Below are 65,316 nucleotides of genomic sequence, written 5' to 3' on the forward strand. Positions count from 1 at the left end.
GATGGACTAATGTCTCAGGTTTTCAACCTAGACCTTTGATCTTACTTTGAATTTACTGGATCCCAACCAAGGAAAAGGTAAGCATTCATGGATGTCAATTCAACCTTTGCTTTTAACTGATTTTTACCTGAAAACAGAGCTCTTCACTGTTAATAAAAAGCTTTGGATGCTTGAAGCTGAGAAATTATGGCATTGGGTTTGAAGACAGGAAGCTAGTGAATATGCATACTTTGTTTAACTAAGGCTTAGTCTGCACTTGGAAGTAGCATTATCTCAGTACTCAGTTGTCATAGAAGACTAGGATTGGAAAGGACCTCAGGAGGTCATCTAGTCCAACCCCCTGCTCAAAGCAGGGCCAACCCCAACTAAATCATCCCAGCCAGGGCTTTCAATACTGCTTATTTGATTGTACACACAAAGACGACCCATGGCTCCCGCTGAATTGGTATTATCCATGGCGTTTTTTGGTCTACATTTAGGGACAAACCGTGGTAGGCACCAGTTTGGCGAACAGATAATTGAGAGTTAGTTGCTGAAGCAGTGTTATTTTTCCAATGCAAACAAGGTCTGAGACCCTCCTCCGCTTGAGAGACAAACCAGCCCCATTTTACAGGTGGGTAATAAAGGGAAGCAGGAGAGATGAGGTGACTTGCCCAAGGTCGCGCAGCAGGGCAGTGGCAGCGTCAGGAACCGGACCCGCAGAGAGCACCCTGAGGGCATCACTTCCCGCCACGCAGGGCGGCCCAAGCCCCGTGAGGCCAGGGCACACACCCCATCCCCCTACAGATGGGCTCAGACGCCACGTTCAGATCTGCCCGCAGTCAAACGGCGCCGTGGCCTCTTCCCGAGCCCTGACCCGACAGCCGTGAAGGTGGCCGCGGCAGGGACTCCGGCCGCGCGGGAAGGTCACCCAGCGGGCGCGAGGCAGTCGGCCCACAAGCCACGCGGAGGCTTCCTTCCCCACGACGGCAGCCCAGAGCCCGCCCGTCGCGTGAAGGTCACCGCGCCCCGCTGGCCTGCAGCCGACCCGGCGTGCCGCGCCCAGCGGACTGTCCCGCTCCAAGCCCCGCCGGGAGCGGCGCGGGGAGGACGGTGAAGGTCAGAGACCGTGTGGCGCCGGCCACGCGCTCACCTGGGGGGCATAGGCGGCGGCCGCCACCGCCCCGACCAGCCTCTGGCTGAAGCCGCTGAATTTATAATACATGGCGCCGGGCTCTCCGCGCTGCTCCCCCGCAGGCACCCGGCCGGCCGCGACACGCTCCGAGACAGGACCTTCCTCTCCTCTCCTCTCCTCCCCCCGTGGCTTCCCCAGCCTGTCGGGCCCCGGCGGCGGGAGGCAGTTTTGTAGAGCGCTACGCCGAATGCCTGTGGAACAAACTCGGAAACCAGCCCAAAGCGCTGCCTACGAGGCTTGAGTGATAAACGCGGGTCCTTCGTGGATTGCGGGAGCGCGAACTGCCTCCGGGTTCTGTAGCGAGCACGAAGAGCGGGCGACAGTTTCTAATCAGGCAGCAGTAAGGCAGCCTAATACGCCTGCGCACTCAGCCCCCGATGCAGGAATTTAGGCCCCCGCCGCTCCGCCTCTGGGGAAAGGCCCAAGAGCCACCCAATCAGCGGCCGAGAGCTGTTGAAACCCCGCCTCCTGCATAACAACTGTTGCTAGCTGGGGACGCTTTCTGTGGCACGTCTGCGCAGCCTACCGGGGCAGAGACGGGGGGGGACGGGTAGGCCGGGCACGACCGCTGAGGGAGGCTGGCCTCGTGGGGCGGCTACAGCGGGGTGGGGGCCCGGGCGGGGCGACAGGGCAAGGCCCCAAGGGAGGGGCGTCTGGTGGGCTGAAAGGAGCCAACGGAGCGGGGAGGCGGCGCTCCCCGAACCCCAGCGAAGGAGGGTGCAGGCGGGGAAGCCCCTTCCACTGAGCGTCCGTGAGTCTTCGGAGCTTCTCAGCGGGTTTTACCTGTGGATCCAGGAGATTAATGACCTGCGGGTGTGTCTCTCTGCATGTGCATAATGAGGACTCGGGGGCCCTGTTCGGTCATTATCGGCTCTTCTCGACTTTTCATTTTTTATTGCTCTGCTACAGTTGTTACCTCCCACATGAGTGCTCTGTAATATTGGCATCTAGATTGTTGTCAGGTAACAAATGCTGTGGTAATTATAGCCGTGTTAGTCTGTATTTGCAAAAAGAAAAGGAGTACTTGTGGCACCTTAGAGACTAACCAATTTATTTGACATAAGCTTTCATGAGCTACAGCTAGCTCATGAAAGCTTATGTCAAATAAATTGGTTAGTCTCTAAGGTGCCACAAGTACTCCTTTTCTTTTTGTGGTAATTATGGACATCTGGTCTGCTGGTCTCTTGCTACTTTTGTTAATGATACAGAATAAATATTATATAATTCCCTGCCAGAAACTTGGAAATCAAGTGGAAATGCAAACAGTGTTGTTTCCTGCAGTTTAATATGTGCTTGCTTTCTTATTTACCAAACAATTCCTGCCTCACCCCACCTCTCCTCTCATCTTTTTAGTGGAAATGAAATGTACACTACTGTTTGTTTTGTGAAGATTTCATTTCTTGTAGGGCTGTCAATTAATCGCAGTTAACTCACGCGATTAACTAAAAAAAAATGAATCACGATTAAAAAAATGAAACACTTAATCGAAGTTTTGGTTGTATTGTTAAACAATAGAATACCAACTGAAATTTACTGAATATTTTTGGACGTTTTTCTACATATTTAAATATATTGATTTCAATTACAACACCGAATACAAAGTGTACACTGCTCACGTTATATTATCATTTTTATTACAAATACTTGCACTGTAAAAATGATAAACAAAAGAAACAGTATTTTTCAGTTCACCTCATATAATACTGTAGTGCAATCTCTTTATTGTGAAGGTGCAACTTACAAATGTAGATTTTGGTTTTTGTTACATAACTGCACTCAAAAACCAAACAATGCAAAACTTTAGAGCCTACAAGTCCACTCAGTCCTCCTCCTTGTTCAGCCAATTGCTAAGGCAAACAAGTTTGTTTACATTTATGGGAGATAATGCTACCCGCTTCTTATTTACAATGTCACCAGAAAGTGAGAACAAGCCTTCACATGGCACTTTTGTAGCCGGTGTTGCAAGGTATTTACGTGCCACGTATGCTAAAAATTCATATGCCCCTTCATGCTTTGGCCACCATTCCAGAGGACATGCTTCCATGCTGGTGATGCTCATTTTTAAAAAAAAAGTGTTAATTAAATTTGTGACTGAACGCCTTGGGGGAAAATTGTATGTCTCTGGCTCTATTTTACCTGCATTCTGCCATATATTTCATGTTATAGTAGTCTTGGATGATGACTCAGCACATGTTCATTTTAAGAACACTTTCGCTGCAGATTTGACAAAATGCAAAGAAGGTACCAATGTGAGATTTCTAAAGATAGCTACGGCACTCGACCCAAGGTTTAAGAATTTGAAGTGCCATCCAAAATCTGAGCGGGATGAGGTGTGGAGCATGCTTTCAGAAGTCTTAAAAGAGCAACACTCTGATGCGGAAACAACAGAACCCAAATCACCAAAAAAGAAAATCAGCTTTCTGCTGGTGGCATCTGACTCAAATGATGAAAATGAATATGTGTCAGTCCACACAGTATTGGATTGTTATCAAGGAGAACTCGTCGTCAGCATTGACGCATGTCTTCTGGAATGGTGGTTGAAGCATGAAGGGACATATGAATTTTTAATGCATCTGGCATGTAAATACCTTATGATGCCAGCTACAATAGTGCCATGAGAACACCTGTTCTCACTTTCAGGTGACATTGTGAACAAGAAGCAGGCAGCATTATTTCCTGTAAATGTAAAACAAGTTTGTTTGTCTGACAGGTTTCAGAGTAACAGCCGTGTTAGTCTGTATTCGCAAAAAGAAAAGGAGTACTTGTGGCACCTTAGAGACTAGCCAATTTATCTGAGCATAAGCTTTCATGAGCTACAGCTCACTTCATCGGATGCTCAGATAAATCGGTTAGTCTCTAAGGTGCCACAAATACTCCTTTCCTTTTTAAAAGAAGAACTTTATAATAAAGTAAAAGAATCATACCTGCAAAATCAGGATGGAAGGTAACTTTACAGGGTAATTAAAAGATTTAAAACACAGGACTCCCCTCTGGATTCAGCTTCACAGTTACAAAAACAGGAATAAAACTACCTCTTAGCTTAGGGAAAATTCACAAGCTAAAACAAAAGATAACCTGATGCATTTCCTTGCCTCACTTACAATTTTTGTAATTCTTAGATGGATTATTCCAGGTATATTTTTAGGAGATGTTGTCCCTGTTTGGCTTCTCTCTCCATCCAGAGAGGGAACAAACAAAGAGAGCCACACACAAATCATCCTCCCCCGCCAGATTTGAAAGTGTCTTCTTTCCTCATTGGTCTTTCTGGTCAGGTGCCAGCTAGGTTATTTGAGCTTCTTAACACCTTACAGGTAAAATGATTCAGTACAGCTGTCCCGGAGGGATTTTATGCGACCCTTATCTCTATGTTTATGACAGCAATTAATCATGATTAGTTTTTTAATCACGCTATTAATTGTGATTAATTTTTTTAATCACTTGACAACCCTACTTTCTTGAGAAGATGACCAGGTGAGCATCATGAGATTTCTCTCTTTTGAGTGAATTAAATCCTCCTGAAAGCTGTGACAGCCCTCAAATATGAAGTGCTCTGTTTATTCACAGAGTGGGTACGGCGTAGTTAACAGCTGTTCAAGCTTCCCCATACTACCCAACAGCATGCCTCAGCCCTGATATAGAGGCCTTCTAAGGCTGACAGGGTAATTCAGCCTCTAGATCCATTTAGGTGCTGATCCAAAGTCCATTGAAGTCAATGGGAGTCTTTCCACTAACATGGATGGGCTTTAGATCAGGCATTCTGGTCCAGAATCTAAAAAGTACTCAGAGGTACCCAACTTCCATTGATTTCAATGGCTGTGAGGCACTTAAATATCTTTTGAGGGTCTGGGCCTCAGTCCTTGTCCTCTCTGACAGGTTTCAGAGTAGCAGCTGTGTTAGCCTGTATTCGCAAAAAGAAAAGGAGGACTTGTGGTACCTTAGAGACTAACACATTTATTTGAGCATAAGCTTTCGTGAGCTTGAGCTACAGCTCACTTCATCGGATGCATTCAGTGGAAAATACAGTGGGGAGATTTATATACATAGAGAACATGAAACAATGGGTGTTACCATCCACACTGTAACCAGAGTGAAGTCACTGGGGGAGGGCGGAACCTTTTGTAGTGGTTCCATTTCCAGCAGTTGACAAGAATGTCTGAGGGACAGTGGGGGGAGGAGATAAACATGGGGAAATAGTTTTACTTTGTGTAATGACCCATCCACTCCCAGTCTCTATTCAAGCCTAAGTTAATTGTATCCAGTTTGCAAATTAATTCCAATTCAGCAGTCTCTCCTTGGAGTCTGTTTTTGAAGTTTTTTTGTTGAAGTATTGCCACTTTTAGGTCTGTAATCGAGTGACCAGAGAGATTGAAGTGTTCTCCAACTGGTTTTTGAATGTTATAATTCTTGACGTCTGATTTGTGTCCTGATGGTAATAGCTCACCTTAAGTGATCACTCTGGTTACAGTGTGTATGGTAACACCCACTGTTTCATGTTCTCTATGTATATAAATCTTCCCACTGTATTTTCCAGTGAATGCATCCGACGAAGTGAGCTGTAGCTCACGTAAGCTTATGCTCAAATAAATTGGTTAGTCTCTAACGTGCCACAAGTACTCCTTTTCTTTTTGTGGTAATTATGGACATCTGGTCTGCTGGTCTCTTGCTACTTTTGTTAATGATACAGAATAAATATTATATAATTCCCTGCCAGAAACTTGGAAATCAAGTGGAAATGCAAACAGTGTTGTTTCCTGCAGTTTAATATGTGCTTGCTTTCTTATTTACCAAATAATTCCTGCCTCACCCCATCTCTTCTGTCGTCTTTTTAGTGGAAATGAAATCTACACTACTGTTTGTTTTGTGAAGATTTCGATTCTTATAGGGCTGTCAATTAATCGCAGTTAACTCACACAATTAACTAAAAAATATGAATCACGATTAAAAAAATGAAACACTTAATCGAAGTTTTGGTTGTATTGTTAAACAATAGAATACCAACTGAAATTTACTGAATATTTTTGGACGTTTTTCTACATATTTAAATATATTGATTTCAATTACAACACCGAATACAAAGTGTACACTGCTCACGTTATATTATCATTTTTATTACAAATACTTGCACTGTAAAAATGATAAACAAAAGAAACAGTATTTTTCAGTTCACCTCATATAATACTGTAGTGCAATCTCTTTATTTTGAAGGTGCAACTTACAAATGTAGATTTTGGTTTTTGTTACATAACTGCACTCAAAAACCAAACAATGCAAAACTTTAGAGCCTACAAGTCCACTCAGTCCTCCTCCTTGTTCAGCCAATTGCTAAGGCAAACAAGTTTGTTTACATTTATGGGAGATAATGCTACCCGCTTCTTATTTACAATGTCACCAGAAAGTGAGAACAAGCCTTCACATGGCACTTTTGTAGCCGGTGTTGCAAGGTATTTATGTGCCACGTATGCTAAAAATTCATATGCCCCTTCATGCTTTGGCCACCATTCCAGAGGACATGCTTCCATGCTGATGATGCTCATTTTTAAAAAAAAAGTGTTAATTAAATTTGTGACTGAACGCCTTGGGGGAAAATTGTATGTCTCTGGCTCTATTTTACCTGCATTCTGCCATATATTTCATGTTATAGTAGTCTTGGATGATGACTCAGCACATGTTCATTTTAAGAACACTTTCGCTGCAGATTTGACAAAATGCAAAGAAGGTACCAATGTGAGATTTCTAAAGATAGCTACGGCACTCGACCCAAGGTTTAAGAATTTGAAGTGCCATCCAAAATCTGAGCGGGATGAGGTGTGGAGCATGCTTTCAGAAGTCTTAAAAGAGCAACACTCTGATGCGGAAACAACAGAACCCAAATCGCCAAAAAAGAAAATCAGCTTTCTGCTGGTGGCATCTGACTCAAATGATGAAAATGAATATGTGTCAGTCCGCACAGTATTGGATTGTTATCAAGCAGAACTCGTCGTCAGCATTGACGCATGTCTTCTGGAATGGTGGTTGAAGCATGAAGGGACATATGAATTTTTAATGCATCTGGCATGTAAATACCTTATGATGCCAGCTACAATAGTGCCATGAGAACACCTGTTCTCACTTTCAGGTGACATTGTGAACAAGAAGCAGGCAGCATTATCTCCTGTAAATGTAAACAAACTTGTTTGTCTGAGCGATTGGCTGAACAAGAAGTAGGACTGAGTGGACTTATGGGCTCTAAAGTTTCACATTGTTTTGTTTTTGAATGCAGTTGGTTTTTTGTACATAATACTGCATTTGTAAGTTCAACTTTCATGATAAATTTCAGAGTAGCTGCCATGTTAGTCTGTATTCGCAAAAAGAAAAGGAGTACTTGTGGCACCTTAGAGACTAGCCAATTTATCTGAGCATAAGCTTTCATGAGCTACAGCTCACTTCATCGGATGCTCAAATAAATTGGTTAGTCTCTAAGGTGCTACAAGTACTCCTTTCCTTTTTAAAAGAAGAACTTTATAATAAAGTAAAAGAATCACACCTGCAAAATCAGGATGGAAGGTAACTTTACAGGATAATAAAAAGATTTAAAACACAGAGGACTCCCCTCTGGACTCAGCTTCACAGTTACAAAAACAGGAATAAAACTACCTCTTAGCATAGGGAAAATTCACAAGCTAAAACAAAAGATAACCTGATGCATTTCCTTGCCTCACTTACAATTTTTGTAATTCTTAGATGGATTATTCCAGGTATATTTTTAGGAGATGTTGTCCCTGCTTGGCTTCTCTCTCCATCCAGAGAGGGAACAAACAAAGAGAGCCACACACAAATCATTCTCCCCCCCCAGATTTGAAAGTGTCTTCTTTCCTCCTTGGTCTTTCTGGTCAGGTGCCAGCTAGGTTATTTGAGCTTCTTAACACCTTACAGGTAAAATGATTCAGTACAGCTGTCCCGGAGGGATTTTATGCGACCCTTATCTCTATGTTTATGACAGCAATTAATCATGATTAGTTTTTTAATCACGCTATTAATTGTGATTCATTTTTTTAATCACTTGACAACCCTACTTTCTTGAGAAGATGACCAGGTGAGCATCATGAGATTTCTCTCTTTTGAGTGAATTAAATCCTCCTGAAAGCTGTGACAGCCCTCAAATATGAAGTGCTCTGTTTATTCACAGAGTGGGTACGGCGTAGTTAACAGCTGTACAAGCTTCCCCATACTACCCAACAGCATGCCTCAGCCCTGATATAGAGGCCTTCTAAGGCTGACAGGGTAATTCAGCCTCCAGATCCATTTAGGTGTTGATCCAAAGTCCATTGAAGTCAATGGGAGTCTTTCCACTAACATGGATGGGCTTTAGATCAGGCATTCTGGTCCAGAATCTAAAAAGTACTCAGAGGTACCCAACTTCCATTGATTTCAATGGCTGTGAGGCACTTAAATATCTTTTGGGGGTCTGGGCCTCAGTCCTTCTCCTCTCTGACAGGTTTCAGAGTAGTAGCCGTGTTAGCCTGTATTCGCAAAAAGAAAAGGAGGACTTGTGGCACCTTTGAGACTAACACATTTATTTGAGCATAAGCTTTCGTGAGCTACAGCTCACTTCATCGGATGCATTCAGTGGAAAATACAGTGGGGAGATTTATATACATAGAGAACATGAAACAATGGGTGTTACCATCCACACTGTAACCAGAGTGATCACTTAAGGTGAGTTATTACCAGCAGGAGAGTGGGGGGTGGGGAGGGGGGTCGGAACCTTTTGTAGTGGTTCCATTTCCAGCTGTTGACAAGAATGTCTGAGGAACAGTGGGGCGAGGAGATAAACATGGGGAAATAGTTTTATTTTGTGTAATGAGCCATCCACTCCCAGTCTCTATTGAAGCCTAAGTTAATTGTATCCAGTTTGCAAATTAATTCCAATTCAGCAGTCTCTCCTTGGAGTCTGTTTTTGAAGTTTTTTTGTTGAAGAATTGCCACTTTTAGGTCTGTAATCGAGTGACCAGAGAGATTGAAGTGTTCTCCAACTGGTTTTTGAATGTTATAATTCTTGACGTCTGATTTGTGTCCTGATGGTAATAGCTCACCTTAAGTGATCACTCTGGTTACAGTGTGTATGGTAACACCCACTGTTTCATGTCCTCTATGTATATAAATCTCACCACTGTATTTTCCACTGAATGCATCCGATGAAGTGAGCTGTAGCTCACAAAAGCTTATGCTCAAGTAAATTTGTTAGTCTCAAAGGTGCCACAAGTTCTCCTGTCCTCTCTGAGACTAACAACAAGGATGCCAAATGTGACTGTGTTTTTGTTGACCTGCACACTTGCATAGTTGAGACTAAACTAACCCCACTAAACTCGTATTATACAGTCAAAGATCACTGATAACTTACTGACCTGGATCAGATTCACTATGATTTCCTACAGGTGAAAGGCTCTCTATCCAATAATTAGTCTTGGGAGCCATCCAGTAACACAATTTATGGTTGTCTGAAAATTCTTTATGGAGACATTTGTTATAAAAATCCATAAAACATCTGATCACCATTTGTTGTCTAGCAATCATATGAAAAACTTGTCTAACTTAAGCTGGGAGAGAAATAATTCCATAGGAGATGGATTAGGAGACAGTGAGACCCATTTATCAGAAGAGATGCAAATGATCCGATTCCTCCACACACCCATCAGTTGATCTCTATGGAAGCCCTTTCTCTGTGTTTGTGGCTCCATAATTTTGGGTATGATGGCAGGAATGGTGCAGGTTCATGGCACCACCCCCCTCCCACCTACAGGGATTTGCTCTGCAATATAACACTGATTCTGTTAGCATAGAAAGCCCTCTGCACACTGAACTCACCTTCACCTGTGGCAGGAGGATTTTGAGCTATATGCGGACATGGATCTATGAGACCACAGCTCCTGCCCATGCATGCTGTAAGGTGGCTGGGGGAGTGGTCCCCAGAGAGTAATTTCTTACCCCATAGTAGAATGAGCGTGTGATAACTCCACAGGTTGCAATGTTTTGACTTTGCATTAGGTAAAGTGACCAAAGCTGATGTGTAATCTGAACAACTAGGGAACTGTATTTTCTAAATATTATAGAGATGGCTTTGAAATTGTAGTTTTCAAAGCTGTATCATGAAATGAAACTGGATCTTGTCCAGATATGACTTTTTCTTACAATAGAGAGGAGACACTCATTGGCAACTTCAGTTATTTCAAAGAAACTTTTGGGGGAAATGATTTACAAGTGTGTTGTTTTGATCACTCATTTGTATTTGCTAGTGACAAATTAGGAGGTGAGAAGAAATTTAAAATGTAGAATGAGAGTGAAGAAATAAAGCATACCGTCCTGGAGTGAAATTCTGCCTAGGGCCACAAATTATAGTTCAAATTTATCTAGTCTAGAAATATTTGCCCAATCCTGCTCCCATTGAAGTGAGTAGGAGTAAGCTCATACTGTATATTACTTTGGGACTTGCATCATGTTTATTTATCTTAGAGTTTACGATAGCATCCATCAATAAAGTATCTAAGAACTTGCCAGATGAATTAAGTCTGCATGACAAGCACTTCCACCTTCCCTTACTAAGAATGCTTTATCTGCTCTCACACATTTCATCCTAGGTTTTGTGAAGTGCATTGTCCCAGCGGAGAAGAGCAGTGTAGGTAGGTCATGGACGGAGATATGGTCACTGGAGAGACTTGGTGGATTTGTAGATTGGGACCAAGTCCTTGAACTGACAACAGTATTAGCATGGGAGCCAAGGAAAGGATCAGAGCACAGGGATAACAACCTATGCCACTGTGAAGGCTGAGAAAAACACATTCTGCTCAAGCTGAGACTGTGCTTTGCATCCACCAGTAATGTTTGAGAGTAAATTGGGACATTTCCTGAGGCAAGCCTCTGAAATGAAAACTAGTCTTTGTCCTTCCTCTGTTCTTTTCAAGATTTTAGCCTCAGAGAAATTGAAAAAATTGGGATTGTTTACCTTGGAAAGGAGACAAATAAGAGGCAACATGATAAAAGTATATAACATAATGAATGATAGAAGAGAGATCAGAATCTTCTGTTCTCCATCAGTTACAAAAAGAATAAGGAGACACTGAATGAAATTGAAAAGTGGCAAGTTCAAACCTGATAAAAGGCAATATTTGTAATTAGACTGTGGAACTCAGTATCACATGAATTCATTGAGGCCACAAATGTAGTAAGTTTCAAAGCAGGATTGGATGTTTATAGGTGGATAACAAGAATATCTACAGTTAGAGCAGTTAATGCAAACAAAACATTTTAGAAAGGACAGAAATCTTGGACCTTAAACCAGTCTTTATTAGGGATTAGGACAAGACATTCATGGGGACAGATTATCCCACATCTGCCTGCTATTTGGTTTCTGCTCCTTCAGAAGCATCTGGTACTGGCCCTTGTAGGAGACAGTATGCTAGACTAGATGGACCATAAGCCTGATCTAATATGGTCATTCCTCTGTTCCTGTATTTGCATTCATTTTGGTTTGATATAGAAAGAGCATTAGGATCATACTTTTTAAAATAAATCATCTTTTACACTCATCCACATATGGCTACCCCTTCAAGTTGTGTCACATGTTTTTATAGCGCTGTGTCTGTTGTGATTATTTAAAGGTAAAATAAAACAATTTTTAAAAGATCTTTTTTCTCTGTTGAACAAATTGCTTAATGAACCAAACCTTAACATGCTGAGTATTATTTCAGAACAGATGTCTGTAACTCAAACCTTGTGAATCTGCCCATGCGGCTCCGTTCTTGAATCGCAGAGAACAAGTGAGTGGGTGGATTTAGAACATGAAATTGCTGTGTGCACTCATGTTTTGTTTATGCAGCAATCGTTTCTAAAAGGTTTAAATTGGAACTTTTTTTAATGTTTGCCTTTGTGTGTGTGTGTGTGAGGAGGGTGTGGGGCGGGTGGAAGAGAGAGAGAGAGAGATGAACCGTACGCACACGTAATATCAACCAAACCAGAACGTATTCTTTAAGAATATGTTCTGTAAATGTAAAACTGCAACATTAAAACATTCTACCGACACATTTATAGATTTAGTTAGAAGAAACAATTTAGCCCTGTGTACGGGTCAGCCAAGGGACTAGCTGTTTTTAAAAAGTGCCTCTGAATTTACTAATTCTTTACTGTTGTTATATGCTGAGCACAGGCACAGGTGATGCAGTGAGAAATACGTTCTTCAGTCTGTGATTGTCAGTGAGCATGTTTCTGTTCAACAGACTTAGCACCATTAAAAGTGAACAAAAACCAGATGCTGTCTTTAATCTTGACCTAGTTCAAAACACACAATTGATACAATTCTCATATTACTGGATTATATAAATTCACCCAAAATCTGTACTCTGTGTCTGATCCTGCCCCAAAAGTTTTTAGGTGGAGATTTTGAGGGAGCAGGATGGAGATGGGTGGAGGATCTCGTCCCCTTGTATCCATTGAATGCATTCAGAATTATTTTTCTTTTGTTTGTTGTCTGTATCCTGGACATTTTTCTTTTAATTGAGGTTCCGATGGTACTGGGGCAGAATGACAGGTTTCAGGTGTTTCTAAACATATCACAGTGAATTTTGTTTGGGGGAATCAGTATTTTATAATCTATATTTAATATGCTATTCATATTCTTGGAATGAACCTGAAAAAGTAAATTTAAAGAGCTAAGGACTTCATAATTTCATTATTACCTGTTCTACTACTGTAATAATGTTTCTGGTACAATAAAGAATGTGTTTTTAAAAGGTGATTTCTCTGTAATTATATTAATTGCTTAACAGAAAAGTTAAAATCTGTGAATATGTAGGTTACAATTAGCAATAAAATGTCACTTACTATTAACGTTCCAGGTGCTAACAGCACTACAGGAGTTTATAATAAATGGTGCATTTACTATTTTGGGGCTTCTGTAATTGCTTTGTGTTCTCTACATATTACTAAACTACAAAGTAGAGGTGGATTTTCATTTAATTTTATTTTTTCAGCAATCAAACGTTGGTGTAAAGACTTGAATTAATTACCAAATAGTTCAGTGTATGTTACTTTTAAGAATTTCAACAGAAAACAATCGTAATCCTGAAACCACTGAACACAATTTCATTTTAAAATATGATTGTCTCTCAAATGGCCACTTTGGAAATAGGGTACCAGAAATCTTGCTGCCTTTGAAATCAATGGGAATTGTGCCCTTGCCTTTAATGGGAGCAGAACTGGACCCAAAGTTTCTACACATTTCTGCACATTTGTATTGCGAAGTTTTGCCCTCCACATCCCTAAACGGAAGCCAGAGATGAAAATGTCATGCTCCTCGTGGTATTTTCCCTATATCATTCCATTGGTAATGGGGGATGAAGGACAACTATCTGGAACAAAAAGTGTTTATGAAACAAACATTACAGCATTGTGCTTGTGTAGAGAACCAGGACGTTCAACTGATGAATCTGTTTTCTTGCCCAGGCTGAGTGAAGCACAAATGATAAATAAGCAGCATAGACGATGAAACGTAAATTATATAAGATTTAATCATCTACAAAGTTATTTGAAATGGGAGGAAATTTGATATTTAAATGTAAGGAGCAAAAATTGTATCCTCCTGAGAAGGCTTAAAGGGCTAATTAAGGCCATTTCTACACTACAGGGACTATAGCACTGGACCTATTCTGCCATAACCCCATAGTGCCGATGCAGCCTACAGTAACAGAAAGGGTTTTTCTATCATTGTAGGAACACCACATCCCTGAGCAAAGGTAGCTAGGTCAACAGAAGCATTCTTCATCTACCTAGCTGCATCTACAGTGGGAGTTAGGTCGGGATAGCTACTGGGCAGTGGATTTTTTGCTATGTTGACCTAAATTTTAAGTGTAGATCAGACCTAATTGTTCCTTCATGTGGGAGGTAGTAGAGGTAATACGGCCATTGCAGATTCTGAGAATCAATCAGGAAGGGGGCTATAATTCTACACATGGTTGGTTATGCTGCTCTTTTGACTCACTTCTGGGATTGTGGTTGTGGGTGGGTCCTGTGCTGTACAACATATTCATAAGTGATCTGGAAAAAGAGGTATGCAGTGAGGTGGCAAAGTTTGCAGACCATACACAATTACTCAGGATAGTTAAGTCCAAAGCAGACTACGAAGAGTTACAAAGGAATCTCAAAAAACTGGGTGACAAAATGCCACATGAAATTCAATGTTGATAAGTGCAAAGTAATACACACTGAAAAACATAATCCCTATGATACATACAAAATGATGGGGGTCTAAATTAGCTGTTACCACTCAAAAAAGAGCTCTGGGACTCATTGTTCTCTGAACACATCTGCTCAATGTGCAGCAGCAGTCAAAGAAGCTCAGAGAATGTTAGGAACCATTAGGAAAGGGATAGATAATGAGACAGAAAATATCATAATGCCTCTATATAAATCCCTGGTACACCCACACCTTGAATACTGCATACAGTTCTGGTTGCCGCACATCAACAAAGCTATATCAGCACTGGAAAAGGTACAGAGAAGGGCAAAAAAATGATTAGGAGTGTGGCACAGCTTCCATATGAGGAGAAATTTAAAAAGTCTGGGACTGTTCATCTTAGAAAAGAGACGACTAAGGGGGGATATGACAGAGGTCTATAAAATCATGACTGGTGTGGAGAAAGTGAATAAGAAAGTGTTATTTTGCTCTTCATATAACACAAGAACCAACCGTCACCCAATGAAATTAATAGGCAGTAGGTTTAAAACAAACACAAACACTTCTTCACACAACATAGAGTCAACCTATGGAACCCGTTGATGACCAAAATTATGACTGGATTCAAAAAAAGAATTAGATACGTTCATGGAGGATAGGTCCAGCAGTGGCTATTAATCAAGATGGGCAGGGATGCAACCCCATGTTCCAGGTGTCCCTAAATCTCTCACTGCCAGAAGCTGGGACAGGACAACAGGAAATGGATCAATTGATAATTGCACTATTCATTCTCTCTGAAGCATCTGGCACTGGCCACTGTCAGAAGACAGGATCCTGGGCTAGATGGAGCATTGGCTCTTCTTATGTTCTTAGAGCACAGTGCTAATTCAGAACACTGGAAGAGCTCTCATAAGGGAGTCTATCATAGTATTTGCATACAATTATCTTTGCTTCTAACCAGTGTTGCTAGCCTATCGCTTTCATAAGGATCAAATTCACCCAGTTTAACCAACAACAAACAGTACTTTAGGTTGGTTTCTATTTGGCTGAATTTAAAGAAAACAAGTCATTTCTGAAGTCAGTAATGAAATTTCCACATTTCTAGATGAAACAGTCGTGCTATTCCACAAATGTTACTCATAGCAAATGATACCTGCTATATGAATCATTTTGTATAACAGAGGTAACATTACTATAATAAACTATTGGCATGAGATCAGTGTCTCCAGCTTCGAAAATAAATGCATAACTTTGCCTTCAAATTATTCTCGATAAGGGCATTCCTGTAGCACCAGGAGACCATTACCTTGCGATAACACCCTTTGTAACTGACTTTATCTGCTAATTATCTTCTCTGCAGTGTGGCTTGGCCTCAATGACATCCCATACAGGATGTAATTATACTAGTTTATCCTGTTTACAGATGGGCAAACTCAAATGGTTTGGATTGGATGAAGTTTTTGGAATTTCTTGCAAGATTCTGGATGCCTCATACCACTGAATGGAAAATAAATATCATTTATTGTGTGGCAAGAAAACATTAATTCAAACAAGAATGATCTCAGGTATCCAGGTTTTTGACGATTTGCTCATGATTGGACTGGTGATCTTCACTTCATGGCTTTAGCTCTCTTATTGTGTCCTTGACCACCCTGTACTCCTCTGCCACCCTCAAGTGCTTTCTCTGATGCATCATACTTGTGGCCTGTCTGCTCTACAAATAGTGCCCCTGATAGTGCAGCAGAGAGTATTGTCATGAATATAAAAACAACGAGGAGTTCGGTGGCACCTGCATCTAAAGAAGTGGGTTTTTTACTCACGAAAGCTTATGACCAAATATATCTTTTAGTCTTTAAGGTGCCACTGGACTCCTCATTGTTTTTATGAATATAAAAGGATTCTTTTATTCTGGCTACTGGACATAGTCAGACCCTGTAGTTCTCCTTGGTTCTCTATCGCCAGGACTTACTATTACAGACTGTGCTGCCTAGTGCTAATATATAGGTTCTCCCCAGAATTAAAAGTCACAGGATGGATTGCTGACTACACCACAGTGTAGATGGGACATAACTGTGTTTTGATCATGCCCCTGAAGCGTGCAATAGTCTTTTACAAGGCTTTAGAGGAGCAGAGATAAGAAGGATCTTTTGGGTAAATGAACTATGGGCCCATTGGTAGGGTTAAGGATTCAGTTGATTGGTGGTCACCCAACAGGAGACAGAATGGCTTACAGAGAAGTTGCAGACCTCTTCAGGCAGGCTGGGCCACAAAGGGGTCAGAATCCTCACTCACCTGAAAAAGGAATTCCCAGGGGCCCCTCTCTACCTCATGGGACCCACCTCAAACAAGTCTGGGCTGGACTGGTGCAACAGTATCTTCGTGTGGCAGACATGAGACCTTGGAAGAGTGGAAATTTCAAAATACTATTATATTGAGATGTGCCAGAGGCTATGGGCAAAGGGAATATTCATCAAAACTTTGTATCTATAAATGTGATAGGTATATTTGTGAGCTAGGGATTGTATTCTAGCTCTATGGGAGAGGGTTACCCAGCTTTCTTCAGGAAATAAAATCAGATAGTGGGGGATAATTACTCCAAATCTTGGGATAGGTAAACTGCTCCAGAGTAGTACCATCCCCCTGGGGGAGTTGCCTATACTGTTCAGACCAGGGTCAAGAGGCCCAGAAGACAAAGAAAGGGCTTTTGGTATAAAGGGCCACCCTGAACTGACCGAAAGTCCCTCATTTGATCTTCAAACTGACATGAAACTGTAATCAAGAGGGCAACACCCAGCTGGAAGGGTTTGAAAGACTGGAACCTACCTTCATGTGGAAGAAGGGTGACACCTGGTAAGCTTAGCATGAGTGTAGATTCTTTATTGGTTTATGTTTTCTCTATGATACTTGTGCCCTAAATAAATGTACTGTGCTTCGTGAAAGCTGGCTCGTCACTGGTATACACTGTCAGAGCCCTTGGGAGAGAGCAGAACTGCAGGTATTGCACTAAGGTCAGGTCTGCTGGGATAAATATGCTGACTTGTAAGGGAGCCGAAACCCTAAAATTCTGGTCCACGGCCAATTGGAGCTTCGGGGGAGGTACCACAGGCAAGAGCAGCGCGCGGAGCTCTCTGCCCCCCCTCTCCCACAGGGGCTGCAGGGACGTGATGCCGGCCGCTTCTGGGAGCGGCGTGGGGCCGAGGCTAGGGCGGGCAGGCAGGCAGGCAGGCAGCCTGCCCTGGCCCCGGCCCCGGCCCTGGAGCGTACTGCTGCCACCCCGGAGCCGCTCCAGGTTAAGTGGCACCAGGCTGGAGCCCGAACCCCTCCTGCACCCCAGCTCCCTGCCCTGATCCCCCTGCCGCACCCCAACCCCCTGCCCTGAGCCCCCTCATACACTGCGCACCCCTCCTCTGCCCCAACCCCTTGCCCTGAGCCCCTTCCTGCTCTTCACACCTCCTCCACACCCCCCACTCCCTCCTGCACCCCAACCCCCTGCCCTGGCCCTGCACGCAATTTCCCCACCCAGCTGTGGCCCTCAGACCAAAAAGTTTGCCCACCCCTGCTCTAGTAAGACCAGTAAGGTCATATTCTGAGGCCTAAGGGAATGTGGGAAGGGAGCACTGGCACACTGATTGTTTTGTTGTTTGCTTTATTAAATATTGATCTTTTCTCCATCCCCAACAGTGTCCCCCCCTTAGTGTCTTGCCTGTAGGTATTTTTGTAATACAGATTATATCCTGACTGGCTCCTTAGCTCTTTTAGAGCACTGGGGATATTACTTATTGACATTGGTCTAGAAGGCAGAGTGACTCCCTCTGTATGCACATCCTCAGGAGAGCTAGAGGCACTGCTTTGACATCATGAATGCCTTACACCAGATACAGTTGACACCAAACAGAGGATACTATAAACCAGGTCAGCAGCACCTCAACCCACAACCCCATGCCCCTTACATACACTGGCTAAGTGCCACCTAGTCGAATAAGCATTATATTAGGATTCTGGAAGTTTAGTTATTTAAATTCATTTATTTCCTTCTCTTCTTTCTCTGGGTTGTTAAATTATAAAATCATGTGTCCAGTGCTTCAGGCAGAAGTGCATTAGGAATAAGATCCACAACCAACCGTTTCAAAGATGCTTCAGTCCCATATATGGATGGAACCATGGGAACCATATTCCCAGTGCTATTAGAGAACCTTAGTTTAAGATCTTGTATATATTAAGTGTTCTCTAAGAGCTGACACTGTTTCATGCATAAACAAAGTAGACTTATTCAACATTACTCCTTGGATTTACCCCTACTTTTGGGGAGATTACAACCCTAAAGGAATTCTTAAGTGTGGATACATAAACCAGAATTCATTAAACGCAATCTGCATGTTGGATGAAGAAGGAAAAAATACAAGATCTAACAGTGAGCATGTGGTGCTTTTTTTTTTCTTTTTTTTAAACTTCTGGTGAATAAACGCATGTTGTTACAATGGACTAATCTTGTTCCTCTCAACTCTGATTCTCTCAGAGTGAACAGTTTTCTTTTCTGTCAATTGAAGACAGCAAATTCTTGGTTAAGTACTACAGGTTTATTTCCAAATCTTCAGCACAATCCTTGGTGATTCAGCTGAGCTTCTCTTCTGTTCTTTTTTTTAAGCAGGAGTAGCACCCTATGTAAACAGACCCTATGTCCTTCATGAAAAGGATGGCAATACTTTGAGTATGGCAACAGGGAGCACATGGGTAAAGGGACCTTTCATTCTGCCAGCTTTGATTCATGACTTCTAAACACAAAGCTAGAGAGGCTGAGGCCTTGTGATCACTACTAATGTCATTGCGTTACAACATGATTGTGACTAGTCGAGTTAGCGATAATGTCACTAGTGACAGGTCATGTTCAGCATTGTGCCAGCTAGTCATGGTCAAACCCTAGGGCAGGGATTTGCAACCATTTCTATACTGTGGCTCCATGTTACAACAGAGAGTTTTTGAACCTTCCTCCCAACTAGCCATAAAGAGAGGGAGGGAAGTCACATCCCCTTTGAGCCTGTCCCACAGGCCTTACTGAACCAAAACTCCCATTTGCTTCAATGGGAATTTTGCCTGAGTAAGAACTGCATCATCAGACCCTTAGTGTGCATGCAAAGAACCTGATTCTGCATTGCCTTGCACTTTTATTGTAGTCTGTTCACAAAGAATGCTGACTGGTGTAAAATGCTACCAAATCAGAATAGTAGCATTTTACAGCTACTGATACAGGGTCCAAAGTGGGATATTTATGCAGTCTCCTGATCAGGAAAGGAACTGAAAAACTTGAAGCAGTATTGCTAATCCCCCCAAAATTGTGAGAAAGACTTCGAAATCATGAGATTTTATAAAAATAATATATGTTGAAAGAGAAAAGGAGTACTCATGGCTGCTACTCTGAAATATATGTTGAGTTCTTACTTGCCAGCTGGTGTTTGAGCCTTTAAGGTTTCTGGTTTCCAGCTTTCTCCCACAATCATGAGTGTTAGAAACTTATTTTTTAAAGCTTCTGAATTGTCGCAAGGTGTCTATACCCCATTCTATTACGGCCACTAAGGGGTTAACAGGTAGGTGCGATAGTTCCTCAGCTGGAGCTAATTGCTGGGTCAGCAACACCTGGGGGATAGGAAGGCTGCAGATCAGAGGAGAGGGTGGCTACTTGAGAGACTACCAAGATGTAATCTTTAGCAGTATAGTGGAGGGAAGTATCCCAGTAAATTGGACTTCCAGAGAGGGAGAATCAGAGAATGTGAGTCTGGAAAAGGCCTACAAGAGAGATGAGTGAGTAAACAGAAAGGAATGTGAGGAACTGGTCCCAGTGACTTAATGCTGGGTCTCTGGGCTGGAACGCAGAGGAGTGGATCAGCCTGGGCTCCTCTACCATCCCCCCAAAAAGGGAATAGTAAAATGTCTTGGAGCAAAAGTGTCAAGACACAGCAGGGGTCTGAGATTGTTGACTCATTGTTAGGGTCACTGGACTCCTGCTCTACCAGACTCCTGATCTGGCTGGAGTCATAAGAGGACTCTGCTTGGCACACGACCAACCAGCTGTTGGGGGTGGGAGCATAAATTGAAGCAGAGTTACTGTGATGCTACCCACAGTCACGACCGGGCATTGGCAGGTAAAGGCACCTCTGGGCACTCACCTTACCCGTGGACTCCAGGAGTTGGACATTATGAAAAACACCAAATATAGTGAGGTATGTGATAATATCATGAGTGCTTGCAACACAAGATCAGTGTGGTGGGTAGCTACAAGGAAATAAGTGAGGAGGATGTTGGGTTGTTGCAACACGGGCCAATGTAATGTGCCATATGCTTGCCACTGGAGAGTCAGACATCACGGCTGGTGGGAGAGAGGTTGAAATAACCTTTTGCACAGTGCCACAGAGAAGGGAGGAGAGAACCAAGGAGAACTGGGAGAAAGATGCAGAATGGAGAGGTTGGAGACACAGACCCTGAGCCAGCATTGTGATGTCCATGACTGCTACACTGGCACACGGTCCCACTGATGTCAGTGGGACTCTGTGCAGCCACAGCAGTCTACCGGTGTGGATCACATGCAGGACTGGGGCCATAGAGAGAAGGGGGCAGAAAGAGGAAGGAAGACAAATGGGAAGAGAAGGAAGTGGAATTGAGAGAAGAGCAAAGGGAAAGGAGAAGGAGTAAAACACTAGACAGAGAAAGGGAGCAAAGGCAGTGAAAGTGAGATGGACTGAAAGGCACGGTAAAGTCTCATTGTATTTGTCACTTGGCAACTGCCTACATTTAATTTTCATGACTTTCTAGTAGTCACGCTCACAAAGTCTCTTGTTACTGTCTTAGTGCCTGTCACAAATATGACTACTCAAGACTTGACTTTCTATTTAATTAGCATTTAATTTTTAAAGCCTCTTTTTCTCCTTTTCCCATGATAAATCTTCCATCTGCTCTCTCAAGGGTACTCTTTCAGTTCAGGTGTCAGATAAGTCACCAAGTGGGGGTCGGAGCAAAGCTTAATGCAATGATTCTCCACATGGGTCCTAACCTGGGACCTTCAGCACTGCAGCCCAGACCTACACCACTTGAATTAAAGAATTATCTAGGCTATTAAATGGTAGCAGTAGTAGGCTGTTAACTTGTAGTAGACCAGCCGTCAAGGGTAGAGGTGCATTACCCACACTTTGCCAGTTCACAAGATTAGTACTAAATTAGTTGACTGTATCAAGCATTTAAGAATCAACTGAAATCAGGTAGTCCATTCCTATTCAGCTATGTAACTTAAGCTATCACTTTGATGTGCTTACAAACCAAATTCTACCTTCAGATATTTGTACAGAACTGCCCCTAAAGTCAGTGGGAGCCAGGGACAAAAAACAGCCAACTGTTCCCTTCTTCTTAGACTCCTAAAAAATCTGATTGGACAAAGACTAAAACTAAGAAGAATTGGTTTTTGAGAAGCAATCCCGAGTCTTGGAACTAATTAAGCTGACTGTTACTTATTAGTGTTAGTGAAGGAGAGAGGAAAAAGTAGTCATTTGTGCTTTGCTGATGATATTGACCTGATTGGATCATTGCAAGAAGAGGGGCAAAAATTGCTAAATGGGAAGCAGACTGGAAGTGGAGCGGTTAGGTCTAAGTAAATCACACGAATCTATAGACAATGGTCTGAAAAGGCAAAGAGATTCCTGCTCAGATCTGAGGAGGCACTGGAGTACGTTAAGCATGTGAACTATCTGAGTAGCATGACACAAGGGACTCTAAACATCACTTTGGCATCTTCCATAGAATTGGACTAGTAACTGCTACTCTAGTGCCATTTGGAGAAGCAAAGGTATTATAATGAAGTGTAAAGTGCAGTCTCATCTTCAGCATCTTACTATATGCATGTGAGACATGGATGCTAAGGAAACAGGATATTAAAAGGCTTTCTGCCCTCAAACTGAAATGTTACAAGCCATTACTGCCCGGTGTTTGCGTGCAAGGTATAGCTAATGAAGAAGCAAGTGTCTGAATTTACAGTATAACTGGAGTGATTCCTAGTATCATCAAGACAATCAAATGAAGAAAACTTGAGCTTGTGGGGTGAATGGGTGGAGGAAGATTGCCAAAGCAAGTTTTGTGGGGACTGGTGTCAGGGGCAGAGAGTATGTAGCTGATGGAACAGGGCGTGCTATATAGCATGCTTCTCAATGCTGCGTGAAGACTAGTTGGTCAGTGACTCTCCAGTGTTTTCTCTTTGTTATGTGACTTTATGGTGCTTTGCACTTTGAGAATAAATACAAATAACATACAGAGATCAGAAACACTGCAGACTAATAATCAAAAGAATTGTTTAGATAATTTGGGGACTGATTCTGATGTTGCATTTTCTGATTTATCCCATTTTAATCAATCTGTTTAGTATCGGACTAAGATTACTCTGACATGAAGCATTATGTACATACTTTTTGAGACCTAAACAGCCTGTTTTTTTTTCAGGCATACTAAGCACCCATAACTCCAGTTTAATGGGAGCTGCAGGTGTTCAGTGCCTCTAAAAAAGCTGGCACACTAAAGGTGTTCAAGCTTAATTCTCATTTCTTTCCCTCTTCTCCAGATATTTTGGAAGCTCTTCATGAGCCATTTACAAGACACACTGATATAACTACTTAGAAGTAAGTCTGTCAAGCGATTTCAAAAAATTAATAGCAATTAATTGTGCAATTAAAAAAATTAATCACAATTAATTGCACTGTTAATAATAGAATACCATTTATTTAAATATTTTTGAATCTTTTCTAAATTTTCAAATATTGATTTCACTTTATTTTTATTACAAATATTTGCACTGTAAAAAACAAAAGAAATAGTATATTTCAATTCACCTCATACAAGTACTGTAGTGCAATCCCTTTACAATGAAAGTTGAACTTATAAATGTAGAATTATGTACAAAAAATAACTGCATTCAAAAATAAAACAATATAAAACTTTAGAACCTACAGGTCCACTCAGTCCTCCTTCAGTCAATCGCTCAGACAAACAAGTTTGTTTACATTTGCAGGAGATAATGCTGCCTGCTTCTTGTTTACAATGTCACCTGAAAGTGAGAACAGGTGTTCTCATGGCACTGTTGTAGCTGACATTGCAATATATTTACGTGCCAGATGCACTAAAGATTCACATGTCCCTTCATGCTTCAACCACCATTCCAGAGGACATGCGTCCATGCTGATGACGGGTTCTGCTCAATAATGATCCAAAGCTGAGTGGACCAATGCATGTTCATTTTCATCATCTGAGTCAGATGCCACCAGCAGAAGGTTGATTTTCTCTTTTTGGTGGTTTGGGTTCTGTAGTTTCCACATCAAAGTGTTGCTCTTTTACGACCTCTGAAAGCATTTTCCACACGTCATCCCTCTCAGATTTTGGAAGGCACTTCAGACTTTTAAACCTTGGGTAGAGTGCTGTATCTATCCTTAGAAATCTCACATTGGTACCTTCTTTGCGTTTTGTCAAATCTGCTGTGAAAGTGTTCTTAAAATGAACATGTGCTGGATCATCATCCAAGATTACTATAACATGACATATATGGTAGAATGACGGTAAAACAGAACAGGGGACATACAATTCTTCCCCAAGGAGTTCAGTCACAAATTTTATTAACATTTTTTTTAACAAGCGGCATCAGCATGGAAACATGTCCTCTGGAATGGTGGCCAAAGCATGAAGGGGCATATGAATGTTTAGCATACGTGGCACGTAAATGCCTTGCAACACCGGCTACAAAAGTGCCATGTGAAGGCTTGTTCTCACTTTCTGGTGACATTGTAAATAAGAAGTGGGCAGTATTATCTCCTGCAAATTGTAACCAAACTTGTTTGTCTTAGCAGTTGGCTGAACAAGAAGTAGGACTGAGTGGACTTGTAGGCTCTGAAGCTTTACAGTGTTTTGTTATTGAGTGCAGTTATGTAACAAAAAAAATCTACATTTTTAAGTTTGCACTACAGTACTTGTATGAGGTGAATAAAAAATATTATCTCTTATCATTTTACAGTGCAAATATTTGTAATAAAAATATAAAGTGAGCACTGTACACTTTGTATTATGTGTTGTAATAGAAATCAATATATTTGAAAATGTAGAAAAACATCAAACAATAGAATGCCAATTGAAATTTATTAAATATTTTTGAACAGTGTAATTAATTGTGATTAATTTTTTTAATCGCAATTAATCTTTTTGAGTTAATCACATGAGTTAACTGCGATTAATTGACAGTCCTATTTGAACTCTATTTGTTGTTCACTGATTAATCTATCTTTTTGAACTGATAAATACAATGGCAAAATATTATTTTCTAATCTATGTGTTGTTAATTTTTGTCACAATCCAATTGCTCTGACACCAAAAAATCAAAATTGATCTGATTTGAAGTCCAAATCATAAAGTTCTAATTTATTTTTAAAAAGAAACCTGAAGAACATTATCTGTGATTATTTTTAGTTGAGATGGCTTCAGTGAAATAATTTCCACAGTAAATGTTATAGTAGGTAATGTTTCAGTTGATTTGAAACTTCGGAACAAACTCAGAGCTAAGTATAGAGTATTTTTTTAAAACTGAATACGTTTCAAAGAATTCAGTGACATTAAATCTGGCTTTCATCTGTTTTCTGGGTTATGAGTTCATCAGAACCAGTCCAAGGGCTTACATAGTTCCATTACATGGTGCTTTACCTATTATTCTGATTACTCTGTTCCCTGTGGTTGTAAAATATATCTAGCTCTTACTGTGAAAAGTGACTCTGTAAAAACAGCACCCTGGGGTTCATTATTTATTGTGTCTCAGTGACTTCCTGATCAAATGTAAGCACAATGGCTCATCTTAACTTCCAGACCTGAAACGCTGCCTGGGTTCTGAAACTCAAATTGTTCTGTTTGCGTCATGCCTTGTCTCTAGTAATAAAAGACTATATACAGGCCAAATTCTCTACACCCCTCTCCCCCCACCATTGTCTTCACTGAAGTTACCCAGGGGTATCTGAGGACAGAATTGGCTCCTGTGAAATTATGTCGATGCTGAGCTAGATTAGAATTCAGCTCATTCTCTCACAACTTTATTGACTCTGCAGTTCTAATGGGAGTTAAAAAGTTAGGTCATGTCTACACTAGCAAGTTTACAGCGGCACAGATGTACTGATGCATCTGCCCAGCTGTAAGATCACTTGTGTAGCCGCTCTATGCTGATGGGACAGAGCTCTCCTGTCGACATAATAAAACCAGAGCAATGGTAGCTTCACCCGCCGACTTGGTACTGTACACATGGACGCTTCTGTCGGTATAATTTATGTTGCTCAGGGGGGTGTTGTTTTTTTTTCACACCCCGGAGCAACGTAAGTTATCCCAACAAAAGTGGTAGTGTGGACATCGCCTACGAAACACTTTTATTTTGGGGGGTCAGTACACCAAACAGATATGAATAACCGCAGGGAGTAGAACTGTTGCATAAGAAAAGTATCAATTTTGCAAAGTCACTTTTCAAAACAATGCCGTACCTTAAAATAAAACAGAATAATGTAAGACTTCTATTTAAAAAGTCTGACAATTTTATTTTGTGTTCTATCTTGCACAGTGAAATACACTAGTGAATCCAGTAGATTTATTTGGAGATCATATGCATGTAATACTGTATACAGGTGGTTAAGGAAGCAAAGCTGTATTAACTCGTCAAATTTTTTTACACATATGCGAACAATATAAAATCAATGTTCTATAAAAATGATTAATTACTGAGTTTGCAAAGAACAAAGGATTCTAAAAAGCTGCAGTCAACATTGTCACTTTAATCATTTGATCAAAGTTTATATTTAATCTCTGGCCCTTAAAATTTAGATTCAGTGCAAATGAACAATTTTACTGAACATACATATCAATCTCACAATATATTCCTCTTGAAGTTTAACCCATGATGCCATCCACAAAGGAGATTCTTTACTCCAAATTTTATTTCATAAGCCATACATTACATTAGGTAATTTTCAAGGCTTAATTATATGAACAGCAGTTTATTGTCTCCTCATTGCCCGCTGGGGCAGATCCTCAGTTGGTGTAAACTGCCATAGCTTCAATGGGGCTCTCATTACTCTCTTTACTCCCATTAACGTAAAGAGGAACTATTTTTATGCAGCAGGGAGAGAACAGAACCAGTAAAATATAGACAAACATCAGTAAGAAAATCATCCATTTCTAAATGTGAAAATTAATTTAAAAACAATGTATCTTTTGTTTCTTTGAGCCAGATTCCCTTTCAAGTGATGAAAACAAAATCTCTCTCTCTAAAACAACATGATCAATCTATTTCATTATGCGCAGCCTTGGGCTATGATCCTACAGCTGCCTCCTTGTGAACGGACCCCTGCGCCTAGATGGATGAAACTGCAGCATCTGGGCCTTCGTATACTGACAATACAAATTTCAAATGGCCAGAGCTTGATTGATAATCTTACCATGGACCTCTTATGTGGGAAGAAATTATAGGCATTGTGTGAATGTTCAGGGCTTTATGCCTTCTCCTGGGCTGAAATTCAGATCTGTTAAGGTGTTTGTGATTAAGATAACTGAAGTAGAAGAGGCCTCTGGTTTTGGAGCCACGAAGCCATCCGTTTTATCCCTGATACAGCACGATTAAGCTGAAGGCTGTGGTACAGCCACAGATTGTTTACACAATGAAAACTCCCATCCACCATTCCTCCCTTACATAAATATTAGTCAGGCCATGAATCTCATAAGAGGATTTTTGTATTCACTGGGCCCTCTGCAATGTTCATGAGGCTCAAAACATGCCCCTCTGACAAAAGGATATTTTTTAACCTCAAAATTAATAATCAAGCCATAGACAACCTGCACCCATCTAGACAAAGTTGTTGAAAATAGTCAAACATTGTGGGGTCTAGTCTCACCTGGGAGAGGGCACCATGACTGCAATCGCTTGTCTCTGTGGTGTTTTGTTTGGTTTCTTAATCTGTTTTTTAGGATAAATGGCCAAAGATTATATTCCTTCCCTCATGTGTGTCTTTAGAGGCATTGAGTATCCTGGTTGAAGCAACCTAATATCCAAAAAGATAGTAACTAATATTCCATAACTGGAGATTTTGGAGTGGTGTCTCTTTGTGCAGGACAGTAAGAGAAAAACAGACTCTGGGCCCAATTCTGCAAGTTGCTGGGCACCCTCCACGCCTATTGATTTCAGTGGGAGCAGAGCACTCTCAGACACTCATCACCCCGCGGGGTTGAGGCCAACGTCTAATTGACAATTAGTCAAGTGGTGGAATTTCCACAGTTTGGTATTCATGTACACTAGCTGCATTTTGGATGAACAGAAGCCTTTGTGTACCATTGTGACAAAAAAATTTTTAGATTTGCTGCATTCATATTTTCTCCCTATTTTTGTTTAAATTGTCAGGATACATATAGGAGTTTGTGTCTTACACTCTTTGAGAACGTATCCCTAGAGATTTTACTGTACACCTTATATATAGGATCACAATTTTATTCTGGTGTGAAAATGGGGGGAGTAGCTGAGAATTAGCCAACTATCCTCTCTTAGTTTTTGAAATGCCGTATTAGGTGGAGAGAACACTATGCCAAAATGTTTGTATGTAACTGAAAAGAAAGCTCAGCTGCATTTTAATGAAGTAACTTAACCAGTCTAAAGAAATGCTTATCTTTATACACATGTATAATTCAATATTTATTTATAGAAAGTTTCACTAGGAAAATCAATCTACAGAAAATAAGACAATAAGCATCACTATAAATAAGAATACCCTATCCCTTCACTATAAGGCTCTCTGTTTTAAGGCTACCTCTGATATAAGGCTACTTCAAATTGGTTTCTAAAAAGAGTAAAGGAAACCTCTTGTCAATACATTAATAACCATGCTACGCTAAAATAAAGAAAAGAGCAAATATCTCTCCATAGCTAGCTTATATTTAGGGCAAGTTTTTTATGGACTAGATTCTTACTTTATATCCACTTAGCTATTCAAAATTATTCTACTGTAATGCAAATTTAAAATACATGAGGCATTTTTGTTCACATTCTGCAATAAAAAAAATTGATCTACAACAATGTAAATGTTTGTATTTAAGATCTCCATTTTTCATAAACATACATTCCTTTACATAAGTATATTAAGTAGGTGATTATATTCTTCGTATTCTATAAGAATCTACATTTGGAAACCCTTTATAAAATAGCACATTTTCTGTACTCTTATGTCAGACATATTCTAGACACTAGTTTGTCTTTGGAATGTCTAGTATTCAATTGCCTGTACAATACAAATCGATACTTGAAAGTCATTGTGTGCATTAATTTATACCTGACTTTGCTTTTTTTGCACATGAAGCTAAAAAACTAACCTTATGTATACTGTAGTGATAAAAATACAAGTTAATTTTTTTCTGGAATTTAGTACTACTACTTTAAGTATATTTCATATTTGTATATTTTTAAAACTGAGATATACCCACTTTGCTCAAATTGGATATCTTATTTTGCATCCCAAATAAAGGGCATTAATCTGTTTAAATATAATCTATGAAAGGCACAGTAGACTTGAAAAAGTTACATGGAAACCAATTTCACCCTAGAGTTTCTAAATGAGTAGAGCTAGCTTTATCAACACTAGTAGATGAAGAAAATAATAGAAATTCAGAATTACAGGGATGGAAAATTTTTATTTTGTCAAAGCCACTTTTTTTTGTAGAGAATTCCTCCCCCACACCCCAAATTGTTAAGTTTTTATCAAAACATAAACTAATTTTGGCTGAAATGTTTCAGTCTTCAGTGGCTGGAAAATAAAAGTCAAATTTCAGTTTCTTTTACCAGAAACTAACTTTCATTTTTGTGGGGAATTTTTTTCTCTAATCAGCTCTATTATATATGCTAAGTCCCAGAATCTCAGCTGGTGTCAACTAGTATAGATCCTCTGAAGTTAATGGAAGCTGGCCAGCTTAAACCAGCTGAGAATCTCTCCCTAAAAGCCATTTCCCCCCGTTCCCAAGGAATATTCACCTCTCTGCAAGATACACAGATTTCAAAGGTATAGATATGGCACTACACAATAATATATCCTCAAGAAACTATAGCAGAAAAAAGGAAAAGGAAACTAGTTTCGGGAAATACAAACTCATGGCTATTGCAATCAAGCAACTTTTCTTTCAGGTTACTTTACAACTTCTGGTAGTGAAACAATTTCCTTTCCTTCCTTGACTGGCTTTATCAGTAGATATCCCTTTCCCCTAAAAACAACAGCATGCCACTTAACATGATCCATAACTTTTCAGGTCTTGAGCAGCAAAAATGGCAGCATATTTCTTTTTCAGCGTATGGCCTTCAAGTACTAGTTATATATCCCACCTAATATTTTTAGTTTGAGTGATCAGTACCAAAGACTTCTGTTGCTGAGAGGTGCCGGTCTCTCTATTTCTAAAGCTGACAGATGTACACAAAACATCCAAAGGTGCTTCTACAATTCAAACACAGTAAACATTTTACAATGACTTTCAGGCAAGCACACCAAATTCAAATAGACTGGTGATTATGGTTAATAAAAATGTTTCCTGTTAATGGTGGGTGGTAAATAGTACTGGGTTAGTTGTGCCTACATTTGTTTGAATGTTAAACAGCACAGTTCTACATGGCAGCTTTTCAAAGTCATATTTAATAGTGCTACTGAGCAGTACTACACAAGAAATGTAGTGTATGAAACATGAGAACCTAACTTCATTCATCTTAATTCCATATTTACAGGGGAGAATATATTACTTTGTGCCAAGCACAGGTTCCATCCAAATGCTACTTTTCAGTATCACCTGGGCTGTTTTACAGTTGTTAAAATTTAAATTAACCTATATCAATTCATAATAAATCCTTCAATAAGAATCACCATAGAATTTGGAGATGGAAAAAGACCCACCTGGACATCTGTCCCAGCCCCGACACTGCAGGATTGTTCTCCTGTTTTCTAGTGCTTTGTCTAGAAAGTTTTTGAACCTCTCAAGTGACAGATTCATCATGTTTCTTGGAATACTATTTCACTATGAGGTGATTATGGTTAATAAAATGGGGTGGGGGGGAATCAAGGCTTATTGGTAAATGTCTTCATGTTGATGGAGTTTAGCTGAGTGCATGAGTCAAATTTGGATATCTGCATCCCATTGAGCTAGCAGTTGATATATTGATTGTATTATCAACTACTGAATTTTACTCTGATCTTTATAAAGTATGACATTAGTTGCTACTGTAGATCTTACTCCCAGAGAAATGGCAGTTGTGGTTAAGCATATGCCACAACATAGAGAGGGACATACATTCCTCTCTGTTACTCCAATAAAAATCTGGAAAAAAACCCATTGACCTCACTGTCACTGTGGCTTTAACTGAGATCAGAATTGGGCTTTGAGACTCCCTCTGCCTTGTGTATTTATATTTTTTTTCCTCTCTTCCTTCAGTCGTAGGATCAGATTATTCCATCTGCTACGTGACTTGGAGGAATTAAGGGTAGCAGCAATTCTGCTCCCATGTCCTCAACTCTTCTGGAGCGGGCTTCATGTCAACAAGGTCTCTACTCCTCCAAGGGACCTTTTAGATTTTAAAATATTTGAATGACATCTGTTATATTTTCCTTGGAAGGCTATGGAATATCAGTATGAGGAGGGGTGAGTATCTGCAACTCCCACTGAGTTGCAGGTCTTCATCTCTCTTGGGACCAAGCCCATGATTTGTGTGTGTAGTTGTCTGGATAAGCAGAGAGAAGTCCAGCCCCCATGAGGTCTTGAACTTTCCAGTCCCGTTGTTATTCAAGAAGCTACCATTTTCTTCCTCTCAGATCTCAACATCCCCACCCACGCTCCCTACCATGGGGCCCAAAGCAGGTAGTCATCCTTCAGATGAGAATGGTGACTGACGTCCTTCAAGGCTGATGACAATGCTGTTCCTTGGATCATCTGGCAAGATGGGTGCGCATCCATCACCTCTTCCACCAAAGGTTAGCAAGTACTATTACAAAAAGCAGGCACACTCATTAATTTAAGAATTCAGCAGAGAGGCTTCGGCTGTATCTAGCAGATCGGAACTTGACCTCATGATAACATTGCACAAAGCTATGATAGATGAAAGTAATAGGCAATGCTAATAAAACAATCCCACTAACTACACAAATTCCACCAAGAATCCTTCCAGGTACAGTGATGGGGCACATGTCACCATAACCAACCGTGGTCATCGAGATTATTACCCACCAACAGGCAGCAGGGATGCTGGAAAAATCCTTATTCTTTGTTCCCAAGTCCAGCCCATTTTCAAGGAGTTGTGAAAGTGCACTAAAAATTGCCATAGCAACACAAATAAAGACAAGAAGCATCACCATCTCTCTGTAACAACGCTTCAGAGTCAGACCAAGTGTCTGAAGACCAATGAAGTGACGGGCAAGTTTAATCACCCAAAAAATCCTCATCATCCTAAGAACCCTCAGAGTGACTCCAGCCCTTTGGAGTTGAGAATTTTCCCCCGTGAAAACTGTCATTAGCACAGAGATGTAGTAAGGAGTGATTGCCAGCAAATCAATGATGTTCAGGGGTCTCTTCACAAACTCACACTTGTTTTTGGAGATGATGAACCTCACAATGCACTCTGCAGTGAACCAGCCTATGCAGATAGCTTCAATGATCCTGTCAAAAGAAACAAAGTGGAGCATTTTAATTCTATATGAGCATTTTAATTAAGGTTTGGTTGTGGACATTACTAAACTGATATTAATTCAGAGCCTTAGTGGAGGGTGTGCCGAATGGTGAGCCACGCTATCTTATTCTGAGCTTTTTTGTGTAAATATAATACCATGCTACAGTGAGTACAACTCAGAACTGATTACTCATAAGGATTTGATTATATCTGCAATTCATTTAGTAAACACTTTGTTAGAATTACAAATTGTTAACATTACCAATATGTGAGGATACTTCTGCAAAGTCAGGAACACTACAGGATAATGTCTTAAAATAATGTAGACAGCTATTCATATCTAAATCTAAAACTCTAGGTCCCTATGCAGCTTAAGATCTCCATACTTCGCAAGCTATCGTAGCTACCAAAACCTATGGAGTGGCAGCTCATTAGCAGAACAACCTATTAAGGAAAAAGACATGTCTGCTGACCTGGGCCACAAAAATTAAACCCCACAGTGAGCACTGAGAAATTGAAAATCTACTTTTAGGGAAAATAGCTCATGTAATTTGCTCTCAACCTCCTTTTTACAAGCGGAATCACTGCATTCTGCACTAGCTGAAATTTCTAAAGGGTTTAAAAATGTACAGGGCATTGCAATAACCTAATTTCACCGTAACCAAGTCAATGGTGAGGGCACAACCTTCTTATCAAGTACAAACAGGCCCGGATGCAGGAAAGTATCCCTGTCCAGGAAGGGTGCTTACACATGGGCTTAACTTTAAGCATATCTTTAAGTCCCAATGAAGTCAGCGAGACTTAAGAACATGCTTAAATGCTTTACTGAATTGGGGCCAGCAGAAGGCACAAATAGCAACTGCTGTTTCTAAGTATCCAGTAGCTCCTGGGGATCCAGTATGATATCCTGCAGGTGGAAACATGCCCTCTTATTAAATTAATCATGAGCATATCTTGTTAATTAAGGGGGCTAATATAATATCTGCTATTTTCTCTCCTTGCTTTCCCTATCTCACAAGCACTTTCATCTATGGCCTTCAGAAACTCAAAACTCAGTACCATAAGAGGTCTAAAACCCAACTGATGGGAGTCAAAAAGACTTGAAAACTCTAGATTTACCGGAGTTGTTTCACCACCACTGGAGATCTAGAATGGAGCAATATTTGGAGAGAGTGTCCATGCCAAGTGATGGCTTCTTAAGTAAGAATCCACTATTCCTTTAAGAAAAGATAGCGCCGCATGGAGGCACTAAAAATCAGCCCCAACAATGGTGCCAACACCTCTGCATTGGCTTTAACCAGCCAGGAAGGACAAACTGTAACTCAAAGATAACAGTCTGTATGTGCCCAAACAATTTCAGAGCCCTAGCAAGCATTATAGGCTGAAATGCAACCAGAGAAGATTCTGCCTGTTTTGCTAGAGAACCAGTTCTGTTGAGAGGCATAGCGTGGAATCTAGCCCACATGCTGATATTTCTCTTAACCACGTGGGTTATATCTACACTGGCAACTGAACAACAAAACTTTTGTCTTTCAGAGGTGTTAAACCACCCCCCTCGTCCTCCAAAAGACAAAAGTTTTGCTGCAACAAGTGACAGTGTGAAGAGGAAGTTACTCATTTTGTGCAGTAACGATGGTTCTTCAAGATGTGTATCCCTATGGGTGCTCCACTTTAGGTGTCTGTGTGCCCCTGCACCTCTAATCGGAGATTTTTGGTAGCAGTGTCCCGCTGAGCCCGCGCATGTGCTCTCCCTCCCTCGTGGTCTGTCTCAAGGCTATTTAGCACTGCACGGGCGAACCCGCCTCACTTCCTTCTCTACCACAAAGCCCAACAGAGAACTTCGAAGTAGAGGAGAGGAGGGCGTGCTGTGGAGCACCCATAGGGACACACATCTCTAAGAACCATCGTTACTGCACAAGGTGAGTAACTTCCTCTTTTTCTTTGAGTAGTGTCCCTATGGATGCACCACTTTAGGTGACTCTGGAGCAGTACCCACCACTGGAGGCTGGGACTTCAGAGCGGAGTCTTTTACTACAGAGAGTACTGTGGAGTCGAAGATGTGTCAGCGGCCAAATCTTCAGTGATCGCATAATGTTCTGCGAAATGTTCTGCGAAAGTTTGCTCTATGGATTGGGGAGATAGGGGTATCCCTATGGAATGTGACTGAGGTAGGAACTGATCTCATGGAGTGCGTATGGACGGAAGCAAGTTGCGCCCTTGCTAAGTGATTAATGCAACTAGAGACCTATTTGGATAGTCTTTGAGGAGATATCACAGAGCTTCTGGATCTTTCTGTGGATGAAAGGAAGAGTTTAGGGGTTTTCCTGAAGTCCTTAGTCCTGTCCAAGTAGAATGCTAATGTCCTTCTAATATCTAGCATATGCACAGTTGTCTCCCAGTTGTCACAATGTGGTTTTGGGAAAAAACAGGGAGATGGATCTGTTGATTCATATGGAAAGTGCAGAAGAAGTAGGGAGAAACTTGGGATATGGCCTTAGAGTTGTTGTTATTAATTATTATTATTTTTAAGACAAAGGCTGTGAATGATGGGTGTGCCATCAGGGCCGCTATTTCTCCTACGTGCCTAGCTGAGGTGATGGCAATTAGAAATGCTGTCGTCATGGACAGGTGTAAGAGAGAACAAGTTGCCCTGGACTTGGAGGGAGGTCTAGTCCAAGCCCTGAGAACTAGATTAAAGTCCCAGGCTGGAGCGGGTGGTGTCACATGGGAGAAGAGAGTCCCAATGCTCTTAAAGAGTCTACGCATTAGTGGTTGAGCAAACTCCAAGTGGGAAGCCGTTTTTGCCATGAGATGTACCTTAAGGGAGCTGAGTGAGAGTTTTTGCACTACATTTTAATTAGAGGGACGAAAGATGAGGTTGGGTCTGTCTGTTTGGAATGGTACAAACTTAGAGTGGTTTCCATTTTGTAGATAGGTATGTGGAGTGGTCAACTTGTGGTTGTGTTGCAACATGTGTTTCAGCTTGTCAGAGCATTCTGCTTCTAAGCCTTGGAACAAAGAAAGATCCAAGCCTGGAGGTGGAGGACCCATGAGTTGGGGTGAAGGGTCAGTCAATTGTTTTGAGAGAGTGGGTGAGGAATGGGCTGATGTCAGAGGAACAGGAGGGCATATTGCCATCTCCGTTAGGTAAGGGAGCCAGACTTGTCATAGTCAAGAGGGGCAATCACAATAACTCTCGCTTTGTTTTGTTGAATTTTCAACAGAATCTTGGATAGGGTAGGAAACTGGGAAAAGACATAAAAGTGGGCCCTGTCTGCTGGGAAGATAAGGGCAACCGCCAGTGAATGTTTCCCCAAAGGGTGGCTATATATTGAAGCACCTCTGAATTCAGTATACACTCGTTGTTGTGAGAAAATTCCACCTGAGACTGTTGGTTATCCCATTCTGTATCCCTTGTAGACAGACAGCTGAGATGAGCACATTGTGATGGGTACATCAGTTCCAAAGTTTGAATGCTGTCTTGCAGAGGGAGGGAGATCTGGCAGCTCCTTGGCAGTTTATACAAAACATACAGGTCACATTAAGTCCATCATAACCTTTGTGTGTTGCTGTGTAGGTGAGCTCCCCAGCATATTAGGGAGACGTGTCCCAGGGTGGTGAATGTGGGTAGTGAGAGGAGCGCTCTCGCTTGTACTGCATCAGGTTGGTGCTGATAAAGTCCAGTCACCGTATTGGGGTTAGTATGCCACTACAATGAAGTGAACCTTGGAGACTACCCTGTGTGGAGCAGTCTGTACCTATAATGATCCTGCCCCAAAGGTAAGCAGTAGGAAATCTCCTGTATGATGGTTGTATTGAGATATGGCAGTAGGCACCCTGTAGGTTCAGGGCTAGAAATCAATCTCTTTGCTCTAGAGCTGGTCCTAACTGCTGTGAAGTAAGGTAAGGTGACTTCTGAGTGGCGTGACAGGTGTATAGATGGCAGATGATGCTGTAAGGTATCATTGTTCAGGCCCCCACCAGCTCATCAAAGTGCTTATAAGAGGCAGTTTGAGAGGTCATGGACTGGGGTGCAGACTGTTCTCACTTTTGAGCCCTGGACCTCTTACACTGTGGCTCATAACAGCACAGAGATGGTGAGTATTGAGAAGATTGTGAAATATGGTGTGGTTGAAACGTATATCTTCTCTTCTGTTCCACAGTGTAGATTCCTAAGGAGTGTAGTGCGGTCCGAGACTCCTTCAGGATGTGGTGAGAAAATCTGTCTTCTCCGCAAAGAGTTTGGCCCTTCAGATTGGAAGTCTGTAGCTCTTTGGGCAATCTAGAGAGGTGTAGCGAACAAAAAAAAAAAAACCCCACAACCCACCTCAGTACCACTGTCATGGAGACTGGGCGGGCAGCTGTAACAGCTACATCCAGTGGTGTCTCCAGGACCAGTCTGGCTATTAACTGACCTTCTCTAAGAATGGTCTGAATCTGTTCTTTTTGTGATTCCAGTAATGTTTCAGAAACATCCTGGGTTTCCCAAGATTAACAAAATTGTTTTGGCCATGACAGTTTTTGGTAATTTATGACTCTAAACAATAATGTTGTCAATGAATATGCCATCTTGCGAAGCCTGATCATATGGAGTTGACTTGGCATTATGTTGCTTGCTTCATGAATTAACCACATCCACTATCATGGAGTTGGGTTGCGGACGCTGAAAACAAAGTCTGCCTCTTTGGGTAGAGATGTATGGTTGTTTTTGTTTACACTCTGTTGCTGGTTAGTGCGATGGAGGCTGGCTCTGCCAGATGACTTTGGTAGGATCTAGAATCAGCTCATTAATTGGGAGGACAGTTCTAGATGAGAAGGTAGTGTGCAGAATTTCCACCAACTTGTGATGTGTATCTGCCACCTCCTGTAAGGGAATCTTCAGCTCATATGCTACCCTCTTGGTAAGATCAAGAAAGTTCTTAAATCTTCACCTAGTGATGAGAGGTGGGCAGCACACTCTCATCTGGGAGAGATGAGGAGAAGTGTGCTGAAGAGGTAGCTTCCTCTTCAGGGTTTTTTTTTCCTTTCCCCCTTCTTTCCTGTTCTGAAAAAGCTTTCTCCTGCCCTTGCTCAGGTGCCAGGTTGTAGCAAACCATCTGGTGGACTCTCCCTGAGATGGTTGCGCCATGTGTGTGTATATACCCGAAGAGTTACAATATGGTCTTGGGAGGGAGAGGCAGGGCGGTTGGCATGATGGAATTGGGGATGACCCTTGTAGTGTGGTGGTGGGCCACCTTGAGGGGCCAGGGAATGATCTCCTCCTGGACAGTGTCAGATTCGTCAGTGAGTAAGTGTGCCGCTGTCTGGGGTATTGGCAGTATACAGTCCAGTGCTAAGAGCGATTCTGGATGCTGGGATGTGCTCGATACCGGGGTCCTGGTACCAAGTAATGGGGACTGTGGTCCTTCCCCAATCATCAGGTCTCCAGGGTATTAGAGCTCATGCAGGACCATGGGTTCATTTGGTATCACAGAGGAAGGAATGTGGTACATTGTCAGTACCGATAGTTGGGCAGAGCACTCCCTAAATGAGAGTTTTGCCCAGTACAAAAAGTTTGTTGGTGCCACTTTTTTAGAGACGGTGTGGTAATTGTCTCTCCCTGGGTACTGAGGCCACAGGTCTCCAGAGTATCAGAGCACCTGTGTTACCATGGGCTCAGCCGGAACCCCAGAGGACTGTCTGTAGTCGGTATCAATGGTTGGGAACGTGCAGAACACTTCCTAGATGGGAGTTTTGTTGCATCTGGTACCAAAGCGTTTCTCTATGCCGCCCTTTTAGAGATGGTACCGTAACTGTACCCTCCCCTTAGGGGATGGTACCATTGCCTCAGAGCATGAGGGTGGAAGCCTCTGGTGTCTCAGTGAGGAAGCAGAGCTGACAGCAGGGCTTCTCTGTGTCGCTCTTTTTGAGATGGTATGGTAACTGTCCCCTCTCGGTGCAGTAGTTGCCCAGAGTAGAGCTCAAAGCAGCACAGAGCTTACAGAAGCCCCTTGTCCGTGGGGAGAGCAGAGCCCAGAGCAGGGCAGAGCTCACAGCAGGAAGCCCCTTCTCAGGTTTCAGCTTCCAGAGCTTCCGTGCCCAACCAGAGCAGCAGCTGAGCTCACAGCAGGAGGTTGCTCTGCTGGTATTGTCCTACCGAGGTGGCTGCTCTGGGGAGTCCCACTGGCTGGCCAGCTACTCGGGGATCGGTGCCGAGATGGCCGCACTGGGGAACACCCCTCTGGCTGGCCAGTTGCTCAGAGGAGCCTTTCCAGGGGGCGTCTGCTGGTGGCTTCTTCTTTCTCTCTCTCTCTTCTCCTCTTCACCCCTTTTGAAGTGAAGGCTCCAGGGATGATCCAGGGTCAACACCCACTGGAGTCCCCTGCAGACTAAAGTGTTTTCTCTGTAGGGAGGAATTTTTACTTCAGTTCCCAGCTCCTGTGAGGCTGCAGTTTTAGGTGTGGAGGTAAAGCACTTCTGTGAGAGTCTCCCAGGCACAGTGAGTGGCCATTACAGGAACTGACTCCTGGCAGGAGAGGCACCGCTTGGAGCGGAGAAAGCCAGGCAAGCCCCTGGACAGGGGGTTGTCATCCTCTAGCAGGGAGGAATATGCAGAAGAACATTGCCTTTACTTTTTTTTTTTTTAAACAACTGAAAAGCAAAATAATTATGAGTCTTCTAGATGCCTGGGGAAGGGGGGGAATGCCCCCAGACAGGGAAGGAAAGTGAAGTTCTTTTCCTTTTTCTCTTTTCTTTTCAAACCAAAGAAATAAAATAAAATAAAACACTAACTTGAGTACTTTTAGGGAGAACAAAGGTAACAAAACCAAACACTACTTATGTTAATGACACATAAGGAAGGGACAACTGCTTGTTCTGTCAGAGGCCAAAGGCAGTAGAGAAGGAAGTGACAGGAGTTTGCCTGTGCAGTGCTAAATAGCCTCCAGGCAGACCAGGAGGAAGGGAGAGCACATGCGCGGACTCAGCGGGACACTGCTACCAAAAATCTCTGATTAGAGGTGCAGGGGCACACAGACACCTAAAGTGGAGCACCCATAAGGATGGGGGTGGAAGTTTTTTGATGGCAGGAGAGCCGACAAACAGCGGCTACATTGCACGACTTTTAGCGGCATGACTGTGGCCACACAGCCATGTCGCTAAAAGCTGTGTAGTGTAGACAAAGCCTAAGATAGTGGTCTGTTAGAAAGATAATATTCTTCAGAGCCCTCTGAAACTCACTGGTTCCATTAGCCACCGTGGATTGGCTTTCAATGCAGGTCCTTCTTCCCAACAAAAGAGAGACACCCCAGCCACAAAAATGGAGGGGGTAGTAATGGTCAGGCAATAGCAAGGGAATAATTTCTGCCTTATAAACTAAATGCTACCATTAAAAAAAGATAAGTACCCATTCAGTCAGAAAAGGAGGACTTGTGGCACCTTATAGACTAACAAATTTATTTGAGCATAAGCTTTCGTGAACTACAGCTCACTTCATCCAATGCATTCAGTGGAAAATACAGTGGGGAGATTTATACATAGAGAACATGAAACAATGGGTGTTACCATGCACACTGTAAGGAGAGTGATCACTTAAGGTGAGCTATTACCAGCAGGAGAAGGGGGGTGGGGGGGATGACCTTGTGTAGTGATAATCAAGGTGGACCATTTCCAGCAGTTGACAAGAATGTCTGAGGAACAGTGCGGGGTGGAGGGGGGAATAAACATGGGGAAATAGTTTTACTTTGTGTAATGACCTATCCACTCCCAGTCCCAGTTAATTGTATCCAGTTTGCAAATTAATTCCAATTCAGCAGTCTCTCCTTGTTTCAGAGTAGCAGCCGTGTTAGTCTGTATTCGCAAAAAGAAAAGGAGTACTTGTGGCACCTTAGAGACTAACCAATTTATTTGAGCATGAGCTTTCGTGAGCTACAGCTCACTTCATCAGATGCATACCAGCAGGACAGTGGGGTGGGAGGAGGTATTGTTTCATATTCTCTGTGTGTATATATAAAGTCTGCTGCAGTTTCCACGGTATGCATCTGATGAAGTGAGCTGTAGCTCACGAAAGCTCATGCTCAAATAAATTGGTTAGTCTCTAAGGTGCCACAAGTACTCCTAGTCTCTCCTTGGAGTCTGTTTTTGAAGTTTTTTTGTTGAAGAATTGCAACTTTTAGGTTTGTAATCGAGTGACCAGAGAGATTGAAGTGTTCTCCAACTGGTTTTTGAATGTTATAATTCTTGACGTCTGATTTGTGTCCATTTATTCTTTTACGTAGAGACTGTCCAGTTTGACCAATGTACATGGCAGAGGGGCATTGCTGGCACATGATGGCATATATCACATTGGTAGATGTGCAGGTGAATGAGCCTCTGATAGTGTGGCTGATGTGATTAGGCCCTATGATGCTGTCCCCTGAATAGATATGTGGACACAGTTGGCAATGGGCTTTGTTGCAAGGATCCCCTCCACCCCCCACTGTTCCTCAGACGTTCTTGTCAACTGCTGGAAATGGCCCACCTTGATTATCACAACAAAAGGTTCCCCACTTCCCCCACCCCCACTCTCCTGCTGGTAATAGCTCACCTTAAGTGATCACTCTCTTGTTACAGTGTGTATGGTAACACCCACTGTTTCATGTTCTCTATGTATGTAAATCTCACCACTGTATTTTCCACTGAATGCATCCGATGAAGTAAGCTGTAGCTCACGAAAGCTTATGCTCAAATACATTTGTTAGTCTCTAAGGTGCCACAAGTACTCCTTTTCTTTTTGCGAATACAGACTAACACGGCTGCTACTCTGAAACCTGTCATTATGCAAGGCACTGAATTTAGCCGTATGGAGTGGAAATCTATCAACTTCATGAAAAAACTCATACAGATACAGACATCCTCTTCCTTTCCAAATGCAAACAGATGGACATCATACCAAAAGGACTGAAGGTAAAAAATCCATTACAATCTACATCCCCCACAGACTATGCTGACAGCTTGTGCCACACACTCTCAAAGAAACTACGGAACCACCTGATCAACATCCTCTACAGCAAACAGGGAATGATTAAGAATGAGCTCTCAAAAATGGATACTCTCATAAAAAAACAACCTTCCACACAAACTTCCTCATGGCTGGACTTTACAAAAACTAGACAAGCCATTTACAACACACACTTTGCTTCTGTACAAAAGAAAAAGGATACTAAACTATCTAAACTACTACATGCCACAAGGGGCCACAACAGTGGTTCCCTTAACCCACCCAGCAATATTGTTAATCTATCCAACTATACTCTTAGCCCAGCAGAAGAATCTGTCCTATCTCGGGGCCTCTCCTTCTGCCCCTCCACCCCCATGAACATGATACAGTTCTGTGGTGACCTAGAATCCTATTTTCGACATCTCCGACTCAAGGAATATTTCCAACACACCTCTGAACAACATACTAACCCACAGAGACCTTTCTATCAAGATTACAAAAAGAAGGATTCTGGGTGGACTCCTCCTGAAGGTTGAAACAACAGACTGGACGTCTATTATAAAGAGCTTCCGCCGACGTGCACGGGCTGAAATTGTGGAAAAGCAGCATCACTTGACCCATAACCTCAGCCATGCAGAACACAATGCCATCCACAGCCTCAGAAACAACTCTGACACCATAATCAAAAAGGCTGACAAAGAAGGTGCTGTCGTCGTCATGAATAGGTCAGAATATGAACAAGAGGCTGCTAGGCACCTCTCCAACACCACTTGCTACAAGCCATTACCCTCTGATCCCACTGAGGATTACCAAAAGAAACTACACCATATGCTCAAGAAACTCCCTGAAAAAGCACAAGAACAAATCCGCACAGACACACTCCTGGAACCCCGACCTGGGGTATTGTATCTGCTACCCAAGATCCATAAACCTGGAAATCCTGGATGCCCCATCATCTCAGGCATTGGCACCCTGACATCAGGATTGTCTGGCTATGTAGACTCCCTCCTCAGGCCCTACGCTACCAGCACTCCCAGCTATCTTCGAGACACCACTGACTTCCTGAGGAAACTACAATCCATCGGTGATCTTCCTGAAAACAGCATCCTGGCCACTATGGATGTAGAAGCCCTCTACACCAACATTCCACACAAAGATGGACTACAAGCCATCAGGAACAGTATCCCCGATAATGTCACGGCAAACCTGGTGGCTGAACTTTGTGACTTTGTCCTCACCCATAACTATTTCACATTTGGGGACAATGGATACCTTCAAATCAACGGCACTGCTATGGGTACCCGCATGGCCCCACAGTAGGCCAACATTTTTATGGCTGACTTAGAACAACGCTTCCTCAGCTCTCGTCCCCTAATGCCCCTACTCTACTTGCGCTACACTGATGACGACATCTTCATCATCTGGACCCATGGAAAAGAAGCCCTTGAGGAATTCCACCATGATTTCAACAAGTTCCACCATCAACCTCAGCCTGGACCAGTCCACAAAAGAGATCCACTTCCTGGACACTATTGTGCTAATAAGTGATAGTCACATAACCACCACCCTATACCAGAAACCTACTGACCGCTATTCCTACCTACATGCCTCCAGCTTTTATCCAGACCATACCACACGATCCATTGTTTACAGCCAAGCTCTACGATACAACCGCATTCGCTCCAACCCCTCAGATAGAGACAAACACCTGGATACAATTAACTGGGACTGGGAGTGGATGGGTCATTACACAAAGTAAAACTATTTCCCCATGTTTATTCCCCCGCTCTATCCCCCACTGTTCCTCAGACGTTCTTGTCAACTGCTGGAAATGGCCCACCTGTGATTATCACTACAAAAGGTTTCCCCACCCCCCTCCTGCTGGTAATAGCTCACCTTAAGTGATCACTCTCCTTACAGTGTGTATGGTAACACCCATTGTTTCATGTTCTCTATGTATATAAATCTCCCCACTGTATTTTCCACTGAATGCACCCGATGAAGTGAGCTGTAGCTCACGAAAGCTTATGCTCAGATAAATTTGTTAGTCTCTAAGGTGCCACATTTCTTTCTTTCTTTTTGCGAATACAGACTAACACGGCTGCTACTCTGAAACCTGTCATTCAGTCAGAGGCAGCCACTTAATCTGCATAGATAGCCAGGGAGGTCCATGAAGCATCTATGAGTTAGGGGCTTTTCTCTCAGATAAGGCCTATACAAATATATTGACATAATTTATCTTAGAAAAGTTTAATGTGTAGATCCACATAAATCAAAATGTTTTCTCTTAAGAATTATAGTGCAGTATAGTAAAAGGACCTGTTGTCTAAATGATCTGAAGCTTTTGGTAATGTTAGTGTTTATTTAATAGTGACTGAGTGCCTTAAACATAAGTTATAAGGATGCCTTTTATATATATCTACAAAATATCCATTTTTAAAAACCTAGGTTTATAGCATCTGGCAGTTCAGTTCAGATCACAGTGTTCTCTCAAAACAAAACATACAGAAATGCACAGATTATATGCAGCCATAAAGACATTATTGAACTTAGTTAATAGATTATGTATTTTCCTTTCCTGATTTAAAAAGTAGTATTTGTCACTCATGATTGAATACCACGGAAAAAATAATCTATTATCTTGCTAGAAGAGAGCTGGCAAAGGAACACAGTTCCCTTCAAAAATATTATATCATTTTATATCTCTCCCATGCTCCACACTAAAATGAAAAACTGTGTCTCTGGAATTTTCTGTGACCATTTCCTCTCTCCCTCTCTTGAATAGCAAAGGCAAACTAATACAAATCATCCTAATGCAAAAAGAAAATGAGTACTTGTGGCACCCTAGAGACTAACAAATTTCTCCTTTTCTTTTTGCGGATACAGACTAACACGGCTGCTACTTTGAAACCTGTCATGCTAATGCAGACTCCGACAGAGTCTGCACTTGCTTACAGGTTGTAAGCTGTCTGGGATCTTAATAATAATAATAAACAATTCCTATCTTTGGATATAGAATTCACATACATTATTAAGTGTGCCCAAAAATATTCTACATTTAAGGGGACTTCATTCCATTCCAATCCATTTTCTAGGATTTATTTTCCAGGATTTATGTTGTGGCTCTGACCCTTGGCAGTCAACATTTAAGTGAAAGAGGTTTTTGTTTTGTTTTCTGCACATCCAAAAAAATTCCACTTGATAGCTCCTCCTAAGGCCATGAGCATGTTATGTTGATTCTTTCTTGTATAAAACTAGGCAGGATGTGGCTAGGTCAATACTTGGATGTGGAACATCTAGGGAACATTAGGTTCCAATCTTGGTGGAATCTTCCCTTGGAGTTGGTATTGATTCAGTGGACCCCATGTAGCTTTTGGGAAGGGTGGATAAAAATCGATGAAGGGGGGGAGGGGGATTTTTTTCTAATTTAAATCAGATTTTTGTTATTTAAATTTATACTAAGTTTTTCTTTTTAAAAATAAACCTATTTAAAATTAAATCTGATTTGAATGCAAACTATGGGAGGCCTAAACTCACTATAATCTCTCAAAATTTTAAATAAAAAATAAATATGATGAGTCCATGAGCCTCTATCAAAACCTTTACATTACAGGCTGCTTTTCTATATAAAGAAAGAATCAGGGGAAAGGAATCTAACTTTTCAGGTCAAACTTTATAAATAATTAAGGGCCTGAGTGTGTGGGAGACCCAGGGACTGTGCTGATGAGCGCAAGAGACTGGCAGTCATCACAGGATTTGGGATCTAGCCTCTTACTCCAGGAGACACTTAGATCATATTAAAGAAGTTCTGTATTAAAATCACAAATGAGTTTAATTCCCCACAGTTTAAATTCCAGGGTATTACTAATTAAGAGGTCTCTTGGTTTTTAGTACTGTTTCTCTCCCTCTATGTGTGAAACTTGCAAGCTGCTAATTGCGTTAGTACATTTTAAGACAGAGTCTGTTCTCAAAGCAATACTCTGGGTGCTGTTTCTGTTGTTACAGAGACTCCCCGCCCTTTTGTTGTATTAACAATTGTGATTAAAATAGAGATAGAGGATGTATGTGGATGTATGCTTGGTGTGGATAATAACTGAATGATCAGGGAGGTGCCAGCCTAAGAATCCAGTGTCCATCAGCTGAAGAAGGCGTCAAGTGGAAATAATCAGAGGACCCCCAGAGGGCAGACTGGAACCCACCCAACAGCCTCAAGAAAAGCCCCAAAAAACAAGATAACATCTAGCAGCACTGAGCCGTCAGGAATGTGCTACCTGCTGCTTGATTCAGCAACAGCATGATGAAACAATTCCCATAGACTGGCATAGGAAGAATCTCCTATAAAAATGGACTCTAGAAAGTGAGAACTTTGGGGGGGTCTGATTCTGCAAACCAACTTCCAGAAGCATCAGATGAGCATCTGACAAGGCCCTGCTCCCTCCTCATGTCCAGGCCACCTGGCCAGTGGCTTGGCATGAGCAACTCTAAGGCTGGTAACTATGATAACAACCTTGAAGAACCTGTGTGTGTGTGTGTGTATGAATGTGTAAATAAATATGAGATTGAATGGAATGTTATAGCTATAACTAACTGCTTACTATGATTCTTTCTGTATTCACAATAAATATGGTATTTTGCCTTTTTCCCGTTAATAAGATCCTGCTGGTTTTTATTTTATTGGTATAACAACACCATCATGTATCTCATCAGGATCATCCGCTAAACCCGCCTAGGTGGTCACATACTCCTATTTTATAGCTTCTCCCTATCTGAGCTCTGATTGGCTCACTTCTTAATGCAAAGTGTCACACCACTGAACTGGTGGAAGTCACTAGCTAAGCACCTGGAACCAGAGTTTGCTGAAGTGCTAAACCAGGTATTGATAGCAGCAGTCTCGTCTGCAGGCACAGAAGGAATATTTTCTTCATTTGGACTAATTCATTCAAAGTTGGGAAATCAATTGGGAGTTGAAAAAGCAGGAAACGTATCTTTCTCTTCCAGTCTATGAATAAAAACGAGGAGGAAGGGGATGAGGTCTTTCCTGTTCAGGCAGTTACACTGTGGAAATTTGGCCTGAATTGGCCCCCCTACAGAATGTACCAAGAGCTCTTTCATGACTACAATGTGGAAAAGAACTCTCTGCCTCCCATTTTCCATAACTTCCCATTCTTGTTCTGACAGCACCCATTGGGAACATGTCCCCTGCAGAACTGACCTCCTAGCTCCTCTAAACATTACACTACTAGGACGTGAGTGACTGCCCTGTATGTCACAATTAGATGAGGAGTGTCAGGGTTCCCTCCTCACTCTGAACTCTGGGGCACAGATGTGGGGACCCGCATGAAAGACCCCCTAAGTTTATATTCCACCAGCTTAGGTTAAAACTTCCCCAAGGCACAAATTCCTTTCCTTGTCCTTGGACGGTATTGCTGCCACCACCAAGTGATTTAAACAAATATTCAGGGAGGGGCCACTTGGAGCCCTATTCCCCCCCCCCCCCAAATATCCCTCCAAGCCCCTTCACCCACTTTCCTGGGGCTTGAGAATAATATTCCAACCAATTGTCTTTAATAAAAGTACAGACCAGACCCTTTATGTTTAGGATACTAAAATCAATCAGGTTCTTAAAAGAAGAACTTTATTATAAAGAAAAAAGTAAAAGAAGCACCTCTGTAAAATCAGGATGGAAGGTAATTTTACAGGGTAATAAAAAGATTTAAAACAAAGAGGATTCCCCTCTACGCACAACTTCAAAGTTACAAAAATGAATAAACCTCCCTCTTAGCATAGGGAAAATTTACAGGCTAAAACAAAAGATAATCTAATGCATTTTCTTGCTATTACTTACAGTTTCTGTAATTTTAGATGTATCATTTCAGTAGGAGCTGGGTTACCTGCTTGGTCTTTCTCTTTGTCCCGAGAGGGAATAAAACAAAGATCACAAACAAAACCTTCCCCCTCCCTTCCCCCCCCCGCAGATTTGAAAGTATCTTCTTTCCCCATTGGTCCTTCTGGTCAGGTGCCAACTAAGTTAATTGAACTGATTAACCCTTTACAAGTAAGTGATTCTGTACCTCTGGCCAGAAGGGAATTGATGTTACTGCATACATAAAGGCTGTTACCCTTCCCTTTATATTTATGACAGGGAGATAGACTGGCTTTTGACTTTACCTAAAGGCAGCATCTTAATTCTTATTCTTCAACTTCACTGCCATTGTGTCAGCCAGTTGGGTTGACGCCATGGCTGCCTTAGGACATTACAGGATGCAACTTAGGCTCCAGGGAGCCTTTCAGTGTCATTTATATGATCCCATTTTCCCTGCATGATGATCCTGTTTGGTGAAGTCCTAGGATAGGGTCAATTATAGTTGGCCAAGAAATGCTGAAGTAGTAGGGCTGTCAAGCGATTAAAAAAATGAATCGCGATTAATCGCACTGTTAAACAATAATAGAATACCATTTATTTAAATATTTTTGGATATTTTCCACTTTTTCAAATATATTGATTTCAATTACAACACAGAATACAAAGTGTACAATCTCACTTTATATTTATATTTATTTTTATTATAAATATTTGCACTGTAAAAATAAAAGAAATGGGATTTTTAATTCACTTAATACAAGTACTATAGTGCAATCTCTTTATCATGAAAGTTGAACTTACAAATGTAGAATTTTGCACAAAAAAACCTGCATTCAAAAATAAAACAGTGTCATACTTTAGAGCCTACAAGTTCACTCAGTCCCACTTTTTGTTCAGCCAATTGCTCAGACAAACACATTTGTTTAAATGTGCAGGAGACAATGCTGCCCACTTCTTGTTTACAATGTCACCTGAAAGTGAGAACAGGCATTCGCATGGCACTGTTGTAGCCGGTGTTGCAAGATATTTATGTGCCAGATGCGCTAAAGATTCGTATGTCTCTTCATGCTTCAATCACCATTCCAGAGGACATGTGTCTATGCTGATGACAGGTTCTGCTCAATAACAATCCAAAACAGTGCAGACCAACACATGTTCATTTTCATCATCTGAGTCAGATGCCACCAGCAGAAGGCAGATTTTCTTTTTTGGTGGTTTGGGTTCTGTACTTTCTGCATTGGAGTGTTTCTCTTTTAAGACTTCTGAAAGCATGCTCCACACCTCATCCCTCTCAGATTCTGGAAGGCACTTCAGATTCTTAAACCTTGGGTCGAGGGCTATAGCTCTCTTTAGAAATCTCACATTGGTATATTGTTTGCATTTTGTCAAAACTGTAGTGAAAGTGTTCTTAAAACAAACAACATGCTGGGTCATCATCTGAGACTGCTATAACATGAAATATATGGCAGAATGCTGGTAAAACAGAGCAGGGGATGTACAATTCTCCCCCAAGGAGTTCAGTCACAAATTTAATTAACACATTTTTTAATGAGCATCATCAGCATGGAAGTATGTCCTCTGGAATGGTGACCAAAACATGAAGGGACATATGAATGTTTGGCATATCTGGCATGTAAATATCTTACAATGCCGGCTACAAAAGTGCCGTGTGAATGCCTGCTCTCACTTTCAGGTGACTTTGTAAATAAGAAGCAGGCAGCATTATCGCCCATAAATGTAAACAAACTTGTTTGTCTTAGCGATTGGCTGAACAAGAAGTAGGACTGAGCAGACATGTAGGCTCTAAAGTTTGACATTGTGTTGTTTTTGAGTGTAGTTATGTAACAAAAAAAAATCTACATTTCTAAATTGCACTTTCACGATGAAGAGATTGTGCTACAGTACTTGTATGAGGTGAATTGAATAATACAGTATCTATTGTTTATTATTTTTGCAGTGCAAGTATTTGTAATAAAAATAATATAAAGTGAGCACTGTATAGTGTGTATTCTGTGTTGTATTTGAAATCAGTATATTTGAAAATGTAGAAAAAATCCAAAAATATGGAATAAATTTCAATTGGTATTCTATTGTTTAACGGTGCGATTAAAACTGTGATGAATCACGATTAATTTTTTTAGTTAATTGTGTGAGTTAACTGTAATTAATCGACAGCCCTATGAAGTAGATAGTACATATCCAGAAGCTAGGAGTGCTACTTCTCTGAAGACAATGAGAAACTCCAAGATTGTGAAAGCCGGGAAGCTTGTGGCGCTCACTTTGGAGCATAAGCGACAGAAACAGCTTTTTAGCTGTACAGGGAATCAGTGGTACTCCATCTTGAAAAACAGGAGTCACTTTATTACAGAATTGAACTGCAGAGCTACAAAATAATTGCTGCATACTGTGCTGCTCTGGTTGTTTCATCAGATCTTATGTTATTGATGCAAGCATGGGTGAACTAAAATCAGGATATCATGCGTTCTAGCTTTGACATTCCTTCCAATCAATAGGATAGCTTCAATCATTCCATTTTACCTGCCCCTTCCCACCTCCCCCCATACATCCACACATTTCCTAGCTATTGAGAAGAAGGCTCCATTCTTCTCTTTGTCCCTCTTCCATTCCCCGGTTATTGATAGGAAGGATATGGTTCTTCTCTATGACCATTCTCTCCTCCCCTTCATAGAATAATTCCAGTAGCCTTGTTCCATCCAGTCCCACCCTATCCCACATGTGTCACTGGGGACAGGTAGTTGGTGCTCCTGAGGCCAGGCAGAGTAAGAAGAACGTGATGATCAGACCTACGGCCTATATGAGGACTCAGCAGGGCTACATATTAGCTCTGCAGCCTCAGATTGAGTAACTTTGCCTTAAATGATTCATTGTTTGTTACTTGTATGCTCATTAATAGATAAATAGCATCAGTTAAGAAAACTGAGATTTAGCAACTAGCCCTTAATATGGCCTAATTATCTTTGACATATAATATGAAATTAAAACCAACTAAGATGCATACACCTGGAAGAATGAGGACACAGCATATTCTGTATTCACTTTTCTTAAAATACTCTGGATATTTCCTTATGCCAAACACCCTGCTTCTTTTTAATAGAGGAGGAGACAGGGTGGAAGAGGATGAATAAAGCATATACATTTTAAAACTGTCTCACTCTATGTTCACCTGACAGACTATATATTATAGTCCATTGTTTAAATCATATGTAAATTTAAAAAGTTTAAATACATATTTACAACACAGACTTTATGTTGATATCATTAGGCAAACCAGCATCTACTCTGTATGTTTCCAATCAAGATTTTTAGCAGGTTTTTCCCCTTCCTCATTTCAGTTTTAAAACAACCGACCATTAAAAATTGAGAAAATATTTTTAAAAGAAACATAAAATAATGCTCCCTCAAAATTTCACAAAATCTGAGAAATTCAGAGAAAATGCTGAACTCTCATTTTTATTCAGTGGTTAGCTATTCTAGCACAGATGGTATGTAAAATCTTCTATTGTGTCAATGACCCCTGCTTGTGCCTAAACACAATGAAAATTTAGTTCTCATCAAAAACGCTAAATCTCTAGGTATTTATCAGTTTTCAAATAAGACCCTCAGCATTATTTTTAATGTGGTTCTTTGTCTGTGAAATGAAAATCAGTCCTCTGTAGCTCTTTTTCTAAACCAATCACTTTGTTTAATTTTCTGTTCTGAATTATAATTACCTAGCAGAATAACCTACTTTACATATAGACTGGTTTAGACTGCTTTGGAAATGCCTTTTTTAAAGTCACTAACAAGACTAGCGTGATGTACTCAAAGTAATCATATTCTGAATTGTCACAAAGCATCCTTCAGTTGTGTATTCTTCTTTTTTTTAAACTGATAATTTTCTTTTCTTTAGAATATTCTCCAAGAAATTAGCTGTAATCTCAAAAAAAGAATTAACTGGAGTGACTTTATCATCTATTAAACTTCTGAATAAAACATACACAGTCAACAGGACACATGAAGAAAACACGACAAGACAATATGTGATTAAAGTCCGTCAACATCCATTTGTGCCTAAATTGTTCCTAAAATCTTATTTCCACATAAAAGCAGCATTAAACTAGAAAAATGTCAAGTATAAAACAGCAAATATTGCAGAATCAGGGCCTGAATCTGTGAAGTGGTTGGGAATTCTCGACTTACTGTGTTCTCAAAACTTTCCTGTCAACATCTTTCAGTTCTGCATTCTGTCAGTGATAGTATATCTGAACAGGCTAGACTATGTCATACATGATCACAGCCCCACATTAGGGGTAGTAACAAGGTCCCTTTTCCCAAAATGCCTTCTGGAGCTCCCAGGGGTTCTGTTATTGTGCCTAAAGAAAGTACAGAGTGCACTTGCTCTGCAGTTGTCTTCTGACCACTGCTGCTGGGGATGGGGAAACACTAGCTCTTCACCATCCCTTCCTACCCACTTTGTAGAAGTTTGCAGCACCTAGTCCTGAGTAGATCTTGCCAATGCCCATTATGGCCAGCCTATGTGAGGAAGTAAGGGGACATGTCAGATCCTGGCACCCTCTCGTTCTCTGGTGCACCCGCACACAGGGCTAGCTACAATCTGTCCCAGTCTGAATGTACCTTTGTATGAATGTCTCATCGGACAAGTCAGTTATAGCAGAGGCATTCATGTCCCTATATTTAAATTGATGTATGTAGTTCCATTACCTAGTCACAGTGCTCTATATATAAAGGAGTTTAGAATGTAGCTATAAAATGGTGTTTGAGGCTAAAACACGACAAACTGGATCTCAGCCTGGCAAGGAGCTCTTCTTCTTTTTTATTAAATGTTGGAAACAAATGTGTTTGGTGTTCTGAAGTTCTGTGAAGGTAGGAAACTAAACACTAGTGGTTTCAAACGTATTTTCTGGGCTCCGGAGATTCAAATACAGCTAAAGTTTTTTTAACTGAAATTTTGCAGAGATCTATTTTATAACGTGAACAAATGCCCTCTGGTAATTGTTGATAGGTGGTGTTTAGAAAAGCAGCTATTTTTGTTTTACCTTGCTTAGGAAAGCATAAGTTATACATACTTACTAACTGGGGGTTACATTCTACACATTCAACCATGATTTTAGTATGTGAAAAAGGGTGGGGGCGGGCATCTCTTCCTGGGAAAATAGTTCTGAGAATGAGCATGCACAACAGCCAATTGGCACAATAGGTTGTAAAGGCTCTGTGATAGGGTACATTCCAAACAGGACTGGGAGAGGCAGGATTAAGGAGAGACAGAAAGCTCAATTAGTCAGTTCTGTGGCACCTGGACGGGAGACAGGTAATTGAGCATTAGACCTAGCTGGAGAACCAGACTGGGTCATTTGTATAGAGGAGGGACTGCAGGGCACTAGGAAGTGGAGTCATATATGAGAAGGTGTGAGTTTCTGCTCTGTGAGAAAAAGCTTATGCTGTGGGACTGTCCCTAAATGAAGAGGACAGCTGGGGAAATGGAGACTCCTGAAGCTAGCTTGGGAGAAGAGAGACTCCAGGGAAGATACCCCAAGGATCAGTGGTTTAAGAGAAATTGGTCCTCCAGAGAGAAAGCCCTAGGAGGAAAGGGAGTGAGAAGAGATGTACAGAGTCGGGGAGAGGGGGAAAGAGTCTGTGGATGACTGCGTCTGGGACACGTGGAAGAGTTTTCATTCCTTCAAGATGGAATTCTGTTACCTTAGGAGGGGTCGGACTCTTAGTGTGACCTTAGTGGAGGGCCAAGTCACTGCACAGACCACTGAAGCCTGGAGGAGGAGGGTAAGACAGAGGGGCTGCAATGCTGAGTCTTGCCATGAGGAGGTGCTCCAGGATGGTGAGTCTATGACAGGCTCCAAATGACCTGCAATGGAAAGGCTTAGGAAGTCCCCAAAAGATTTTGCACAGCTCTCATTTCAGTGTCATAACAGGATCAGTTTATAGATGGGTCCACAAATCAAAAACTTTCAGGACCCTAAATATCCATTTGCTGTGTGACACAGGGGAACAAAGAGGAGACTCGATAAGTTTATGGAGGAGATGGTATGATGGGATAACACGATTCTGGCAATTAATTGATCTTTAACTATTCATGGTAAATAGGCCCAATGGCCTGGGATGGGATGTTAGATGGGGTGGGATCTGAGTTACTACAGAGAATTCTTTCCTGGGTATCTGGCTGGTGAATCTTGCCCACATGCTCAGGGTTTCAGCTGATCACCATATTTGGGGTCGGGAAGGAATTTTCCTCCGGGGCAGAACTGGAAGAGGCCCTGGGGGTTTTTCGCCTTCCTCTGTAGCATGGGGCACGGGTTACTTGTTGGAGGATTCTCTGCACCTTTAAGTCTTTAAACCATGATTTGAGAACTTCAATAGCTCAGACATAGGTGAGAGGTTTATTGCAGGAGTGGGTGGTCAGACTAGATGATCATAATGGCCCCTTTTGACCTTAATATCTATGAGTCTATGAGGAGGACTTTAAATCACCAAAAGCAACAGAAGGGGAGACTGAGGCTGCTGCTGTCTGCTCCACAGCAGCCTGTGGAAGTCCTGGAACAATTCTTCTCCCTTGAGGAGTGGGATGTACCAGGTAGGAGGAGAGCAAGGTCACAAAATACATTGCTGTGCGAAATGTTTTCAGTAATAACTTCTGCTCTGTACTTCTACTCCCTCATTCCTAGAAATAGCCCCATGGAGGGCAGCCTCACTGCAAACCAGAAGCCCCATTCCCTGCTAATCTCTGGGATCGGCAGGATTTGGAATTCTTATACTCCATGCCTCTCCCTAACAGAGGACCCTTACGTGACTCTCCCTGAGTTTCCTAGGCCCTCTATCTCCCTCCCAGAAGTGAGAGGATATGATATGGCTTTAACTTAAGGGAACCTGACTCCAGGGGATTGATAGAATATAGATCTTTTTACTACTGGGTCACATATTGACCCAAATGGTCATGACCAAAACTCATAATCATCTGATGGCTGTTCAGAGGACCACGTGAAAGGTTTGTTGCTCTCAGTTCTTTTTCTTGTGAATGGGTACTCACATCTGAACATGTACACAAAACTGGTGTCAGTTGGCACTAGTAGACACCACTCTTACTAACAGTCTCCATAAATTCAGAGGTCTGTATAGGCTGTGGACTGAACTACTCTATCATTCTTAGTGGTATTACCTACAGAAGAGGGTCAAGGCTGATTGGTAGGACTGTTTGGGGGAAGCTTGCCCAGCTTCTGTCCATACTTTACTTGCTCTGCAGATAACAATTCACTTGCCGGGATGACCAGTCTGGTACCTTCTCCAAAAAATAAATTATTTTTTTTTAATTGAAAAATAGCCTGGGAAAAATCGTAATGAAGCGTTGTGGTTTCCAATGAAAACAGAATGCATCTCTTTGTTGTACTGTAGAATTACTTTACACAGGACAAATGTAACCATCATAGCTTTTTCTACTGATGTGTGACAGTGGGTCTCTCTCTTACAATATTGATTCTAAACTGATGGTTTTATAAAAAGTTTACAGATGCCTACATCAGGATGGGCACATTTTAAAATGAAACATAATAAATATATAAGGAATGTGCAGGTAAAGAATTGGGAGGGGAATAGCAAGGTTCTGACACAAATGAGTGGGCACTGAAATTAATTGCAATTATTGTATGTGTTAATTTATTTTTAAAAAGCAGTAAATACTCTGGTAGTTAGCTATCTTGTTCATCTTCTTTTTAAGAGAGAGCCCCCAGAATATAATGAAATATCCCAGGAGATAAACTACCTCCCTCCCTGATTAATCTAGATATCCAAAGACTAGGGGCCTGATCCAAACCCAGTTAAAGTCCATGAGAGTCTTTCCACCTACTTCAGTTGGCCTTTCAATTAGACCTTAGGAGTGCTGTGCAAAGTGATGCACTTAACAACGTATGGTTGTAGAGAGTGAAATAATTAAGCATATACTTTATAAATATCATCATATGCACCTTAATTTACCTGTTGGTGGGTTCTCAGTAGTTGCCCAGGGGAAGACACAAATGGAAATGCTCTGAGAAAGACACAAACTGCAGCAAACAGGCTCTCTCCCATACCAGAGACAGAGCTAACTGGGCTGAAAGGAATTTACTAAACTTCTAAGAAAAGATTAGGTGTAGGTAAGGGGAACTATATATACAGACCTCTGTTGTTTTTACCCTTTGCTCTGTGTGCTATGTACCTTTTGGATGGATGAATAATGATTTGTTTAGAAGTTTGTTTTCTCAGTTTGCTGGTCACAGGTCCCCAGAGGAAAAGGGCTTATATAGGCCCCAAAACACAGTTGGGCCTGTTGTTAATAGTTGTAAAACAGGGAATTGCCACCCAAAGATCCAGTCCAACAGAGACTGGATCATAGGAAGAAACACTTGTCACCTGAGGGGTGCACTTAAGACACTGGAAAGAGTCTAAAGCTTGTCCTAAAACTGTGTCAATGGGTTTACTCCTGCGGTCCTTCCTCAGCTAACTGAAATGGGAACTTTTTTCTGCAAAAGGACTGCAAGACTCATCCATAAAAGTCCAGTAGAATTTCAGAAAATCCTAGAAGCTAATGAAAAGGTAATTTATAATAGGTATTAAAAATAATTAAGCCTTTTTTAAACTTTACTGATGGAATTTAAAGGTTGAGGCAATTGATTCACTGTGAAATCCAGGAGGAAAAAAAAGTTGTGCCAAATGCCAGTCATGTGATATACCTTAACTTTCACATACCAATCTTGAGGACTTTTGCAGTCGTCTGATCTTTTGCATTATGAAAATGGGGGGTGAGAGAGGGATGTTGTGCTCCCCTTTAGCTTCCCTGGTGCAGGCCAGATACTGATGATCCAACCAGTGGACCACATACGGTGATGAATCTTTGTCACATGCCACTCGAGGCACATTGTGCATACACTAAGAAGATGAAAAGATTCTTATTTCTGAATTATTTAAATAACATCTCCATTTATTGTTGAAATATAGTCACCAGCTCAGTGCTGTGAGAAAAATATAATACTTTGTCCCTCATACCAAAGAAATTAATGGGAGTTTTTGTTACACTGTATTTTTTTATGTGTTTTTTCTTTTTAAGAGGAGGAAGAACACTGATAAAAGGCCAATAGTTTTTATTAATGAACATACTAGAGACTAAAAACACAGCAGATACCTACATTCAAAAAAATACTGGATTTCATGGGAAAACTTTAGCGCTGAGCTCTTTTGAAAATCTGGCTCTAAATGTAAATAACGTTAAATTGTAACTATACCAGTGAAAGCAAGGAAATTCAAAGGTAAGCAAGCAGAAAGGCAGTAAACCCAGATAACAGCTGTGCTGGGGTCTGATCCTGGAAATACATAAGTAACAAATACTCATGTGTTTGCAGGACTGGGCTCTCAGAGTCAGCTTCTCAACTGGTGTAAACTGTCACAAGCTTACTGAAGTCAACGTGCCTATGATGATCTACACTAGCTGCAAATAAACTCACATTCTTCCAGCTCCTGATGTGTTTAGTACTGAAGTGCATAATTATGACAGCCACTCTATGTAAGAGCTATGCCACCTCAACTAGTGTGTCCTATAAGTATGGTGGCAACCGGAGGAAGAACATGCACCCATTTGCAATGTGTTCAATGTTAAACTATTAACATCTGTGAAGCAATAATATATGAATAAAGTTGTATCTCAAATGAACCAAGTTACATCATTGGCTAGATAGTAAAGATTCCTGCAAGAACAGCATAGGGATTGTTGAAGCACAACCCTGATTCCCTATCCCGTAGGCCAGTTCTTTGCAATTCCATATGGCATCACAAATAGTTCTCAACCTACCATTGATACTGCTTTTTTCCAATTATTTACAGAGCACTCTTCAATATTTTTTTTCCTTCTCTTCCCCAGGTACTGGCCACATTGTATGTTATTAGTATCTAGGGCTCACTCCTGCAAATACTTATACATGTGACAAGGTTACCCTGGTGAGTAATGTTATATAAATGCATTTTTGTGGAAGGGGTATTAAGTTTTGTTTAAAAGTTAAGTATAAAACATGTAACGCTTAGCTGTAAATAAAAACTCATTTAGGTAAGTGCAACAACTTTACAGTTGACCTGCACACTATCAAGAATTATTGTGAGTAAAGTCAATAGTGCTTAGGTGTGTCAGCACATATTTTTCTATCTGTTAGGTATCTACATAAATTTATATAAAAATCACCCAAGGTATCTACTCTTTGGACATATCTGAAATAATTAGGGACAATTTAAAGGCGAGCTTTTAAACCGCCAGAAACTTTCACATATATCAAGCTTAATTATAGATCTTTTCATTTTTACCCATGGTATTTGTATCTAAACAGGAGTCAGCTCCCTCTCAGTCCATCTCCACCCCCATTTGATCCTGCAGTGAAGTCTTTGGCCCAGTTACAGTGAACTTGGAGCTGCACACATATATCGAAGTCAATGGAAACCATGAACATACTTCCAAGGAATGAATTTGACTATTAGCACAGAATATATCACATACCAATTAATTCTATGGCAACAGACTGATTTCATAATGACAAGATGACTTAACTATAGAGAAAAGCAGGATAGGCTGAACTGTGGAGGATGAAAACTTCTGCTGGCACACAAATATCCCCCATCAGCAAAGAGGAACAGAAATTTTTTTTTTTTGTATACGTCAAACTCCCTCAGATGAGTAATTCTTACTTAGTCTGTGCATTTGAGTCCGTTCTCCCACTTGTTTAAATCAGGAATAACTGACATCCATGGAGTTACACCAGTTCAACACTGGTGTGAGATCAGAATCAAGCCCAATACGGATTGCTCATATTTATAAGACCTGCAGGATTGAACCCGAAAGCCACAATATTAATTTTGTATGTCTTTGTTTATTTCACAACCTTAATGTTTTTAAATATGTTTTGGCTAAAATCAAATGTAATGTATGGCATCAATTTAAATATCTGTTGGGACACTATATAATACACTTGTAAGGGAACAGAATCATTTCTCTAACAGACCTTCTCCATCTCTAATGTCTATGAGTCTATGTATAGAATCTGGTCCTGCCAGGATGTAGGGCTGTAAAGTTACTCACATACTTAAGAACTAGCAGAAGCGGGGCATTTGTGTACAGTATATATTGGAGGACTGGGTCCTTGTAAGTATATTTATGGAATATATATTGCATTTAATTTTTTAAAACAATCAAAAATGGGCAAAATAAATCTATTTCTTAAAATTTAGGGTTTTAGTTTGCTTTTCTCCACTTAGGAGGACCAATCCTACACCCTTTCCTCACTTGAGTAATCCTTACTCATAAAAGAGTCCCACAGACTTAAAAGGGATTATTCTTATGGGTTATGATTATTGGTGGGCAAAAGGGGTGCAGGATCCATTTTACTCCAGTGTAACCGAGATTAGAATCTGTCCCCCTCTTTCTAGAGGAAGAATAGCTACAAGGTTCCCCTTGTTACTTAGGAGGTTTCCACTATAATAAATAGATATTGAAATTCAGAGCCGCCTAGTTTACAGATGAGGGAATTGTTAATTACAATGTCGGCTCATGGGTAAGGAGGTTTTTTATGCGGGAGTTAGCATAGGGCCTAGGACAAGGAGGTTCCGATCCAAACCCTACCAGGGCAGGCATTACCCTCCCGGGGGAGTTTCAGGGCTGGCTGTGTGGTGGGCTGTCAGTCCTGGGGGAGAAGGTGGAGTATCAGGGTGCTCAATAATTGATAGTCATTAACTGTCAGGATGAGCGGCAGGACACACGGGACTGGACACACCGGACTGGACAGTGGGAAAATAAGTGACTCGTCCTACCCGGAGGGTTCCCTCACTGAGTCTGCTGTGTACCTGCTGTGCTCCTCCACGCTGCGGTTCTCCGCCGCCCGCCACTCGGGCAGGGTGCTGGCGCACAGCACCACCATGGACACGATGACGAAGAGGATGGAGACCGTGGCCAGGATCTGGGCGGCCACGGACGAGGTGGGCTCCTCGAAAGTCCGCCTCATCCTCTCCAGCCACTTCCTGCCCTCGGCGGCGGGCGGGGGCTCGGCCGGGGGCCGCGTGTCCTCGCCGCCGTCGCCGGGCTCGTCGGCCGAGTAGAAGGTGTAGGTGTCGGACATGCGGTCGTCCAGGCGGCGCTGGCAGCAGTAGTCCAGGTGCGAGCACTCGAGCCCCCAGTAGATCATCTCGTTGTAGAAGGAGAGCTCGCACATGTGCGGCGCGAAGCGCAGGTGGCCGTGCCGCACGTAGAGCAGGATGAAGCCGAAGGCCTCCGAGTGGCGGTCGAAGAAGAACTCGTTGCGCTCCCGGTCGTAGTCGTCGCACACCTCCAGCACGTCCTGCTCCGAGAGGCAGCCGTGCAGCCGGCTCACCCGCCGCAGCGGGAAGTCCTTCAGCACCTCGCGGGAGAAGGAGTAGCGGGTGCCCCCCACGTTCAACACCACCGAGCGGCCCCGGCCAAAGTTCATGGCTTGCACGGGGCTGGGGGTTGGGAGAGCAGGAGGCGGCTGCTGGCCTCGGCTCGGGGCCCCCGGCTGATGCCCCCCGCGGGCGGGGAGAGGAGGGTCCCCGCGCCCCTCCTGCGGTTCGGCTCCCCGGGGCTGGGCGCGGCCAGAGGCGCGTGCGCCCCCTCGGAGCCAGCGGCTGCCCGCGCCCCGGGGCGGCGGGAGACCCAGGCAAGCCGCGGCGCTGGGAGCTGCCGCTTCAGTGGGGCGCGGAGGAAGAGCCCGGGAGCCCGCTGGGCGCGGCTGCGGGCGTCGGGGCTCCCTGTGCCCGGGTGGTGGTGGTGCTGCTGCTGCTGCGGGCGGTCCGCGGAGGCGGCGCCGAGGGCATGGTGCAGCCGCGGGGCCAGGGAGGAAGGGAAAGCCCCGCCAAGTTGGAGAGCCCCGCTCCGCTGCCTCCTCCGCTCTCCCCGCTGCCGCCGCCCGCTGTCTGCTGAGAGGCGAGCTGGAGACAGAGAGGCTCGGCGGAGCCAGGGAAGTGGCGGCGGGGAGGGGACACGCCTCCTCCTGCCTCCCTGGCACAGCGAGGGAGTGGAGCTGCCTCTCGCCCCTGCCTCCGTCCCCCGCCGCCAGGGGTTAGCGGCAGCTCTGGGGGGGGGCTTCACCCAGCGGCTGCTTTCCTTCTCCTTCCCTTTCCCGCCCTCTGGGCCAGCCCCGCCCCGCTCGGCTCCCCGGACTGAGGCCTCCCGGGGAATCACTGGTCATTTACTCGCCAGCCCCGCTGGGATTCCCCCCGGCTCCTGCCTGCGAAAGGGCTGCGCTTCGATGGGCTAAAAGCTCCATTTCACGGGCGCATTAATATTTCACACGAGCAGAACTTGCACTCGGCCCGAATAGCTTTCATCCCATTTTCGCCTTCTTCCTGAGGCAGCGGAGCAGGGTGGAAAACAGAAGTGGGTGGCTTTAGGGGGAGCCCGTGACTTTTGCAAAGCTGATGACTTGGGCTCCGTCGGACTCTGCACCGCAGCCTGCGGAGAGCGGGAGGTTGTAAACTCAGACCAAGAACACGTTTGTTTGCTGGCAGCTTTCTGCGTACAAAGACGTTGGAGAAGTTGCCTGCAAAGAGCCGGCGGTATCCAACAAAGTGACTGAAAGTCCCTGGCCCAGAAACGTTTGTTTAACCCAGCTGGGAACCAGCGCTCTTTGTTTTCATCGTAGCTTTACATTCATATTAGGGATGATGAGCCTGCTGTTAAAAGCTCGCTGGGATGGGAATTGGGTGGGCAGAGCGCGCTCACACCTACACAGCTTTGAGGATATGGGGTGGGGGAAACACCAATCTTTTGGATTCATTTTTTTCTGAATTCTGACGTGTTTGTTCTTTTTAAGGTGCCCGATGCACTTCAGGGTTAGGAGCTTACATTCCTCCCCCTCCTTATCTTCTGTCTGTCCTCTTACAGGCCCACCACACGCATAACGTAGGAAACTGTGCAAGAGCGTCAGTTCTTTCTGGCTGTTCTATTTATAGCCACTTCAGTAGAGTATTTATGCGCTGATTTTCTTTATCTTCATTTTTCTTCCTTGTTGTTTCTTATACCAGTACAGAATGTTTGTTTTTACTAAGACATGCCTTACTTAGTTGCCCAGCGTTCAGCATGAGTTCGTCCTTGTGAACAGAATTTTAACACATTGTTACAGCACGATGATGATGAGCCTGTCCGAGTTTCTTGGTTTGGGATTTAGTGGTTGGGGGAGGTCGTTATTTTTCCTCTCCCTTGATTTTTTTCTAAGTGAGGCACATAGTCATCAGCATCTGAAGCACCTTGGAATAAGCTTATCCAAAGTATAACTCTATCCCTCTTGTTCAGTTTACACCAGGTATTACCGAATTTGGCTCCTTCTGCCCAAGAGGAAGGGCAAGTGAGTATCTCTCTTCAGAACTGATGCCAAACCTGGGCAGAAGCCAGTACTTCTAAAGGGAACAGCAAGGACAAAATACACCATTGTTTTACTATTGCATCTTTTTACTGCTGCTGCTAACCCATAAAAATAAATACATTTAAATTGTTTTGTTACTATCAGTTTACCTTGACAGCTGATGTTTGTAGGACACCTATAAAGGTTAAAAAAAGAAGTGAATAGTCCTACAGTTTAGTAACAAAATATTTCAAAGACAGTGAGAACATGAAATAAATGCTCTTGATTTTAATCAGTTTCTGTCATCTTTCTGCAATATGATAGGCGACAGATTAGATCAAATGTGCACATTACTACTGGGAAGAATTATGTAATATCTTGTATTCAGTTGTGACACTGATTAAGTTTCCCACACCTGAAGAAGAGCTTTGTGTAAGCTCAAAAGCTTGTCTCTCACCAACAGAAGTTGTACCAATAAAAGATATTACCTCACCCACCTTGTTTCTGTAAGGTAAGTCACTTTTATGCTTGATTGCACTATGTCCACTAGAGGTCATAGTAAAAGCCATTTTTCTCCGTTAATTTAGGAAGCGAAAAAAAAAGTAGTCAAGCATACAAATCAATGTATTGTCCCACAATAAATTGATTTTCTAGATTTCTTCAGGGATAACAAACTCTAGTTTATATTTTCATGTAGCTGGAAAGATTTTTACTATCAAGTGCTGACTTTAGTTAAAGGTTTCTTGCTTGCAGTATATTTGATAAGTAATCATCACTGTACTAACCTTTTATCTATTATCAGCAGGAGGAGGAAAAAAAAAAAAAACAAACACTGATCCAGAAGTCACCTACTCCAGGACAGGCCCAACAAAGAAAGTAACAGAACGGCACTAGCTGTCACCTTCAGCCCCCAACTAAAACCTCTCCAGCACATCATGGATTTACAACCTATCCTGAAGGACAATCCCTTACTCACAGATCTGGGAGACAGGCCAGTCCCCACTTACAGATACCCCCCAACCTGAAGCAAATACCCACGAGCAACCAAACAAAAACACTAACCCAGGAACCTGTCCTTGCAACAAAGCCCGTTGCCAACTGTGTCCACATATCTATTCAAGGGACACCATCACAGGGCCTAATCACATGAGCAACACTATCAGAGGCTCGTTCACCTGCACATCTACCAATGTGATATATGCCATCATGTGCCAGCAACGCCCCTCTGCCATGTACATTGGCCAAACCACAGTCTCTACGCAAAAGAATAAATGGACACAAATCAGACGTCAAGAATTATAACATTCAAAAACCAGTCGGAGAACACTTCAATCTCTTTGGTCACTCGATTTCAGACCTAAAAGTCACAATTCTCCAACAACAAAAAACCTTCAAAAACAGACTCAGAGAAACTGCTGAATTGGAATTAATTTGCAGACAGGACACCATTAAATTAAGCTTGAATAAAGACTGGGAGTGGATGGGTTATTACACAAAGTAAAAACTATTTCCCAATGCTAATTTTTTCCCTTCTGTTACTCACACCTTGTCAACGATTTGAAATGGGCCATCCTGATTATGACTAAAAAAGGTTTTTTTTTCCCTCCTGCTGATAATAGCCCACCTTAATTGATTAGTCTCCTTACAGTTCGTACGGCAACAACCATTTTTTCATTATCTGTGTATATATCTTCCTACTGTATTTTCCACTGCATGCGTCTGATGAAGTGGGTTTTAGCCCACAAAAGCTTATGCTCAAGTAAATTGGTTAGTCTCTAAGGTGCCACAAGTACTCCTTTTCTTTGTACTAACCTTCTTCACCTTTGATTTAAGGTACATGCCTCTGTATTTCACACTTTCAGGAGCAATTGCTCAAGGCCTGGTTAAAAAATAGTTTCAAAAGCTGCAAATGACAGTAGTTAGCACATTCATGTTGATAATGACTTACCCAGTCATTTCTAACTTTGTAATTTTAAATGCTGCTTCAATACATTGTCTTACTCCTTTAGCACCTTATCTGCTAATTCATAGAGCAGTATATAAATAATATGACTTTAAGACATGAGTACAGAGGAATGGCTAGGAATGTGAAGTCTAGAGAATATATCATAGAAAACGTGGCTCTATAACAAGATGTATTGCGGGAGCAGAAGGATGATTAGAGATTGGGAATACAAGAATCAAACTTCACTTTCCTCAGTGGATCACTTGATGACATGAGATGATATTTTAAAATAAATTAGTTTTTTTTAATATGACACCTAATACAGAATTCTCCATAAGGACAATATTGCTGCATATTAGAAAGCAAACTAATCTGAAAACTGCAATTTCTTTAATCTGCAAAAGGGCCCAAAATGTATTTTTCACTTTCCATAAATTATTTTAAATAGTTTAGTTCTTTTCAACAGAATGTACATTTGATTCTGCTAGCCAGTATCATCAACAAATGTACAGTTGTAAATTAATTAGCTGTCTTAACTGGAGCAGCAGGTAATGCAATAATTCAAGTCTGTAACCAAATAGATAGAAGCTGTAACTGTCCAGTAAGTGATCTGATTTTTGGAATTTTGGAGCCAGATAAATCTGTAGTAACTTCCATCAATTTCATTGGAGTAAATCCAGAGTAGTTTGACTGATTTCAGTGGAGTTACTCTGGATTTACAACAGATCAGAATCTGGTGCTGGGAGTCCAGACTTTTCCTCACTGAAGCTTCCTCACTGCCATCACTGGCAAAACTTCCAGAGATTTCAGTGAGAGCATCCCCTTCGGTTATATCTCCTGAGTGACAACTTCATGAGATTTGAAAAGAAGGAGATTAGAACTTGGAAGATACAAGAAATTCGTTAGTTTCAGGAAAGTCAGCAGAGAGTCTGAGAACTGTGAGGCTGTAAGTGAGATATCCAGGAAAATAAGAGGAGCAAGAGATTTAATTTAAAAAAAAAACAAAGTCCAACACAGAATTGTGCATTGTGTAGTTCCAGCTGTGCTAGTTTGAAGGACGGTACTAGTTCAAGTAAGCAAGCAAGCCAGACAATGTAAGTGGGTCAGCATAAAAATTGGTAAATGGTACTGATCCTTTTCATCATAGGTACAGTATAGGTTTAAAATGAATCTTCAGTGCTACTGACTAAGGATATTGGTCTAAAAAACATAATGAAAAAAACCTGTTCAATCAGGCAGTTGAATTTCTCACTTATTCAGCAAACCATATTTAGCTCTGGAAATATTCAATATGATGTTAAATCATGGAATTACCTTAATTTCCTGAGGGTATGCACTTGTAGCATTCACTGCCCAGGAGCTCTGAATAGGCATTTTGTAAGGTTTTATAACAGCACCTCCTTTCACAGTTCTTGTTGTACTAATACATCATGAAGGTATTTAATATATTTGAAATCTTTTCTACAAACTTCCAAAATCATGTTGGCTTTGTGCTGGGGCCACTGTTCATTTTGACTGTAATGCTATGTTTGTTCAATAAAAGGATTCCCAATTCATTTATGTGATCATATGGATCTAGTTACAGTGGTTGCCACTAAAAAGTTCCTTACACATAATTTTGTGTTGGATCCTGCACCTGTTGAAGTCAATGGGCATATCACTATTGATATAAAGGAGTACAGGATGAGCCTAACATGAGGTGACTTCTGCCAATACTATTTATTTGTATTACTGCAGGACTGGGAGCTGTAGTCATGGATTGGATCCGATTGTGCTACCACTATATAAACCCAAACACAAAGACAGTCCCTGCCCCAGAGAGCTTGCAATGAGTAAGATAACACATTGGAAAAGAACCCAGTTCCTTACTTTTTGGTATTAAGGTTATTGCATATATTGCTTGGCCATGTTTATCTTAATTATGCCGAGAAGCAGTAAATGAAGAATAGATTGAATATTTCTAGAGATTCAGTTTGCACTGGGCAGCGACTAATAGACTAAAATATCTTTCTTCCTCTGTCACCTGGTTGTCCCCAAAACACTGCTGGTGGATTTTGCAATG

General features: G+C 41.9%; 2 protein-coding genes across 3 annotated transcripts in view; both read right to left on the minus strand.

Annotated features, from left to right (window-relative positions):
• The window catches only part of COX7A2L (cytochrome c oxidase subunit 7A2 like), a 14,039-nt gene extending 12,600 nt beyond the window's left edge, over positions 1-1,439 (minus strand). Inside the window, exon 1 of the mRNA XM_077811962.1 lies at positions 1,133-1,439. Within this exon, the coding sequence (XP_077668088.1) occupies positions 1,133-1,204 (72 nt within the window). The 5' untranslated portion in view covers positions 1,205-1,439. The remainder of the gene's footprint in view (positions 1-1,132) is intronic.
• Positions 1,440-31,444: 30,005 nt separating this feature from the next.
• Positions 31,445-59,419, minus strand: KCNG3 (potassium voltage-gated channel modifier subfamily G member 3). 2 transcript variants are annotated; one of them, XM_077811965.1, is made up of 2 exons: positions 58,800-59,419; positions 31,445-32,090 (listed from the first exon to the last, which is right to left on the minus strand). In XM_077811965.1, exons 1-2 carry the CDS (start codon positions 59,417-59,419, stop codon positions 31,445-31,447), a joined length of 1,266 nt encoding a protein of 421 aa, XP_077668091.1. The 2 variants fall into 2 exon arrangements, with proteins under 2 accessions (XP_077668091.1, XP_077668090.1); XM_077811964.1 differs by having other exon boundaries at positions 58,767-59,419.
• Between the last annotated feature and the right edge of the window lie 5,897 nt (positions 59,420-65,316).

The sequence above is a fragment of the Eretmochelys imbricata genome, chromosome 3 (genome assembly GCF_965152235.1).
Source record: "Eretmochelys imbricata isolate rEreImb1 chromosome 3, rEreImb1.hap1, whole genome shotgun sequence".
NCBI classification, from domain to species: domain Eukaryota; kingdom Metazoa; phylum Chordata; order Testudines; family Cheloniidae; genus Eretmochelys; species Eretmochelys imbricata.

Excerpts from the sequence above, each read along its gene's own strand:
- KCNG3 (XM_077811964.1), bottom strand. The coding sequence starts at position 59,419 with ATGAACTTTGGCCGGGGCCGCTCGGTGGTGTTGAACGTGGGGGGCACC. Across the intron at positions 32,091-58,766 it reads TCAGTGAGGGAACCCTCCGG|GATCATTGAAGCTATCTGCA; the intron begins GTAGGACGAGTC and ends TTCTTTTGACAG.